The following is a 72,089-nucleotide window of genomic DNA, read 5'->3' as shown; positions in this document are numbered from 1 at the left end:
TCAGGCCCACAGATGAGGAGCTTTAGTGGACACAGAGAGAGCTTAGTGAGGGGGTCTGGAGAGCTGGGGGGTGTGGGGGAAGGAAAATGGAAGTTTTATTTTAGTAGTTAACTAGCTATATATATATATATATATATATATATATATTTTTTTTTTACATTAACTAGTCAAATTATTATTTATATATATTTTTTAAACTTTCTACTATGTTATTGTGTTGTTCCCTCATTGAAACCATGCTTGAAGAGGTTTTAGATGTCATCCATGCATGTTTGTTTAACAATCTCTCCCCCGGGCCTTAATACGTACTTATTGTGATATATTGTGCATGGCTAAAAGGTGAGGGGGCTAAGGAGAGGGGGGTGTGAAGGGTGTGAAGGGGCTGGGGGGACAGCAGCGGGGGGACAGCACAGACAGGCCTTTTGTGTGGACACATTCATTAGAATCCTTGTGGACGGCCATTACAGCTCATTAGGATGAGCCAGGGCCATGGAGCAGGAGACAAAGAGCCCCCCACCCCCTCCGCTGCCCGCTCACCCCCTTCAGTGCCCATCCACCTCCTCCCCTGGCCGCTCCCATCACAGCTCTACATGAGCTACATGTGATTTACACACACCTGCTCTAGGCAGCTGTATAAAGGAAGATATACACTGCAGCAAAGTATCAAGACTTATATCAGAGAAAGAAAAACAAATAACTGAACATTTACCTTGGATTTCATTTTATTCACACATTTGAGGAATCCTTGCCTGAGCTCCAGAACAAACACTTCTTCAATACTTCACTGTGAGTCTCGTCACTTCAAATGGGTGTGATTGACAGGTGGATTATCCAATCAGGGACATGCATCCTACGTCCATCAAAAATAATATGGCTGCAAATATGGAAAACAGAAGGAAAAAAACAAACAAACAAAAAAAAAAAAAAAAAAAAAAAAAACAAACTGGTGGATTTCATCGAGAAACGCAAATTTGTTTTTAAGTGATAGGTGACCAATGAGCTCTTTTGTTCCACATGTGCCACTGAAATAAACAAATCTGATTGGGTGACCATGTTTGAGCCTGGCTGGAAGCTGTCAATACCCCATAAAAGTAAAACACATCCTCTTTAAAATGTTCCACAGTATGACGTCAAAATGATCTATTGTATCTGTCTGTCTCTATGGAGTCAAGCAGGTGCCTAGTTACAGGTCAGATCTGTGGCAATCTTTCTCACAGTAACAATGCATGTTTGTCAAAGCAATTTTTATAAAAAAAAAAATAATAAAATAAAATAAAATAAATAAACAAATAAAGAAGAAGAATATGCAAGACACATAATCTGTGTAATGAAATAGAGTGGAATATTTCAAAAGATAAAAGTCAAATTTAAAGTTCCACAGTTTTAAGGTGTAGAGCTTGGAACAGAAGTGTCAGTGTATGCAATGAATAAATAAATCTATAAAAGATGAAAGTGAAGAATCCATGTCCTTAAATGTAACACCAGACAGATACAATTACAAACTGGCTCTCTTCTCTGGGTTTATTAAATCAAATAATTGTGGCTAACACACATTTGACTTGTCTGTACTAAAATCCTTAAAAGGACTCTGCTTGAGCATGAGGTGTTCACACACTTGGAGGGCCCAGTTTCCATGGCAGCAATACATTCTTCTGACTTTGTTGTGTAAATGGGCTTTCATTCTGGAAGGCTGGTTACACTGATCATATCTCTAAAGAAATGGATTATTAAAGGGTAGATTGGCCGGGTTTATGAACATGTCTCACTACAAATAGGTTAGCTTTAATGCTAGCATAGCTCTGCAGGAGAACAAAGGCTGACGCAGAAGCATGTGGACATCATTATATTCCCATGCAGTTGTGTGGGTGTCACGTTGTGTATGCAGCGATGTAAATGAAGCGTTATGCTAATGCTATCTGGGCCTTTTTGGCCCTCCTCTCCACAGGCTCTGTTAGCATAAGTGATGCTCCAGCAGCAGGCTGAGACTAACTCCCACAGCACATCCTCATTCATTTTGTGGAAGGGCCGGCCTGGGCCCCACACACATGATGAGAGTGTTTATGGGTGCTTATTAGGGCCCCGCGGTGGCTCTGCACTAATATACTGCTCTTGTGATTAGAGCCATGTGCAGCTCAGCTGGAACATCTGCTCTGTGTGTGTCTGTGTGTGATGTGTGTGTGTGTGTGTCTGTGATGTGTGTATGTGTGTGTGCGTGCGTGTGTGTGTGTGTGTGGGTGGATGTGTGCGTGTGTGTGTGCGTGTGTGTGTGTGCGTATGTGTGTGCATGTGTGTGTGTGTGTGTGCATGTGTGTGTGTGCGTGCGGGTGCGTGTGTGTGTGTGCCTATGTGTGTGCATGTGTGTGTGTGTATATGTGTGTGTGTGCATGTGTGTGTGTGCGTGCGGGTGCGTGTGCAGGGTGTGTGTGTGTGTGTGTGTGTGTGTGTGACTGAGCTCTCAGTGATGGTCCTGGTTCAGGAGCAGTCAAACCTACAGAGCTCTAAATGCATGTACAGGTCTATTCAAACACTGAGATGTGTGTGAGCAGAACTACTATTTCTATGTGTGTGTGTGTGTGTGGGTGTGTGTGCGTGTATGTGTGTGTGTGTGTGCATGTGTGTGTAAGGTGTGAAGGAGCTCCGCTCTCAGCAGACTGGAGGAGCAGCTCTGTGGAGGAGCCTCTTGGGCCTGTGGAATCTGATTGTGTGGAACATCTGCTGAATTTGTGACTGTCTTGCTGACGCCTGCTGGCTCTGCTCCACTCTGCCTCTCACAGGGACCTCAGGACCACACACACACGCGCACACACACACACACACACACACACACACACACACACACACACACACACACACACGCACATGCACACATCAGCACACACACACGCACATGCACACATCAGCACACACACACACACGCACATGCACACATCAGCACACACACATATACACAGATACCCCCCCCCCACACACACATGCACACATCACACACACACGAACACACACGCATGCACACACACACATCCACACCCACACCTCACACACATCTGCACACTGGGACCACACACACACACCACACACACATCAGCACACTGGGACCACAGCACAGAGTTGGATTTACTCAGCTGCTCTTGTATCTTGGATCATACAAAGAGCTCTCAGGTTGAGGATTTGAAGCTGTAAGTTTCACATGTCCTGGAGTCACATTGTTGTATGGATGCCACTGAATCTGGGACAACAGTCTGACACTTGTATGTCTCATCCAAACATTCATCAATCCATTGTCTTCCACTTTATCTGGGGCCGTGTCGTGGGGGCAGCAGTCTGAGCAGGGAGGCCCGAACTTCCCTCTCCACACGCACCTCCAGCTCTTCCGGGGGATCCCGAGGCATTCCCAGGCCAGGACTTGTATGTCTCAGTCACTCTCCATCGATCTCATTGAACAGCTTCTCTCCAGCAGACTCTGGACTAGAGCCAGTGCTGTTCCACTGTGGCTCCTGCTATTCCTACTGTTCTCTATTCCAAGTACTGACCAGGCCCAGCCCTGCTTAGCTCTGGAGATCTGAGAGGATTGGGTATTGAAAAACTGGTATTGCCACAAAGGCAATTTTGAAACAATAAGGTTCAACGTTAGTGGATCACAGACATTTCTTTCAAAACCAGTAAATCTCTCATGGAGATATAAAGGCCCCAGCTCCCCATCTGAAATTATGACAACATCCAACAATTCTAGAATGTGTAGTCTGTAGTTCCTGCAGGCCAAGACAAGAGACAGCATTTAGCGCTGTACATTCAATAACAAACAAACAGTAAACATTACAGCATTACAGCTGTAAAAAACAAACAAACAAACAAAAAAAACAGTGCTCACAGACCTGGTTCCTCTTGAATCAACATTCAAGTTCATTATATCCCTTACTATATTACACACTAATCAGGTCAAATTTGTCCCATTTTGACATTCAACAGTAGTAAAGATACACTAAGCATCATTCTTTGATCCTGAAATTTGATGGCTTTTCCAAAATTTTGCCAAAATACATACACATTTAAATATTTAAAAATTTTATATTTTTGTACAGGAGCTACAAATTTTGTGACACTGAGGCTGTTTCGGGTCAATTTTGACCTGTATCTATTGAGATGGATTTTAGCTCTATCGGTGTGGGTCAAATGAAAGAAAATGGAAGTTTTATGGAATCTTGAATCTGTGAAACTGCACAGACCATGTGTGTGTGTATTTTTTTATGGGACAGTGGTGACAGAGAGTGAAGAGTTCACTGTTTTGAGATTCCCCCATGCCCCAGGTTCCCAGAGACAGATGCCTGTTGGTTTTTGAAAAGAGACATGGGGGAATCTCAAAACAGTGAAAGGAGTGATCATCCTGTTTATGGAGCACATAAGGAACACAAGTCAATCAAAGGGAAGAGAGAAAACAAAGAAGGGGTGGAAAACCTTGACACAGTAAAAGACACATACAGCTGCAAGAGCAGAACCTCCCACTGGCCTCTCGTGATATTTACTTGAACGCAAATGCAAGTCCCACACACACAACGTTCCCTACCGTTGCTTTGAATGCACTGACTAGTCTGACATAGTTGAAATGGCAGAATGATTGTAGTGGCTAAACATGGATATATTATAAATTCCAACAGTTCCAGAATATTGAATATATGTCATTTTCAAATGCAATAAAATATATATATAAATCATAATGACTTTTATGTTTTTATGTGTTTTGTAAAACAGGACATGGTACTTGTGTGATAGTAGATGTTTTTCTCCAAAAACAAGTTATATATTATATTTATATATAACATATATTTATTAATGTGAGATTAATGTGAGTCTGTTTAGACATTCTAAATAGATCTGTAGTTCAAACGTTGGTATAGACACTTACTACAGGGGAATTCCTCAATTCTTCAAATTTGACCCAGACCATACTCTGAAGGCTTAAGAAATGAACAGTTTGTAAGGATTAAATGAGTATTAACATTCTTCACAGACTTTATGAGAACAAACACCACCACTGAATGTTTATTTATGAAACTTATGGAAACATTTCACACAATTAAGGGAGGGCAACATGCCAAAATAAATAATAACTATTAATAACACTGTGACTGGTTAAATCCACCTGTCACTCAATCAGAGCAGGATGGAGACTGACCAATAAGAGAAGTGGGTGGTGTAGCTATATTAAACAAAAAATCCAATTACAGAAATTACAGAAAAAAATTATGTTATGTCGGCCAAGAGATCACGATTAGTCTTTTTCACTATATCTCCTACATATAATTGACTTCAGTGAATGTTTTGTAAAAGGAAACTCCCGAGAAGGTGTGAACTTATAAAACAGGACCCAGACACAGTAATAAAACACATCGGTACAATTTACAATATTAGTCTCAGTGCAGCTCAGCAGTCTTCAGGTCTATTGTCTGGGCAGTGTGAGGAGAGTAACAGTCCTCAGGGCAAAAGCATCCCCCTCTGTGTCCTCTGTGTCCTGCACCATCACAGCAGCCCCCAGGGGGAGCCAGGTGAAGTCTGGAGACACAACAGGAAAGCCTCTCATAGCCTCTCTCTCCCCGTTCTGTTGTTTTGGTCGGTCGAGACAGGACATTCCCTCTGGAAGATTTTCTGCCTATTTGCTGTGGAAAGTCTGGAGTATGGATACAGGAAAAACAAATCTCACAATCCAACAGTGCTTAACGTCCGTCCTTTGAACTGCACACGCCACACTTCTTAGTTGGACAAAATACTAATATATTAAGTCAAAAAGCAGGTGGGGAGGGGGTTTGGGTAACATTTGCCATGGTTGGATGACATGATTTACTCAGGTAGCAGACCGTGCCTATGGCCCTAAGAACATGCCTGGATCATTGATGAACTTTGACATTAAAAAGTAACCGAGCTGAAGATCTCCAAGGTAAACAGTGATCCCACGTATTCTGTATGTATGCAGTATGCAGACTCCCAGCGCACCACTGTCCCACTGCACGAGAGTCAAGTGACTGTTGCTCTTCTTCCATCAGATCGATCTGTGCAAATACATGGAGTTTTATATATATATATATATAATTGAGAGATTAATTAATTATGATCTGTAATTAATTAATCTAATTAATCTCTTTTTAATCTCACCTAAAAATAGCTGAGAAAAGCCTTCAATTTGAGGTATTTTCATTTAAATTCATTATTACATTATTGTGGCAGATCAAAAGACTGATATAGAACAAAAAAAAGTGACTTTATAAAGTCATTTATTGTTTAACAAATCTCTCCAAATTGGCTGTTGAGCCCAAGTCTCCATGAATAAGAAACTGTTTGCTGTAAAGTAGCAAAGACGAGGAAATCTGAACATAATAACTTTTGTCTAAAGACAATAAAAAGTCCAGTCTTTCCTTAACCATATTAAAAAATATTATTGATAGAGAAATGATTTTTATATGACATCACTGGTTTTAGTCCTTGTTTTAGTCCTGGTTTAGACCTGCTTTAGTCCTAGTTTAGTCCTGGAATGGGTTAGTCCTGGTTTTAGTCCTGGTGTTATTTCTGGTTTAGTGCAGGTTTAGTCCTGGTTTAGACCTGGTTTTAGTTCTGGTTTAGTCCTGGTTTAGTCCTGGACTGGATTAGTCCTGGTTTTAGTCTTGGGTGTTAGTTCTGGTTTAGAGGCTCACAGGAGGAAGCGCGGAGAAAACACGATCCACACGCGGCTCACGGGAGCACGTCGGTGTCCGCGCAGTAACTATGGAAGGAAACGTGGTCCGCGCGTTCTCAGGTTAATGACGATGATGAACGTGTGTGTTTGTGTGTGTGTGTTTGTGTGTGTGTGTGTGTGTGTTTGTGTTTGTGTGTGTTTGTGTGTGTATAGGACAGTAGTGCAGACATCATGAGTCTATGCAGGTTGTTTTCACCAGTGACATTTAAGTTGTAGGTGATTTTATATTTGTTATTTTCTTTTATATTTCACGTCGGGAGAAGAATTTCCAAGACAAGAATGTGTTTTTACCTGTGCACTGCTGCCTCTGTTCTACTGGCTCTTCCACCTCGTCCATTGTGTGACTGACGCCGCCACCGTTAACATGATGTTTACGTCGTTCTTACTGCGCGCGTTTTGTGTGGGTTTCCGGCAATGAGTGGAATTACCGAAATAAAAAAATGTATAAATGTGTTTTGTGTGTGTGTGTGTTGTCCCAACAACACATAAAAACAGGTTTTATAATAAAGCAACTCGCATACAGAAACAGTAAAGTTAGAGATTAAAAATGAGATTAACGCGATTAAAAAACATAACGCGCTAAATATGACTGTAATTAATTAATCGCAATTAACGCGATAATTTGACACCCCTAATATTTATTATGATTAAGTCATTAACACCGACAATTATTTTAACGCCGTTAACGCAGTTTTTATTATTTATTTATTTATTTTATTGTAAACGTCTGTTTCTCACTGGCTTTTATTTTGAAAAAGTCCACCGCGAGCGTTTCTTTAAGTTTGACGTCTTTTCTTTACACTTTTTTCACTTTTTTCTGACCACGTGAGATGCAACGTGCCCGAGCCTCCGCGAGCCGCGGGCCCGGTCGCGGGTTCAGCCGCGGGCACCGGCTCTGAGCTGAGCTTATTTCTTTAGTTCAGTGCTGGAGTCACTGATTTACCCAGATACCATTGGAAGAAAAAATGTGATTGGTCCATTTCCATTCCATTATATTAACCCTTTGTTTCCTAAGAAATATCAGTCCAAGTTTATAACACTGATCTAGAAATTATTACTAGTGTAGTGTTCATTACTCACGGCATAAAAAATATTCAATAAATATATTAGTAGTACAAACATCCATTCAGTATTTTTTCTTGAGCCTTCCCTGAATACTTTGAAGGCTCTGAGGTTCCCCTGTGAAAGAAATGCTGTTTGCACAACAAATGTGTGGCTGTTTCATTTACATTTCCAATAAAAGAGCGCTATACTCTACTTTTTAATTCATTAATTGGTTTTACGTATAACATGCGATTAATCACGATTAAAAATGTCTATTTTTGCCCAGCCCTAATATATATATATATATATATATATATATATATATATATATATATATATATATATATATATATATATTAGGGGTGTCACATTATCGCGTTAATTGCAATTAATTAATTACAGTCATATTTAGCGCGTTATGTTTTTTAATCGCGTTAATCTAATTTTTAATCTCTAAGTTTACTGGTTCTGTATGAGAGTTGCTTTTTTATAAAATCTGTTTTTATGTGTTGTTGGGACAACAACACACACACAAAAAACCACATTTATACATTTTTTTTTTATTTCGGTAATTCCACTCATTGCCAGAAACCCACACAGAACATGTGCAGTAAGAACGATGTAAACGTCATGTTCACGTTGGCGGTGTCAGTCGCACAATGGACGAGGTGGAAGAGCCAGTAGAACAGAGGCAGCAGTGCACAGGTAAAAACACATTCGTGTCTTGAAAATTTTTCTCCCGACGTGAAATATAAAAGAAAATAACAAATATAAAATCGCCTACAACTTAAATGTCACTGGTGAAAACAACCTGCATAGACTCATGATGTCTGCACTACTGTCCTATACACACACACACACACACACAACACACACACACACACACACACACACACACACACACACACACACACACACACAACACACACACACACACACACACACACACACACACACACACACACACACACACACACACACACACACACACACACAACACACACAACACACACACACACACACACACACACACACACACAAACACACACACACACACACACAAACCACACAAACATACACAAACACACACAAACACACACACAAACAAACACACACAAACAAACACACACAAACACACACACACACAAACACATACAAACACACATAAACACACACAAACATACACAAACACACACAAACACACACAAACAAACACAAACACACACCTTCATCATCGTCATTAACCTGAGAACGCGCGGACCACGTTTCTTTCCGTAGTTACTGCGTGGACACCGACGTGCTCCCGTGCACCGCTTACGTTTTCTCGCGTACGCTGCGTAAACCGCGCTTCCTCCTGTGCGCCTCTAAACCAGAACTAACACCAAGACTAAAACCGGGACTAACCCAGTCCAGGACTAAACCAGGACTAAAACAAGGACTAAAACCAGTGATTTCATATATAAAGCATTTCTCTCTCAATAATATTTTTAATATGGTTGAGGAAAGACTGGACTTTTTATTGTCTTTAAGTAGACAAAAGTTATTATGTTCAGATTTCCTCGTCTTTGCTACTTTACAGCAAACAGTTTCTTATTCATGGAGACTTGGACTCAACAGCCAATTTGGAGAGATTTGTTAAACAATAAATGACTTTATAAAGTCACTTTTTTTGTTCTATATCAGTCTTTTGATCTGCCACAATAATGTAATAATGAATTTAAATGAAAATACCTAAAATTGAAGGCTTTTCTCAGCAATTTTTAGGTGAGATTAAAAAGAGATTAATTAATTACAGATCATAATTAATTAGATTAATTAATTACAGATCGTAATTAATAAATCTCAATTTTTTTTAAATCACATGACAGCACTAATATATATAATATATATATATATATATATATATATATATATATATATATATATATATATATATATATATATAAATATCTCCATCCATCCATTTTCTTCCGCTTATCCGGGGCCGGGTCGCAGGGGGGGCAGCAGTCTAAGCAGGGACTCCTGCTTAGACTGGGACTCTCCAGGCCAGCCGAGAGACATAGTCCCTCCAGCGTGTCCTGGGTCTTCCCCGGGGCATCCTCCTGGTGGGACGTGCCTGGAACACCTCCTGAAGGAGGCGTCCAGGAGGCATCCAGAACAGATGCCCGAGCCACCTCAGCTGGCTCCTCTCAACGTGGAGGAGCAGCGGCTCTACTCCGAGCTCCTCCCGTGTGACTGAGCTCCTCACCCTATCTCTAAGGGAGCGCCCAGCCACCCTGCGAAGGAAACTCATTTCGAGCACTTGTATCCGCGATCTCGTCCTTTCGGTCACTACCCAGAGCTCATGACCATAGGTGAGAGTAGGAACGAAGACTGACCAGTAAATCGAGAGCTTCGCCTTTCGGCTCAGCTCCCGCTTCACCACAACGGTCCGATACAGAGACCGCATTACTGCAGACGCTGCACCGATCCGCCTGTCAATCTCACGTTCCGTCCTCCCCTCACTCGTGAACAAGACCCCGAGATACTTGAACTCCTCCACTTGAGGCAAAGACTCCCCACCCACCCGGAGAGGGCAAGCCACCTTTTTCCGGTCAAGAACCATGGCCTCTGACTTAGAAGAGCTGATCCTCATCCCAGCCGCTTCACACTCGGCTGCAAACCGCCACAGTGCACACTGCAGGTCCTGGTTCGATGAAGCCAACAAGACAACATCATCTGTGAACAACAGAGATGAAATCCTGTGGTCCCCAAACCGGACCCCCTCCGGCCCCTGACTGCACCTAGAAATTCTGTCCGTAAATACAATGAACAGAACCGGTGACAAAGGGCAGCCCTGGCGGAGTCCAACATGCACCGGGAACAGGTCTGACTTACTGCCGGCAATGCGAACACAGCTCCTGCTCCGGTCATACAGGGACCGGACAGCCCTTAGCAAAGGGCCCCGGACCCCATACTCCCAGAGCACCCCCCACAGGACACCACGAGGGACACGGTCGAATGCCTTCTCCAGATCCACAAAACACATGTGGACTGGTTGGGCAAACTCCCATGAACCCTCGAGCACCCGATGGAGAGTGTAGAGCTGGTCCAGTGTTCCACGACCAGGAAGAAAACCACATTGCTCCTCCTGGATATATATCTATATCTATATCTATATCTATATCTATCTATCTATCTATATATATATATAAATGACAATGACTAAAGACAAAAATTATCATACCCCTAGAAAAGATTGTAAGTAACTGAACAATAGGGGCAATAGGGTCCTTTGGACAGATGAGACAAAACTGGAGCTCTTTGGCAAGACACATCAGCTCTATGTTCACAGACGCAAAAAGGAAGCAGACCAAGAAAAGAACGCTGTCTCTACTGTGAAGGACAGAGGAGGCATAGGGTGTTTTGAATCTGTGCAAGGTACAATGGAATCTCAAAACTATCAAGGTGTTAAATGTGTTGACTAGTGTCAAAAAGCTTGGTCTCAGTCATAAGTCATGGGACTTCCAACAGGATAATGACCCAAAACACACAGCTAAAAACACACAAGAATGACTAAGAACAAAATATTGGACTGTTCTGCAGCGGTCTGTGAGTGCAATATATACAGCTCGGACCCTGCTGTAAGCTGTGCACAAAGTCTGGAGACACGGGGAGAAAGTGATGCTCATGGAGAGGAGCAGAAGTGAAGAGAGTCTGAGGAAGTGTTTGATCAGAAAATCATCAGAAAATCCACATATATAAAATAATGACTGGACCTGAGAGAAAACTCTGCCCTCGGACGCAGCACAGGAGCCAGGCTTTGGTTTAATGAAGCACTGGGACTAAACACAACTTCAACACACTGACTTTTGTCTTTACGCACTGCACGCCAGACTGATCCATGTCCGCGCGTGACACGAAGCCTACTGACTGAACCTGACCCCAACTCAAAATATTGCCTACATTTTTGTGTTAGGGTGAGCTCTTGTAAATGAGAGCTGCTCTCTGACAGTATGAAGAACACAATAATATGTCTGTGCCTGTCTTGACCCAGCCCCACGCATTCACAGAGGTAAGCAGAGTTTGGATATTCCATGTGGTCTTTTATTGGCAGAATAACAGCGCCTGACATGTATCTGATGTGTTACATGCCAAATCTGTGTTGCACCTGCCGAAGCGCTCGTGTACTGACCACTGATCCACGTATATTATTAAATTATCAAATGAGTAGTTTTTGTCACTTTTACTTTTGTATTTATTTGCTAAACCTTGTTTAAGTCTTTGACGTGACTATGTGGTGCTGCATGGAGCGTCCCCCTCCCTCTGTCCCCTGTGTCTATATCAAAACCACTGATTATCGGCTCATGTTTCGGAATATCTCATTCACGAGTCACTTACATGCTCCTGTTATGGTGAGGTGGAGGTGTGGAGAGGGCGTGACATGATGTGGGTTTAGGTGCATAGATTCTAGCTGCAGGTGGGATCTATAAAGCACAGATTTCTTGGTTCAGTGCGTGCAACTCACACACTAGCAATTCCTATGCAGTTCTTTATAAATGAGGCCCCTGGTCCAGTCCTGGTCCAGTCCTGGGGCCTCATTTATAAAAAAACTGTGTAGGAGTTGTCGTAAGTTAGTGCGTACGCCTAGTAGCTACAAGAGGCGTGCACCACTCAAACTCCATATTTAGAAAACCCACCGCACGCAACAAACCACGCAGTCTGTGCTTTATAAATCCCACCTGCAACTAGAATCAGCACACGTAAATCCACATCACGACAGAGCCGATAATCAGTGGACTTGACCGAGACACGCGGGACAGAGGGAGGAGGAAGCTCCACACAGCACCACGTGATCATGACAAAGACTTAAACAAGGTTTAATAAATAAATACAAAAGTAAAAGTGACAACTGTTCATTTAATCATATGTCGTCATATTTAGGCAGCACATTTTTGCAGTAAACCCAATGTGTTTTCTCTCTGTTTCAAGAGTTTTATCACTATATTTAAGTCTACCTATGATGTGTGTGGGGAGTGATCCTCTATATATATATCTGCATATACACGTCGATACGTACACGCGCTGATCTGAATGGTGAAATTATGAGTGTGTGTGAGAGATTCAGATGCCCTCCCCTGGAGAGGGAAAGGAGCGAGGAAGGAATACGAGAATACATGGACACAAATTTAGCAGGAAACACATCATACATGTGAGGCGCTGTGATTCTGCCAATAAAAGTCCACATGAAACATCCAAACTGCTCACCTGTGAGTGTGGGTCTGGGTCTGACCTCTGTGAATGTGGGTCTGGGTCGGGACGGGCACGGGCACGGGCATTATTCTGTTCTTCATACAGTCAGAGAGCAGCTCTCATGTGCAAGAGTTCCCCATTACACAAAAATGTATGGAAGATTTAGGGTTTTGGTCATGCGCAGACTCGGGTCACTCTGGCGCTGGGTGCGTAAAAACTGGAGTAAAAGTGTTAAAGTTGTGTTCATTAAATCAAAGTCTGGCTCCTGCTGCGTCCAAGGGAAGATTTTTTCTCTCAGGTCGGGTCATTATTGCGTCCTCTGTGTTGGTCACAGACTGTGTTCTGTAGAAGTCTATGGTCATGGTGTGGACTGTGGCAGACCCTGCGCTGCACCGGGAATGTGGCCGCACTCGTGCACGACTTTCAAATGTAATATTGTGGAGAATAATGAGTGGAATAAACAGCACTTCTCCCTGTTTTGGTGAACCAAACACTTAAAATGCACAAATCTGAAGGTAATTCTTTTATGTACATGGATTTTCTGATCAAACTCTTCTTCAAACTGTCTTCACTTCTGCTTTTCTCCATGAGTGTCGCTTTTTCCCCGTGTCTCCAGATGTTGCGTAGAGCTTACAGGAGGTCCCGAGTTGGCGTAGAGTTAAGCAAAGCGCCATGCTTTAGTCTAGGTTCATAAATACCGCGGTTGGCATAGAGAGCAGATTTTTGCATAAGGGAGATCAGTCAGTAGACCAGGTCTAATTCTGGTCCAGTCCTGGGCTTGTCCTGGTCCAGTCCTGATCTAGTCCTGGTCCTGTCCTGGTTTAGTCCTGGTCTGGTCCTGGGGTAGTCCTAGCGGCTCGGTGATTGCGACATATATATCTATACTCCACTACATTTTGTGGCTCCTCACCCTGGTTCTCGGGTCTGTCTTTTTCTTCTGAGTAATAACGTCGCTACATGTCTAGTAGATATTCGTCTCTGAGCATCAACGTGAGATTCACGCCGCGCTGACACCTTAAAGGTTGTATGGAGGATTTTTTTGTTTCAAGTTGTCAATGATAGCATTATAGAGGTGCAGTAGCCTTGTAATTATGATGACCAAAAAAAAGAGAATAAAAATTCATCAACTCTGGATGTGGTGGGGCTAAACATTTGCCAATAGATAACGACACTGCCTCGTTATCTGTGAGCTGATAGGCTGTCAATCAAACTCCCTACGTTTCTAGCGTAACTGACTTGCCTGCGCGCTGCCGTTACGTGGTTTACGTACGCCTGTCACGCAGTCCACAGACGCAAGACGCACAGACGCTGTTTACTCCACCAACGCAACAGTTCTTAGCGGCTTTTTTTGACCTATATCTTCCTCGCAGTTCGCACAAAGTTTGTTGTAATGGCAGACAAGAATCCAGGAGCAGTTAGCCGCAAAAGAAAGTCAATTTTTGAGGTCGCTGAAAGAAGAAGACAAGGAGAAAAGCAGCGAAGCCAAACCAAGGTGATTCTTGGAGATTCATTCCAGCGATGGCGCAACTGAAGCAGATGCAGGGTCTAAAGACTGACGCACTGGTCCACAAATTACTCCTGGACAGGAAACTTCTGCTTATTATGAAAACGTACTTTATTTCCAAGAGCTAGACAAACGTTTTTCAGGACACGAAAGCGATATCCTATGTCTGAAAACGTAATTTTCAATGCAAAGAAAGAGTCCGCTTGCTGCTGCGTGTTGTAGCTAGTTCATTCACACGGAATCTCCGCGCACTCTTCTCTGCACCCCTTTCCTGCTCCTCTCCCCGCTGCCCGTTCCGCTCTTCCCCCTGCTCCTCACTTCTCCGGGCACGGAATCTCCGCGCACCGCTCCCCTCTCCTCTCTCCTCTCTCCCTGCTCCCTGCTCCGCTCTTCTCCCTACTCCTCACTTCTTCTCCGCGCACGAAATGTCCGCGCACCCGCTCCCCCCACTCCTCACTTCTCCGTCTTGCCTAACCAACACTGTAGTTAGTTGTTTACAAGTCATGTGCAGCGCACCGGTTGTAAACAAACCTGTTTCTGGTGTAACGAGGAGGAGGGAGGAGACGTTTCTACGTAGGGAGCTGTAGGGGAGGGGGGGTGGTTCCACGCAGGAGCAACATTTGAAAAAGGACAAACAGTCGCTGGATTTCTCGTTCCTTGGAAAATCCTCTATACAACCTTTAAGTTCACGCTGCAAAAATGCAGGACGTTCTAGACGCGCATCCACATAGACTTTGCATATAAAGTGGACGCATTGGGGCCCCAGTCTGAACGAGCCTTGAGAATCCCTTTTTTTATTAAGTTGTGGGCACTTTAATTTTGAGGGACCTAACTAGTCATTTGAAGCCAAAAATTAGATTCTAACATCACACCAGTCATGAACAGGTCTCCACACTCGTGTGTACGTAATATAACAACCCTCTGATACCCAGAGTGACTGTAATGAGGCTAATATGCACACGTATAGACAATTACATAAATAATATCACTGAAATGAAATGAGAGTTAGCGTGGCTATGGCGCTCAGACAGGATGGGGTGTAAAATGACTAACAGCTGCTCGTGGATTATCTGTTGTGTTTTAAATTGGGGTTTGTCTGGGCGGTCCTCAGTGTGGGGCCCATAAGCACGTCCCCAGCCAGCCTAACCATTGTCATTAAGTTTGCTCTCACCGCGATAATTGTCATGTGTGGAGGCTAATGTTTACTACCTGCTGCACAGCCAGATTACCAGCACTGATGACTACGGTGAGGCAGGAGATACAATTCTATACCAGAAATATGTGACGAGTTTGAAAAAAACTGTCTACAGAAATGATGTATTCTTACTGTGAACAACCTCTAACTTTTGTTCTGGACATAGTTTACTGCCACACTACTGTGCAGTTGTAGGTGAAGCAATAACATCTCCATGGTAGGTGGGTGGAAAAGCTGCATATTCAGTTGATACCAAGAGCCTGGTCAGTCATATTCCCTCTCTGAATGAAAAGTCTTAACTTGGGTTTCATGCAACCTTCTTGTGATGCTTTTTTCAATAGGAAGACCCACACTTTATGGTGACTGGGGACTGGTGTAGCAAGAGAGCACATGAATGCTCTTAGATTTACTTAGCATTCGTATGCATGCTAAATTCACAGCACATGATAAAGAGACACACAAATCAGGTGCAGTTCAGGTTTGTGTCTTTCAAAATTCACTGTGCTTTAGTTGTCACATTCACTTTTGTACCTGGATTGATAAATCTGGCCCTTAAAGGAGACATATTGTGCCAAATCAACATTTATAGTACTCTCTTTCTTGTTTACCCTGTTGAAGTTGTATTTAGAGTGATTCATTCATTATTCTCCTGTATTCAATGTATCATTGCTGCGATCCCTCTTCATTTGAACCGGCACACGCCCACTGCAGGTGGGAATCTGCTCCTGTGGGGCTCCACGATTTTCCAACACAGGAGTCAGCAGACACTTTTATTCAGTTGTTTTAGGTGAATATGTTTGATTTAAAATGTCCAAAACATAACATAATGACCCATTGGTGTTGTAGATTATAGCTATAAAATAAACAAAAGCATAATATTGGTCACATTTTTATTTTGTGCTTTTCAACCTTCAAAGCACACAGAACATTCATACGTACACTCACACTGAGGATGAGCTGGGTTAGAGAGAGACTTTATTGAGTTTTGCCGCAGCAACATTTCCACTGTGTGGAAGTGGCCTTTGTGTCTCAGTGGATAAACTCTTCCAACTGAGCGATTGTCTTATTTAACAGCAATGTGCTGTATGGCCTATTGACTGTGTATAGAGACGTATTTAAGATTTCAAATGAGCTCATGTTTGTGCATTATGTACATAGCCATTTTATGAAGCAAAGAATCCTCTAGCAAACATTTTTTAGTTTATCAGTTGGATTATCAATTTTAATCAGTGGTGGGGCGTCAGGGCCTACAAGGCCTTCTCTGCTGGCCTATCATATTTCTGCTGTCACTTGTTGCTAAGCAGAGTCAAAAGTCAAAGAAGTGCCCCTGAGGCCTTCACAAATGTGTCCCTGAGGCCTTCACAAACATAAATGTCCATAAAAATGTTCCTTCAACCTATCCGGTTTTGAGTTGGTATCGCCAGGGCCTTCTAGCAGGCAAAAGACATCACCGGATTTAGACCCGCTGATTGGACAGTCAGAGGGCAAACCAGCCAAAACAGCAAACTGCATCTGTAGCGGAATCAGGACTTCACCAGAACTAATGGACCAAGTGTCTGCAATGGAGCAAGTGTCCACAAAGCGCGATCGGCGACAGCTGCTCTAAGTCCCATGCGGCGAGCCTGGTGCGGCGCGGAGCCACCCCATGCAAAGCCCCGGCCCTGGCGCGGTCCTTTTGTCTGCAGTCACCCGACAGTCTACGCGGGCAGACCTTTGGGCCTGTCCTGACAAACAGTTCTGGTTTAGTTCTGGTTTAGTCCTGGTTTAGCACCACAGTTATTAAGGAGTGGATTGTTTCAGACGGAGTACAACTGAAGACCTACGTGTGAAATGCACATGCCACTGATTTTAATGTGTTCCTGGTATGGTCCTGGCTGGTTTCAATAAGTCAGTTATATCAAGGCCAACATTTCTGCCAGTGGAGTAAATTTTCAAGTAATAAAATAAGTTACACAGTAGAGGTCTGCGTGGGACTGAACTCTCCTGCCCACTCCCGCAAACAACTGTAATTTTGAGTCCCGCTCCTGCCCGCATCTGCAACATTTTGTCCTGCTCTCGCCTGCAAGTCCCGCAAGATGGGGACGTTCACTTTCTATCAAACACAGAGAAGCATAAAGGAATTGTTTAAAATGTGCGCAAGATTAGACCACATACACAAATTTAGGCTGCTTAAAATGTTTTTATTAAGGCCAAAAAAAAAAAAAATTATGCATAATAGGCATACATTTATATTTTTATACTTTAATTTACACTCATATTTAGTTTCTGGGACTGCAGTTTATCATGCGGTGATCAGTTTTGCGTCTTCTGGCATCGTTTTGCGTTGGGTCCCGCAGGAGGCCTGCAAAACAGGGCTCTATTACAAAACAGCCTTATTCCAATGGCAACTACATTACAAGCATCCGAATTATCCACCATGATGAGTTTTTAAAGGGCTTTTCACAACTCAGAGACCAGGCGGGAGCTAACAACTAACATGCTAATGCTTCACTCCATGTGTACAATTTTTATGTACTGGGATAAAACACATTTTGCTCAAATACATTGAAAAAAATCTGGTACAGGCCATTTAACACATTACATTACATTATTTTCTTGCGTTACATTGGTAATACATGGTCATTTATACATGGCTTAAAGATGATTTTTGATATGTAATGAAATCCCAGTATTGTTCATGTCTACCCCTGAGTACAAACACAGAGGTGGACCAGAGTGTGTCCTCTGCCTGACCCTCTCTGGACAGTCCTGTTTTACATTACACAGCCTGTGCTGGCTGCTGCGCTCCCATATCATCCATAACATTTTCATAATGCTCCCTGCACTCCTCAGGGTGAGAGACATAACATTTTCTCAGACAGAGCACAGCCGGCCCCGTGAGGCCTTCAGGGACCTGGCATTACTTGCCCTGAGTCATGCATGTATTCATTCGGCCCCTCCATATGTGTGAAACAGTGTACGCAGGGGCCACATGAGGACCGCCGACCTCAGTACACGAGGAGAGAGCTGGTGTTGACCAACTTGTTTCACATCTCCACTCTCAGATGACCTGCACATGGTGAAGATGACAGTGTCTTATGTACTATCACCTCGAGGATGTTGTAATAAATCAAAACAGTGTCAAATAAGTTGCATTTTACTCAGTTACATTTACTTAAGCAACTTTAAAGGGAGGATATTTTGCAAAATTGACTTTTTGGAACTTTCTGCCATGTTATAACATTATTCCCTCATGAAAAAAAAAAAAAAAAAACTTGCCTGAAGATGGTTTTAGATGTTGTCCATGCATGTTTGAGTGAGCTTGCAATCTCTCCCAAGCCTTATTCAAACCCTCCTTATAATTAGCAGTATGAACACAGGCTTTAGGCTCAGCCTATATCTTACCTTTACCTTTTCTCCTGAATGGCCATTTTTCACACATTCACAAATGCATACTACAGACCAGCGCACTAAAGCTAATATAATTTTCTATAAAACGTCACATGGTGATCTAAATACGTTAATATGTCAATAATTAATACCCAATAGAAGTGAATAGCCCCTCTTTAAACATCAACTCTACTTATGATTACTTTGAATCAACAGAATATACCATTGTTTTTTGGCTTAAGTTTTCTGGATGTATGTTCTATGTGGTTTAGCAAATGAGGGCAGTTCCAGTGGACCATTTGTAAAAGAGAGAGGTCCCAGATTTAATAATATCTTGATTAATTCACATTTGATAGATGTATTCTGCCTTTCATTAATGGCTAACTAACTAACTGCTTATGCTGAGTAAAAGTAATTATCATTAGTCAACATCATTTAAAGGTGCACTGTGTAGTGTTTTTGGTTGGGGGTTCATCACGGGCTTGTTTTTGGAGATGCCATTCCTCTGTGTGGAATGTTCCACAGTATGACATTAAACAGCTCTAGCTTACATTTATCCAATTACACATGGTTTTATAGCTGAAAAATACCTAGAAAAACATGTATTCTGATTGTGAGCGGGGTCTGACCCTCCACCAGAAAAGCTACACAATGCACCTTTAAAGGCGCTGTGCCTGATTTTTACACTTTTAAAAACATGAAAAACAAGTTAATTTTAAACTGTTTGCTGAGGTCCAGTTATTGCACACTTACACATTTTGTTATAAACACTTTTCATCACTTTCAGAGGCCAGAGCAGAGTTTGCTGTTACAGCAACTACTATGCTAATGTGCAATTCCTGAATATCAAACAATCAAATGCTGTAGAATTAAATAATACAGAGCATACCAGACAGTGGAGGTTGTTTAAGCTCAAAAGCTGCTTCTATATCTATATCTATATCTATAGCTCTATCTATATCTCTATAAAACAAGAATCATAAAATCATATGAGATAAAGCCATGTTTGCTGCAGCAGAGTGGGTTCATGCTTCAGACTGGGTGCCTGCAGGGCTGCCCTTTGTCCCCTCCTCTGTTCATTTGTGAGCAGCTCAGGGAGGCCTTTGTGGGGCCCCAGGATGTCATCTGTGCTCTGTGTACACTCTGCTCCTGTTGGGGACCCCTCACAGGGAGCTTTTGCACACAGCCACTGCCACTATTGAAGAAGCTGAATACAGAGAAGGACGGGCATTCTCAGGCCTTTGTCATATCCTGGGGTATTTCTATAGGAGACTGGAGACATTTGCTGGGGAGGGACATGTTCTTCTGTCTGCTAAGCTCCCCAGGTAAAAGGTGACTTGTAACAAACAGGTTGGTTTGTTACTCCAAACCACACTTAGCACCTTCACCCTTCACTAGAACACTTTAAAACACTGCACTTTCATAGCACACAGCACTTTAACATATTTGCACATGATAAAATAAATTGCACACAATTGGTTTTAAAAAATATTTATTGTCTTTCCTTTTATCATTTTTTATTCCTGAGGCACAATAGCACTTTAATTGGAAGCTGCTTGTCCCTGGAGGAAAAGGAGACAATTATTAATTATATTTTAATTTGAAGTTGTGCAATGTATATGTTTTTGAAATGTTTTAAGTGTTGATGTGTATAGTGTATTTTATTGTGTTTTAATGAATGGTGTCAATCTGCTTTTACTTACCTCCCCTTTTTATCTTCTGTCCAGGTGTGAAAAGAGTCCCCCGGAAATGAGCTCCCTCTTTTATGGTTCCGGGCTGGACCATGTACATTATTTTGTACAGGGGTTTTAGGTTAGGTGTTTTATTGGTTTATGGGTTTTAACTAGGGCTGGGCAAATTTTTTAAAAATTAATCGCGATTAATCGCATGAGTTCGAGCGATTAATCGCGATTAATCGCATGTTATACGTAAAACCAATTAATGAATTAAAAAGTAGAGTATAGCGCTCTTTTATTGGAAATGTAAATGAAACAGCCACACATTTGTTGTGCAAACAGCATTTCTTTCACAGGGGAACCTCAGAGCCTTCAAAGTATTCAGGGAAGGCTCAAGAAAAAATATTGAATGGATGTTTGTACTACTAATATATTTATTGAATATTTTTTATGCTGTGAGTAATGACCACTACACTAGTAATAATTTCTAGATCAGTGTTATAAACTTGGACTGATATTTCTTAGGAAACAAAGGGTTAATATAATGGAATGGAAATGGACCAATCACATTTTTTCTTCCAATGGTATCTGGGTAAATCAGTTACTCCAGCACTGAACTAAAGAAATAAGCTCAGCTCAGAGCCGGTGCCCGCGGCTGAACACGTTGCATCTCACGTGGTCAGAAAAAAGTGAAAAAAGTGTAAAGAAAAGACGTCAAACTTAAAGAAACGCTCGCGGTGGACTTTTTCAAAATAAAAGCCAGTGAGAAACAGACGTTTACAATAAAATAAATAAATAAATAAATACTAAATACTGCATTAACAGTGTTAAAATAATTGTTGGCGTTAATGACTTAATTATTTAATGCAAAGTTAACGCGTTAACGTGCCCGGCCCTAGATATAAGATTTAATTGGTGTATGGTTTTAGAGTTTTATGTATATAGTTGGTGGTTTTAATAGTTATCTGGGTTTTGGGTTGTTTTATGGAGGTTTAGGTTATGATTTTATGCTAATGATAAGTTTTACCATCCCTGTTTTAGCCTAGTAGGTTTATCCAATCAGTAGGACCAGCATAAAAGGCGCCTCCAAAGATCAGTCTGGGTTCTGCTGCTGGAGAGGAAACTGCTGCCTGCCTCCATTTTGCACCCTGCACTTTTTTTGCACTTGCACTTTTGTAATGATTGGAAAACAAAAGTAAACCGTGGACTACAACTACCTGTCTGTGTCTGGATTTGTTTTAACCTTGCTCACTGAACCCCAAGCCGCTCACGGTCAACCTACGTCACATGACTCCACAGATTTAATATTATTAACTTTTTAAATGACTATACGACTTCATTGGTCTTTGAAGTGTGTACGCGCGTACAGTAGAGTCAGTACACACAAGAAATATGTTTTCAGAATGCTATTTTTCTGGATAATCAGTATAAAATTTCACACACATATTATCATTTTGATGACTAATAGATGAGTAAGTATGTCAGTCAAATGTGTAATACAAAGCCATAAACCCATCTGAAACTTGGTGAGAACATTGAAGCCATGTATGTAAAAGATGTATTTATTTTTAAATATTCAATAAATTCAATAAATATTCAATAAATTCAATAAATTTGTTGTTTTATTTACACTTTAATCAGGTATAATAAACAGTCTGTGTTTGTAAAAGCCTTGCTCCTGCATTCAGAGGAATATCAGTCTGGTCCCCACGCCCTCCAGTCTCAAACCAGAACCAAACATGTCCTTTCAGATTCCTTTATTTCAGTGACACATGTGAGGCAAAGGAGCTGGTGCAGTGTTATCACCTGCTTGTCTCCATGGAGTTGTCTCCAAAGTTTGGAGTTAAAGAGCCCATATTACACTATTTTCTGATCTGTGTTATATACAGATGTGGACAAAATAGTTGGTATCCCTCTGGAAATGAAATCAACAATAATCACTGAAATAACTTGAAACTGATAAAAGCAATAATAAATAAAAAAATACTGAAAACTGTCCAACAAAAATCAAACATTGTTTTTCACCTGTGGTTAAACAGAATTATAAATAATAATAATAATAATAATGAAACTGGCCTGGACTAAAATGATGGTTCCCTTAACTTGATATTTTAATATAATATTAACAGAAAGTTTTGAGGCAAACTCTGCAATCAAACAGTTTCTGTAACTGTCAATGAGACTTCTGCACTGGTCAACTGGTATTTTGACCAACTTTTCGTTATCAATCTGCTCTTGTTGTCTCAGGTTTGAAGGGTTCCTTCTCCAGATGCATGTTTCAGCTCCTTTCACAGCTGTTCAATAGAACTGAGATCTGGACTCACAGAAGAACACTCCAGAACAGTCCAGTGTTTTGTTCTTAGCCATTCCTTGATAGTTTTGTGATTCCATTGTATTTTGCACAGATTCAAGACGCTCTGTGCCAGATGCAGTAAAACAGCCCCAGAACAAAACCAAGCCTCCTCCATGTTTCACAGGAGGACAGTGTTTTTTCTTGGTCTGCTTCATTGTTGCGTCTGTGAACATAGAGCTGATGTGTCTTGCCAGTTTTGTCTCATCGGTCCAAAGGGCATTCTAACAGAAGCTTTGTGGTTTGTCTTTATACATTGTGATAAGTTCCAGTCTCACTTTTTAATGATTTTCTCTCAGCAGTGGTGTCCTCACATGAAGTCCACTTTGTCTCAAACACTGATGGATGGTGTGATCTGACACTGATGTACTTTGCCCTTCAAGTTCACAATTAATTTGTTTGAAGGTTGTTCTGGGCTCTTTGGTTCCATTCGTATGATCCATCTCTTCAATTTGTCATAAATATGACTTTAGCAGCCACGTCCAGGGAGGTTGGCTTCAGTCCTGTGGACCTTAAACCTCTGAAGAACATGTGTAACTGTAATCACAGGAACATCAAGCTGCTTGGAGATGGTCTTATTGTCTTTATCTTTAACCTGCTTGTCTATCATTTTCTTTCTAGTCTCCTGACACAGTTCTCTTCTTCTCTTTCTCTGGTTCATGTTCAGTGTTGTGTCCATCATGTCTCCAAACAGCACAATGACACATGTCCCCCTTTAAACAGACAGACTGACTGAGGACAAGTTTGAAGAACCTGTGATGCAGATTAGAGACACACCACAGTTTAACATGTCCCTATTGTTCAATTATTTACAATCTTTTCTAGGGGAACCATCATTTTTGTCCAGGCCAGTTTCATTATTATATATATATATATATATATATATATATATATATATATATATATATATATATATATATATACTTTTTTTTTTTTTATAATTCTGTTGAACAACAATTTAAAAACAGTGTCTGATTTCATTGGTTATTTGTCAGGATTTGTTTTCTTTATTATTGCCTTTCTCAGTTTCAAGTTGATTCTTCTTTCATTACTCAAGGTAGTTGTTAACATGAAAATTACCACTACATGACATCACAGTGTGACATCAAACATCTCTACTTCACATTTATTAAATTGCTTTTATAGCTCAAAAATACCTAGAGAACCAGGTATTCTGACTGTGTGGGGTTGCCTTTCCACAGATCTGACCTGTAACTTGGTCTGGTTTGGTCTCCATGAAAATAGAAAGGTTTATTATCATACTGTGTAACATTCTAAAATAATAACAGCTCCATGGAGAAAAGCATTGGACACACCCTCCACCAGAAAAGTTACACAATGCACTTTTAAAGCATGAAAGAATCCATGTTGTGTCGTTTAGAACCTTTAATCTTTAAAAGAGGCTTGCATACATTAAGGCTACGTTTAGACTGCAGGTTTTAATGTTCAATTCCGATTTTTTTGTGAAATCCGATGTTTTTGCGAGGTCGTTCACATTTCCAATTAAATGTGACTTGTATGTGATCCCCTGTGTGAATGTTAAACGGCCCGAAAATGTCCCACATGTGACACTGGAGACACGACGACATCAACCGCAGCGAGTGTGCATGGACGCAGCATTGAGCACCTGGAGATTTTAAAGTTCCTCTCATACCGGAGCCAGAACATGAAAAACTTACTTGTTTTAAGGAGGAGATTGAGAAGGAGAAGGACGAGGTTTTTGGCCGTGGTGTTTTGTGGGACAGCGGCAGCGACGTCCGTTGAAAGGAATGTGTGGATGTGGAGACGGAGCCAAGAGTGGTGAGTGGTGATGTGCTTCACTTCAGTGACACAGAGTTCATTAAAAGTTTTCTCCTACTTCAGCACAGAATAGTGACGTTTGTGTCTTGTTGATAACGTGTAGGTCGAATGAATGAGCTTTGGCCATTCACACTGAAGTCGCATGTCAAAAGATCAGATATGTATCAGTTTCAGGAGCACATATCCAAGTGTCCTGGGTCACATTTGAAAAAATTGGATCTGTGTCGTTCAGACTGTCATTAAAAGATCAGATACAGGTCACATAGAGGCCAAAAAATCGGATTTGGGTCACTTCAGGCTGCAGTCTGAACACAGCCTCTGTCTCTGCATGGGACCACTTCACAAACAAACCAGTCCTGCTTCCATCCTGCAGTCACTTTTGGCTCTAACACCAGTGCTTACAAGCGGTTTTCTCCCAGCGGCCTCGGCTCTCCCCTCGCACCCACGACCTGCCGCCCACCACCTGCCGTAGACAATATGCACGCTTAGTAGTTTCCCTGCTGCAAAGAGGATCAGGAAAGTAAAACAACACAAATCTCCCCCAGGCATCGTCCTGAGCCGTGCCCCGCGACGCCTCCACTCACCTACCTCAATTAGCGTGCAGCGTGAGCCAGCGCAGGGCTGGCCGTTTTCGTGCAGCGCTATGGGACTCCCGGCGAGGGGGGGGGGGCTGGCTCACACTCCTCAGATTAGCTCGGTCTAATGGTTTGTTTCACAGGTGAGAAAGTGCAGTTGGAAGGCTAAACGCAGACCTGGCACTGCGGAAAGCGTTGGATGGAGAATGTGTTGTTTCGTTTTGCTGTTGTACCTGTATTTATTTATTGGCATGTTAAGTGGAGCTCTCTGGGGGAAAGCTGACACTGCTGCTCCGCTAAATGTTCCAAATGCATTTGTAGGAGACAGACGCACAAACACATATTTATAGTCTTACAAAAGCAAATACACACACAGATTCATTAAAGAGCAAGTTTTTGTGGGGTGTTAACTGCAAACACAGCACATATTTAGATCAACATGTTACCTTTTATTGTTTTAAAAATGCTATATTCACCGAAATCAACTTGTGAAAATGTTTTATAACTATCACGTTTATTTTTGATGCTCTGAGTTTCCCCTCCCTTTGCTCTCCATGCTAAGTCACTCCCCCTTCAGAGTGCTATCACAACATAATCAGCATGCATCCCACCCCTCCACACCCTTGTTTTGGTTCATACGTACAGCGGGCACATGCCAAGATGGATCCCTGTCAGTTTGTGAACTCACAAATATCATGAGAATCCACTTTGCTGTTACATGTTTGCTGAGATAAATAGTGACTAAAAGCTGATTAAAATAGGCGTGAATGGAGCATTTTCTGCCTGCAGTTGTCTTATTATGCAGTGTTGTTATGTAAACCTAAGGAGCGGAGCTGTGCATGTGTGTGTGCATGTGTGTGTGCATGTGTGTGTGCATGTGTGTGTGCATGTGTTTGTGCATGTGTGTGTGCATGTGTGTGTGCATGTGTGTGCATGTGTTGTGCATGTGTTTGTGTGCATGTGTGTGTGTGCATGTGTGTGTGCATGTGTGTGTGCATGTGTGTGTTGTGCATGTGTTTGTGCATGTGTGTGTGCATGTGTGTGCATGTGTGTTGTGTGCATGTGTGTGCATGTGTGTGTGTGTGTGCATGTGTGTGTGCATGTGTGTGTGTGTGCATGTGTGTGTGTGCATGTGTGTGTGCATGTGTGTTGTGTGCATGTGTGTGCATGTGTGTGTGCATGTGTGTGTGTGCATGTGTGTGTGCATGTGTTTGTGCATGTGTGTGTGCATGTGTGTGTGCATGTGTTTGTGTGCATGTGTGTGTGCATGTGTGTGTGCATGTGTGTGTGCATGTGTGTGTGCATGTGTGTGTGTGTGTGTGTGTGTGTGTGTGCATGTGTGTGCCCTGGCCTGAGTCTGACTGACGGAGGTCTTATCAGAGCTGCCCAGGCGCAGGCTGGAGCAGGGAGTCTGCGTTTGAACTCAGCGCACTCACATCCTCTTTGATGACGTCAGCGCCTCATCTCAATATGTCTTTTTTTAGCGCCATATTTCCCTCATGTGGAATACCAAACAGGTCTATAAGAACATGTGTGATGAGAGCAGGAGCAGCCCAGCTCCAAATGGTTGGGACATATTTGATGTGTTTGAGGAGTAGAGATATTCAAGTTGTGTTTGTTTTTTGTGGCAAATTTTGTAGCCAACTATATTTTTTATAACTTTTAGACTGTTCTGACATTTGACCACAACAGACGTGAGCTGGTTGGAGCAGATCCCTAGAGTCCTGGAGATAGGCAGAAATGACAGAACTCTGAGTTGAATTGAAGTGGTCTTACTTTTTTTTGGTCAGTTTCACCAAACTCGAGTTTTATTGCTAGTAACAAAATGGAATATACTTTTATTTTGGTCTCTCGTCAGGGACTTTTATTTTGTCAGCACCACTACTTCCTGTCGAATCATGCAGTTCCCCTCAGTAGGGATGGCAATACCACAGTTTTTGGTCTCGATATGACACCAACTACTTTGAGGGGTAATTTTTCTATATGCCTATACTCTATACAGGTCTAATCTTGAGGGTGAAATAAAAAAGTATGTATAAAAAAGAAATTCAAACAGAAGAGCTAAGACCAATGGATGTGTCCATTATGCCCCTGGTCTATGGTGGAGATGTTTTGAGCCAAGCACAGTTCGTTCATCAGTCTCAAATTGTTACCAGCCTTAAAAGTTACATATGTTAATTAGCACTGATATTTCCATTACAGTGTCAGAACCCACATTAGCACTGAGTGAGTAAAGATATATCACGACTTTAATATCTCCCTCTCTTAATAAATCCCTCAGTCACGATGAGGAAAACAAAGAGGAGGTAAGCAGCAAAGTTGTTCTTGTGATTTAAGTATAAAATATTTGACAGTAAATTCATATTAACATTGATGTACATATGTTGTTCCTGATTTATAAAGCCTTTGTCAGTGTTTCTGTTGGTAGAAGATGTATGAAATAGCATTCTTATGTAAATATAGCACTACAGTTAAGTGAACTTGGGCCTAAATGTGTCTGTGGTGCTCTGTGTGTGTGTCTGTGTGCAGATGTGTCTGGAGCTGTGTGTGGCTGTATTTTTGACATTATTTTTTATTTTTTTTGTTTGTTTGTTTGTTTGTTTTATCCCATTGCAATTCACATGTATCTTTTGTACATTATTTCTTGTTCATATAAAAATACAAAAATGCTAAAGGCTTTGGTTTTGGGGTTTACCTATTAAAAATACTAAATATACAATCACAGTGTAAAACAAATAAATAGGAATTGCTCTGAGGAAAGCAGAGGGGAGACATATGTGGCTTTATTCTGACAGTTTTGTGTTTCTATCAGTAGATGTTGTGGATGTCAGAGCCCTGCATGTGGCTCACTTCATCACTCTTCATACAAAAAAAAGTATTTAAAATGAAAAAAATTAGCTTGGAAGGACTGACACATTTTATACAAATAGTTTCCTTTCATTTTGAAGTAATATTAAAGTGTTCGGAAGAAAAAAGCGACAAATGATGTAAAATCCTGCACCTTCTACTTGTTTGCACAATTTTCCCTCCGTTACTTTTTCCTCCGTTACCATGACCTTTCTTAATAAAAAATCTCATGACTCAAAATGTAAGAGGTTTTTCAACCTAATCTTGTACCATATGGTAGAAAACTATATGAAGCAAATATTCAAACCAGTTTGTTAAGGATATGTAGGTGAGAACCAAGAGTTATCACTGTTTGGATTTATTGCCCAAAAAGTGCTGCATATTTCATTCCCTCCGTTACTGACATGAGTTTTTAATTTTTTTGTCAACAACTTGAAAGAATATCACAGGTTTAATTTTACCCTGTTGGAGTGTAACTCTTTCCTACATTCTGATACTTTACTTATTTCAATAGTCCCTCTAGTTTCTGAATAAGAGCTATTTGAATGTCAAAAATCTGCCCCTGTTTCCCTCCGTTACCACTTGACCAGACCCATCAGTCCACTGCTGCCGAGCTTTCGATCAAGAAGTACAACTCACTTCTGCTGCTCAGACATAAATCCTACAAATGCAAGGTTGGTTTTACTTCTACAATTATTCCATTGACACAGACATTCACATTGACAGTCTGTCATTATAATTGTTTTGTCTTGGTGTTTTGTGGAGTGGGTAAGACTGTTTTTAGTGACAGAGTAACTATGGTCATTGACATGCACTAGTCTAACACCAGCGACCTCTGCAAATACAAGGACTGGATGGAATATTTAAAGAAAGTGTCTCCACACGACTCCAACTCTTTGGCTCACTAGGAAATGAGGTCCCATGTCCAAAATTCCGGCGTGTCCCTTTAAAATAGTGTCTGTATTATGAGCAGGATCATTCTGCTGTGTGGAGGAAAAGCTGAGCGCTGCAGATGAAATATTGATAATTCCAGCACATTGGTCTGAGCACTGAGAGATTCAGAAGTGATCATCTTCTGGTCCGATAGCACAGCCAGTTCCACTTTGTGTGCGACTCTTTATTTGTCAGTCCACTCCAGCGTACGCGGCGGTACCACGGTATTATCCGGACGAACAAAGCCTGAGCCGAGAGAGAGAGAGCTGTAATTTATGCTGTGATGCGGTGCAGATTAGAGTGTCAGTGTCTGGAGATGGGCCTGTGAGAGAAATCCCAATGAAGCACTTAAACAAGCCAAGTTTGACTGTGGCGCCGAGAGCAGCCTTGACCTCGTGTGCTGCTCTGAATGTGGCTTTCTAATGCTTTTATGAACGTTCAACCTACTCCACATTGTGCTAAAATGAAACAACAATCACATTTATCAGTTCCTTAGATGTGGAATATACAGTTGTTAAGTGATGATGTCACTTCCGGGTCCAACCAGGAGCTTCATGCAACATTATTTAAGAGAGGATAAGCTAAATGATCTATACAGAGATATAAATACTTTATTGATCCAACAACAACAACAACATTTACACTGCGCTTCACAGTCACCTTTGTATCGCAGTCAAAGGTCTCTTGCACTTTCAACTGGTGATGAAATGGTCCATTCCCTCAAAGTGTTTCCTCTGGAAGATCTTCTGCCATATTTGCTGCTGCATATGGTGTAAAAAGGCCTGAAACATATCAAAGGTCCATAGCTAGCTCCTTAGCTAAGCTCTTGCACAGTCTCCATGGATACAGGCAAAACAAACAGCTTATTTCACAAAAAACAACAGTCTTGTGTCTTTTAAGATCTATATTCTGCACTTCTTAGCTGGTTAAAATCTGATGTGATACGAAGGGATACAATGATAAAACTGCTGTATTTGAGTCAAGTTGCACCGAACCACTTGGCTACTATACACTCGAACCTTAACCAAAAGAACTGTTCCTAAACCTATAACCCTAATCCTGACCTTAACCTGTGGAAGACATTTTGTCAAAAAGCAGCATTTGAGAGACAGAGCGACTTTATTGATCTCTGGGGAAATTCAAGTTTTGCTGCAATAAACTCTTGCAGTTTGACATTGCTGCAACATTTACACGGCACCAGTGGCGTGAACAGACATTTTGGGGGCAGGTGCTCGGTGAAAGATAAGGGCACTTTGTGTGCATATGGAACTGCCGGCTGCCTTATTATTGATTAACATAGAAATAACTTATGCTTGGTACAAAATCATAGATATTATAGCTTGATTTCTGATTTACGACCACCAAATCACTGTGTAATTAAAAATAAAATGTGGACAGATTTTAAGACATTTCAATAAAATTAGAGGAACAGCTCAACATTAAAATCAAAGCTTTCAAAGGCCCTAAACAGTGAACATGACTCTGGTCTTTACTCTGACCTTTTTATCTTTATTTGGCTTTGTTTTCATCCAAGAGAGCACAGAGCTGCTTCCCTGGGCTGCTGCTGTAGCCCCTTGTCCCTTTCCTTTTTTGTCTCTCCTTTCTATGCATTATGAGATTATAAATAACAACAGACCAAAAGAATATGCTGGTGACATAACAACAAGGCAGAAGGATATTTCTCAACTGGCAAAATGGGAACTGCCTGTTTGTTTTTTAATAAATGTGTTAATTATGTAGCCTAATGTAAGCCTACACAGTAGTAAAGAGTGTGATAAAAAGGCGAGGAGGGGTGTGCTGATGTGAGGCAGATGGACAGCAGACAGGTAGGATTTTTTCAAAAGTTTAACCTGCTCTGTAATACACGCCGGTACACGAGAGCACACGTTGTTGCAGTAAAGTCGCACGCTGGGGGCGTGTGTGTTTGTGACGTGCAGCGCAGTGTTCATGGGCTCCACAAAAGGACACAGGCTGCGGTGAGAAGCCCAGCGTTCTCCTGCACACCGGGACAAGTTTATTGTCGACAGCAGTGGCCAAAATATGATCACACTCGTCAAGTCTCAGACTTTGAGTTTGAGACAAGACCAAGTCCAAGCGCCTACAAGACCGAGTCCAAATGAGCTTGAGTCCGAGACGAGATCAAGACCCGAGGCTGGTCTTGAGACCAAGACTGGTCTCTAGTACTTCGTCACTAGGGCAAACAATACACTCAACTTGATTCATGCGTTACCTGCTGGTGGGTCAGGGGAGGAGGTGTGTGTGGTGCTACACTCAAAGAGCTTGGAGCCTGCTGCAATACACCTCAGTTTGTGTGCACTCTGCACGTTTATGTTGACAAAGAAAGAGACTGAGGTGTGTGCGGACGGGGAGCACATCAGGGCATTATTAACACATGCTTTTAAATGCCCAACATTTCTAGATGATCATGTCAACATGGACATGGGCATGGAAAAAATAATAATAATAAACTTTCAAAACTGCAGTTTTTGTACAGAGGGCAAAGGGGCACCACCTGGTGTCTATCTGTGCACACCACTGCACAGCACGTCAAAGTGTCCTTTGTGTGTCAGTCAAAGATCTCAGGTCAGTGTAACAGGAGGACTGGTCAGGGAGGGTCAGCAGATCCTTGGAAGAGCCAAAAGTGTCCCTCCCTCCTCTGTGTCGTGCAGCGTCACAGCAGTGTCCAGTGTTTTGGTTGGTGGTGAAACGTTCTGTTCCCTCAAAGTGTTTCTCCTGGAAGGTCTTCTGCCACATTTGCTGCCACATCTGGTATCATATGGAGTCTAGCCACCAGTGCAAAGTGGTGTTTGTGTGTCATAACTTGGTTGAAAAAATAAATAAATATTTGACAGTCACCGATAACTCTTCTTCTTTGCACAGTTTCTGTCACAGTTATAGCTCCAGATCTGTGCGTATAACTGTTTGGTTAAACCACTGCAGTCTCTTTTGAACATGAGTTGGTCACTAGGAAAAGAGGACATTATAAACATTGTTTTAGTCAGCAGACGGATCCAATGTGACATCACATTTTAGATGTTTCTGTTCTACATGGTTCCGAACATAACACGTTGTTCCTTTAGAATGATAAGGTTCTGTTTGTGTTGTGGGTAGTTCAATACTCAGGTTCAAAGTTCAGTGGAATGTGAAATGACCAAACTTTCAAACTCTTGATAAAAGTGCACAGAAGGTCTTCAGGAACAAGAATAAGAATAACTCAATTTCAATTTCAGACAGAATCTTAGAATTCAGTTGAGTTTGTTTCAGTCACACTCTGTTTAACAGTTTCAGAACAATACAATACAAACACAGTCAAAATGACTGAGCTGTGACTGAGGCTAAGGCACAAGCAAAGCTTATAAAACACCCGCCTACAGAATTCTAAGGGAACAGTGTTTGAAAGGGCCGATATTAAGCAAAATGTGTATATGTGGTTTTGAATTTGGGGGCTATTGCCAGTAATTCTTAATGTGTAGATCCAGAGAATATTATATTTTTATGGGGTATTAACTAGGGGTGTCAAATTATTGCGTTAATTGCGATGAATTAATTACAGTCATATTTAGTGCGTTATGTTTTTTAATTGCCTTAATCTCATTTTTAATCTCTAACTTTGCTGTTTCTGTTCGTGAGTTGCCTTAAAATCAGTTTTTATGTGTTGTTGGGACACAGTCGCTCCTGCACTGTGCAGTCCTGCTCCTCTCGCTCCCTCGAAGAATTGTAATTTTCATTCCCGTTCCCGCCCACATCTGTGATAAACCTGCACACGTGTGATCTGTGAAAACATTGCGACACACACAGAACAGACTCACCTTCAGCATCAACATCCCTCTGTCACAGAGAGAACACTCATATTCCACTGAGTTGTGTCCTTTAGTCTGACAGAAGCTGAACCACATCAGCGCACAAGAGCGTTTTTTCTTTTTCTTTTCTCCACTTATTTTATGCAAATGAGCCATGTGGTTTTAAGTTTAGTTTCTGTGAGTACAAAGCTGCATTAAACACATTATAATGTCAGTCCAATGAGATTCATTTGGTCTTCCGATATTCTATGTTATTAGGTTCTTTTTTTCAGACCTAGCGTGTTATTTCATACCTGACAGTTCCGACTGCTCACTAGCGTCTTCCTCAGAGTGGTCACACGATGTTGCTGTGATGTGTCTGGTCAGCTGATTTAAACAGGTTTTGGCACTGTCTTCCTACCGGTGGAGGCAGGACGACATCGACATTATAACGTCAAACGGGCTGATGTGGCTCTAGAGTGGTGATATTTATATGTTGTAAAGTTGAGTTTATTTATGCAGATTAGTAATAGTAATAATGATGATACTTATTATATAAAAATGTTAATGATTAATTAATCGAATGCCCATCCCTAATGAGGACGTTCACTTTCTTAAGCTCTATCAAACTTGGAGAAGTGGAAAGGAATTGTCTACACTGTGTGCAAGGTTAGACCATATCTGCAAATTTAGGCTGCTTAAAATGTTTTAATTAATGCCAAAATAAAATATCCAGCACAAATGATGTATGAAAGGCAAACATGAATCATTTGTATATTTTACTTTACACTCATGTTTAGTTTGTGGGACTGTAGTTTATCATCTCAACGCCCACTGTTGCATCGTACAGTCTTTTTCCACCTGTGCAGCAATGAACTTTCAGAATGTGTCCTGCGCCGCACTGTTTTGTGTCGGGTCCGCAGGTGCAGGGCTCTAACCTGTTTTATTTTATCTGTATTTTCTAATTATTTAGAGTTTGACAAAAGAACACAGTGGAATGCAAACAACTGCATCTGTTAAAGTTTGTTAAACAATAAATGACTGTATAAAGTCACTTTTTCTGTTATATATATATTTTTATCTGTCATAATAATGTAATCATGAATTCAAATGAAAATACCACAAGTTGAGGACTTTTCTCAGCAATTTTTAGGTGAGATTAGGAAAGAGATTAATTAGGTCAATTAATTACAGATAATAATGAATCTCTCCTTTTTTTTATCTCTTGACAGCACTAGTATTAACTGCACACGTACTCACCCCTCTCTCACTCCGATGTTGATTTATTTATTTATTTTTCTGAATTAGAAATATCAGTCAGGTGTAGGACCTTTTACTTAGGAAAGAAAAAAAAAAGGACAAAAGCAAAAAAACATGTCAAAAAGAGGCAAAAGACTGTGGGCCCTTTGGGGTTCTGACATCACACACGCACACGCACATGTACACACAGACGCACATACACACACACACGCACAGCAACCAGGCCCGTAGACGATCATGTGTCTGTCCCTTCACTGCACATCAGCGTCCTCCTTTGTCAGAATTAAGGACGGTGGTTCATTATGGAACACACAGGTTTATGTGTCACCAAATCAAACCAAATGAAAGAAGTGAACACCTCTGTCCATCAACACACACTTCAACCAGGAGCTGTCAGCATCTGGTACACACAAAGTCACCATGAAAGGATTTGAACCTTTATGTTTCTAGCATCGCTCCTGCAGATATGATTTTTATTTATTTATTTATTTTTTTTTGTAGTCTGTTCTTTGAAAAATTTAGATTTGGTGTATTGTTTAAGGCTCACCTTGTGAAATTTTGCCCTTTCTTTTTTCTTTGCAAGCAGTAATATTTGTTTTGGGATGGATGTTCACTTGTGTATGAATGTGTGTGTGGATGGGTGAGTGGCTTGGGTGCCTTGAAGGTGGAAAAGCACTATAAACATGTGACCATTGACTATTTTACCATTTACCCATCTGAACTCTGGGACATTCATTGGTGAACAGACTCACATTTTTGTAAAGTATTGAAGAGGTGCGTATTCTGGACCAGACATTACATACAGGACTGTCTTGGTGTGAGGTGAGAGTTCTAGGAAACAGTAAACAGCACATCTTTTGCCATGGCCTGTTTTGGTCTGATCCAGAAGGGTCAGGGGTCAGCTGTAGGTCACTCTGATGTCCTCATTTCATCCATTCCACTTTGTGCAGCTGTGAGCTGCTCAGCTCCAACACAGCTCTTCGACGCGGCTCTTTGTTGAGAGTCATTACATTAGATGAGAGCCCATTCTTCAGTCCACAGTTGTATTTGAGTGATTCATACATGTTTGAGTAATCCTGTATTCTCCTGTATTTGAGGTGAGTGCTCTGGAAAAAAAAAAAAAAAAAAAAACAGTGAATGAAAATCTGCTACTTGTTACAGTGAAGTGGGGTCTCTCTCTCAGTTAAGCAGTTTTCAACAGGAAGTCAATGAACCTGTTTCTATTATTATGCCATTTAAAATAAATATTGTGATTTAGATTAAACAAAATGCAATATAATGATCTATGAAGCTATGAATAATGTATTACTTCAAGAAGAAATACTGTGCTTCTGCTATATAATTATATCATCTCTGATCCTTATGTTATATTTTGGATATTTTAATCACAATAGTCAATCCAATGTGACAACTTTGAATCAGTAAATCATAAAGGAAAACAATTACAACATGGTTGCAAGCTCTGAAAAGTACATTTTGTACAAGGGCTCTTTTGGAACAAGAAAAGATAATGTTATGTTCAGAGCACTGGACCAAAAAGTTCAGATTTTTCATCTCAGACGTCTGTCGCAAAAACGGACAGTGAAAAGGCAGGACCAGTCCAGAAACATAAACCCAACGCCCCTGATGCTGACGTGTGAATATGGCACAATATGTCTTCTTTAAAGGGCCCATGTTACACTATTTTCTGGTTTATGTTCTAATATTGTTCTAACATAAAAAAAAAAAAAAAAAAAAACATACTTGGAATTGTGTTTTATTCCAGTCACACTTGGGCACAGTGTGCATGTATATGTGTGTTTCTTGGTTTGATGTTACCAATACAGTATTCATCGTCACAATATTCCTTCTCTCTGTGTCCACATTTGTACTCTGCTGCTGTGATTTATAGTATGCCAGTTGCCCATTCATTAAACCATCACAAAATGCTTATTGGTTTTTACTGGACCCACATCTACCTCCTTGCAGCTACCACAGAGTACAGGCCTTCTATAGCTGCTACACTTTTAACACACACACCCTGCATATTTAGCATGAGTTCTTCTCTTACATTGAAAACACTCTGTTCCACCTTGTGATGTCATGTGGTAATACAGGAAGTGCTCCACTGTGTTTTCAAACTTCAAATCACTTGGATAATTTCTACCCTAGAATTTTAAATCTCTACTGAAGAAAAGGTAAAAAGAGCTGTTACTTTGAAAACTACCACTACATGACATCACAAAGTGTTCAGAGCATTTTGAGACTTGGAGATGTAGACAGATGAATAATAAAGAGTTACTCAAACATGTGTGAATGAAACAAAACACACATTTTTGAGGAGGGAACAACATTATAAAAGGGCTTAAAGGTGCACTATGTAACTTTTTGGTTGGGGATCAATCACCTGCTTGTTTCAATAGATATGTCATTGCCTGGAATGTTCCACAGTGTGGCATTAAACAGCTTCACCTTACATTTATTCAAATACTGGTGGTTTTATAGCTCAAAAATGAAAAAAAAGAAAGAAAGAAAAACAGGCATTCTGACTGTGAGCAGGGTCGCCTCTCTCCAGATCTGACCTGTAACTTGGCCTGGTTTGGTCTCCATGAAGACACAAAGGTTTAATGCCATTCCAGACAAAGTAATAACATCTCTGTGGAGAAAAGCACACGGACCCTCCACCACCAAATTACACAATGCACCTTTCAATTTTTCAATGTAGGAATATAATATAGGAAGGAAAAGAAAATGTCTTACTGGCATCATATGTGTCTCTTAAAAATCCTTTAAAAACTCTGAAACCAACAGGCACCTGGTCAAACGGGCACACTAGAAGATCAGATCACCAGCGGGTAAAATGTTTTGTAGAGTGAGTAGAGTGTGTGCGTTTTGCCCTGTGACGGCGCGGCGTTGGGGCAGAGACAGGCTGCGTGCTGGTGACACAGAGCCGGTGGTTATCTCGTCAGTGCAGCAGCTGCTCTGACATGTTTGGGAAATGCAGACGCTTTTAATAGATACTTTGGCTGAGCGCGGTGTCAGGCCCTGCTCTTCTCCATAGGGTTTCTGTGCTAATGGAAGTGCTAGCACCGCTCATGCTAATTACTAAAGTGTGTGATTAAACGGCTGCCTGTTTTTCACTTTTCTCACACAACCATAGTCATTTGTCCTTTTGCGTTCCCACCATTTCCCACAAGAGATTAAAGACACGAGTCATGAATGAGTCAAAAAAGAACTAAAAATGCGAGCTAAAAATGTAATATAGAACAATTGTTTCTTATGGGATGTTGGTTAACAGTCCAGCACAGAGGTGCTCAGTACATTTATTTTAAAAGAGTATTTTCCTGCTAACACATCACATATTTAGATCACCATCTCTCCCTTTTTTGTTTGAAAATGCTTTATTCATTCAAAACAACTTTACAAATGTAATAACTTTCACTTACTTTTTTGAAGCTCACTTTGCTCTCTGTGCTAATTCACTCACCCTTCAGAGCGCTTTACAACACAATCAGCTTGCTTCCCACTAATGAAACCAATGCACATCTCATATATTTATGGAGACTTGTCATGTGGGAGCTTGTGGGCAGAGCCTTGTAAAGAATCAGCTAACCATAAGGTCTGTACACACACACACATATATATATATATATATATATATATATATATATATATATATATATATATATATATATATATATATATATATATATATATATATGCCCGATAGGACACCTCCTTCAGCCAGACGGCATCCCTTACTTCCGTTGCTCACCGCACTGGGTTCGGGGATTGCAGCCATGACAGGCACCACAGACCTTACGACCACAGCTACCCCGGGATCTGTGAGAATGTGAGAAGCCCTCCTGGAGTTGTGATTTGAAGGGACTGACAGAGGGTTCTGCCGGATGTTCCTAACAGACCCTCACTATACACCTGGGCCTGCCAGGTCTTTCCGACTTCCTCTTCCACCAGCAAACCCAACTCACGACCAGGCAGTTGACAGTTGACACACGGCCGGAAGTTATGCACATCAACCTCTGGCGTAGGGTGTCCTGGTGCCACGTGCACTGATGGACACCCTTGTGTTTGAACATGGTGTTCGTTATGAATAAACTGTGACTAACACAGAAGTCCAGTAACACAACACCGCTCAGATTCAGATCAGATAGGCCATTCCTCCCAGTCAGCCCTCTTGCAGTGTCACTGTCATTGCCCACATGTGGGTTGAAGTCTCCCAGTAGAACAACGGAGTTCCCGGTCGGTGCACTGTTTAGTACTGTCTAGTACCCCTCCTACGGACTCCAAGAAGGCCGGCTACTCTGCACTGCTGTTCGGCCCGTAGACCGACACCACAGTGAGAGATCTGTCCTGACCCGATGGCACAAGGACGTGACCCTCTCATTCACCAGGGTGAACAGTATTATACTTTCAACCAGGAGTTTGCCCAATCAGTCCACATGTGCTTTGTTGATCTGGAGAAGACATTCAGCCATGTCCCTCATGGTGTCCTGTCGGGGGTGCCCTGGTAGTATGGGGTTTGGGGCCCTTTGTTAAGGTCCAGTCCCTGTATGACCGGAACAGGAGCTGTCTTCATTGCTGGCAGTAAGTCAGACCTGTTCCCGGTGCATGCTGGACTCCACTAGAGATGCCCTTCGTCACAGGTTCTGTTCATTGTATTTATAGACAGAATTTCTAGGTGCAGTCAGGGGCCAGAATTGTATCGCTGTATCGGGCCATTGTGGTGAAGAGGGAGCTGAGCCGAAAGGCAAAGCTCTCGATTTACCACTCAATCTCCATTCCTGCCCTCACCTCTGGTCATGAGCTCTGGGTATTGACCAAAAAGGACGAGATTGCCAATACAATTGGCCAAAAATTTGTTTCTTCCACAGGGTGGCTGGGTGCTTCCTTAGAGATAGGGTGAGCAGCTTGGTCACATGGGAGGAGCTCGGAGTAGAGTCGCTGCTCCTCCACGTCAAGAGGAGCCAGTTGAGGTGGCTCAGACATCTGTTCTGATGCCTCCTGGGCGCCTCCCTCAGGAGGTGTTCTGGGCATGTCCCACCAGAAGGGGGCCCAGAGGAAGACCCAGGACACGCTGGAGGGACTATGTCTCTGGGCTGACCTGGGAACACCTTGGGTTTCCCCTGAAGGAGCTGGAGGAAGTTTCCGGGGTGAGGGAAGTCTGGGAGTCCCTGCTTAGACTGCTGCCCCCGTGACCAGGCCCCGGATAAGTGAAAGAAAATGGATGAATGGATGGATACATTTATTTTAATCTATATTAAAAGTTATATACTGCAGCTTTAAAAAGGATGTTGGTGGCATTTGTTCACACATGCTTTATAAGTAGTATTGTAATGTACACTCTTAAAACAGTAAATGTCTAAATGTCCATGTAATAGGCCTGATCTGATGCATATGTTTATTAGCCGGTGATGTTTTCAGCGTGTGCACAGAGGCCAGGGCACGCCTCTGCACCGTGCTGGGGGAGGAGCCTGTAGTCTGCATAATAGTACTTATTAATCACACTTATATGGAATGAAAATGCATAAATCTTACATGACACTTCATCTGTGAGAGAAATGTGCTGCTGCTGCTGCAGTGTAGATGTGCCTGGCCAAAGTCCTTACTGCATTGGTCCACAAGATATAATAAATAAATGTAACAAAACACACTGTGGGAATCCACAGTGTCACCACAACCAAGACAGTCCAATGATTAGAACGTGAAGTCACTGTGGCTTATTTGTCACTGGAGGGTGCAGAGGAGGACAGATGGAGTAATGGAGCAGAGGAGAGGGACAGAGGACACAGAGGAGAGCGTTAGAGGATGTAGAGGAGAGGGTCAGAGGAGAGAGTTTGATGGTGCAGTGAATGCATATTTTCATGCTGTTCTAACTCATACATTTTATTCAAATGCGTTAATATTTGAAAATGACAATAACATATGTATGTAAATTCAGCTTGGCGTGAACAAAATGCCTGCCAAATACGTGACGGAGTGAGCGTGTGTAGATATGAGCTGCAGGCTGACACGTCATTATAATGCAATAAGAGCACACATTTGTGGGGGTTATTGATTGGGCCGAGCCCCAGAGGAGGAGCTGGGACCACACTCTCTAAATAATTGGACCGTTGCCTTTGTTTTGCATAAATTATTCACAATGATAATCTGGAACAGGACTCTTCATACCGCATCAGCAAAGGTCAGCCCGCCTCCACAGCATCAGTCAGAGACACACCCACAGCTGTTTGTGCAGAAGAGACTGAACTGCTCTGGAGAGGCATGTGTGGAACATACACACACATTTTCTTTCATTCATACATATTTTAGTAATGTTTTATTATTACTCTGTCTTCATCTCCAGAGCTAAAAATGTTCTGATCCACCCTGTGATGTTACGAAGCAGTAATTTTCAAGTTAACGGCCACAGGCCTCCAGATCCTCCTCTGGCCATATCTGCGTAGATCCCTGTGTGTGTGTGTGTGTGCAAGCCTCCATATGCAGACCCCCGCTGTGATGCTGTGATTGGAGGAATCGATTTAAGATGGCATCTGGAGCCCCTCCCGCTGATTGGTGGAACCCGAAACACCTGGCCAATCCCGGGCCTACACCTGGAGCTCCGGCCCTATAAAAGGACCCGCCCCCTGCCACTCAGGGCAGCTGTTCTGTTTGTGGACTTGCTTGCCACCTTTGTGTCTCTCGTGGTGTGTTTTGTTGAGACTCTAGAGTCCTGGTGACTTAGACTGGTTTTTGTTTTTCTGTTTCATTTAGTGTACCCTGTTTTGGTTAGCCCATTTTGCCTTATACTGTTAGCCACTCTGTGTAGAGCCTCTTTTTGTTAAACTCTTGTAAAAATCATTGTTTTGTTAGTTTTACCTTACAATTCTGTTAAATAAATCACAACTTTAGTTTTACCATTTTACAACCTTGGTTATTTTGTTACTTCCCCCTGTCCCTAGCAGAGCTGGGTCGTAACAATTGGGGGCTCGTCCGGGATACTTCCAACCCTTCCTGGAATACTGAAGTTGTACAGGTTGTTTAATTGGATTGTTTTAGGTAAGTCTTTTGATTTAGATTAGTTCTACAATGGCGTCGGTGATGGTGGACAGGTTGGTGGAACGTAATTTCTGTGTCTCGCCTGTGTTTGGTTCTGAATTGCCTAATGTGTGTGTGGATTCTGAGCTTGTCACTCCTGTGGGTGCTGTGGAGGTTGCTGTGCGGCCTAACACTCCGGACAGTTTTCCTCTGCACCAGCCCCTCTCGTCTTCCTGTTCTCCCAGGGACGGAGCTCGGCTCAAAGTGCGCCTGGCTCGTCTCAAAATGGAGACTGAGGCCAAGGAGAGAGCACGCAAGGCTCAGCTTGAACTTCGAATCCGAAAGCTCGAGATTGAGGCTGAGACAGCTATTAAGCTCAAACAGCTTGAGTTTGAGTCTCAGGCCCATCTGTTAACCAGCTCTGGTTCTACTACTGCCACTGACCTGCCTTCCACCTTCCAGTCCACTGCACCTTTTGACGTAAGTACAAACATTTCACTTGTTCCCACATTTGGGGAATGTGATGTAGACTCTTATCTTACAGTCTTTGAACGCATCGCAACAGCCTTAAAATGGCCCCGCGATGTTTGGCCAATTTTGTTATTATGTAAACTCCCTGGTAAAGCTCAAGAAGCTGTTGCTAGTTTACCAGTTGAGAAAAGTTTGTGTTACGACACTGTGAAAGCTGCCATTTTGAGTGTCTACCAGTTGGTACCTGAGGCCTACCGGCAAAAATTCAGACAGCACCCCAAAGTCCCGAGTCATACCTACTCCCACTTTGCTAGAGAGAAGGGGAGTCTCTTTGATAAATGGTGCACTTCCTCTAAGGTTTCTGATTTCAGTGCACTCCGTGAGCTTATTTTGTTGGAGGACTTTAAGCAGTGTTTGCCTAATCCTCTTGTTTTGTATTTGAATGAGAAAAGGGTCCAAACCCTTTCTGAAGCTGCTGTGTTAGCAGATGAGTTTATGTTGATTCACAAAAGCAACTTCCCTGTGTTTCCGCCTAAATGTTCCTCACATTTTCCTGTGTCATCTGCATCATTAAATGTAAAACGACCAAGTTATCAGACAAAATGTTTCTATTGCCATAAATCTGGACATCTCATTGCCGACTGCCCAGCCCTGAAGCGAAAAGCAGAACGCACTGCACCCAAACAAAGTGTCAGTTTAAGTCAATCTGGTTTAACCACTTTAGCCACTGACGCTAGCCAAAAGCTTGACTCAGATTCTGAGTCTTTGGTTTTGGGTGGTTTAGTGGGACAACCTTCTGGCAGAGGATCTGATCTGCACCCTTCTGATTCTGTTCTGTTGTCCAATATTTCAGATAAACCGGTGGTTTCCAAGCCTGCTGGGGCAAGGTTCCCAGCCCGTCTTGAGAGCCCTGATTATGGTAGAACCTTTTCATACTGCAGAGATGGACTGTGCCTGGGAGTTGACCACCAAATTTCAGAATGTAGTTGCAACCTTGATTCCGGTTACCTGATTGTGTCCCTCCCTCATAACAAAAGCTGTAGACAGCTCAGAGGAACTCCCTCCTGGTTTAGCCACTGTTCAAAACGTGGCTCTAAAATTCATGAGGTTTGTAGATTGGTAGCGCCTGGTTAAAATGTGTGTTAATCACACTCCAGACTCTTTAGTTTAGATAAAATTAGGTAAATGAAATTAGTTTTGTACATTTTTGTAAGAAAGCTGTTGATGCTATTCGCTAAAAATTTGTATATGGTTGGTAAGTGCAATGATTTTGCTAGAAGTAAGTATGGCTTTGTTTTGTTTTTTTATTACAAATTGGGTTTGTAACTTAAGGGGGGGAGTGTTACGGCCACAGGCCTCCAGATCCTCCTCTGGCCATATCTGCGTAGATCCCTGTGTGTGTGTGTGCAAGCCTCCATATGCAGACCCCCGCTGTGATGCTGTGATTGGAGGAATCGATTTAAGATGGCATCTGGAGCCCCTCCCGCTGATTGGTGGAACCCGAAACACCTGGCCAATCCCGGGCCTACACCTGGAGCTCCGGCCCTATAAAAGGACCCGCCCCCTGCCACTCAGGGCAGCTGTTCTGTTTGTGGACTTGCTTGCCACCTTTGTGTCTCTCGTGGTGTGTTTTGTTGAGACTCTAGAGTCCTGGTGACTTAGACTGGTTTTTGTTTTTCTGTTTCATTTAGTGTACCCTGTTTTGGTTAGCCCATTTTGCCTTATACTGTTAGCCACTCTGTGTAGAGCCTCTTTTTGTTAAACTCTTGTAAAAATCATTGTTTTGTTAGTTTTACCTTACAATTCTGTTAAATAAATCACAACTTTAGTTTTACCATTTTACAACCTTGGTTATTTTGTTACTTCCCCCTGTCCCTAGCAGAGCTGGGTCGTAACAAGCTACTTTTTACTTTTTTAGTTCAGTGGAGATAGGCGATTCCAGGACTGAAATCATTCATATTATTCTAATGAAGGTGTATGGAGTTTAAAAACACAGTGGTGCACTTCTTGTGTACCACATGACACCATAATATGGAAATGGAGTGTTTTCAATTTGAAAGAACATATCTTAAATACTGATGTGTTAAAGTGTGTGATTGAAACAAAACATAACTTCAGGTACTGTATATTTGTATTTGTATAAAAAATTGCATAATATGGATCATTTATTTCACCACAAACCAGTATAATAATAAATACCGGACATTTTCCCCTCCCATCACATTCACACTAGGCAAGGTGGGTGAAGTGTCATGCCTAAAGACACAACAACAGAACGTGATGAATCAATCTTCTGACCTTTGGGTTGGGGGACCACTACACTACCCACTGTGTCACTGCTGCCCCATGGTCCAAACAGTGGTCTGGAGTGTGGTACCATAAATGTAGCAGCCATTTAATTCACTATTACTCATCAATCACAACATAAATCAATCATTTTATGTGTCCTTGAGGGGAAATTTAGATCCTGTATCAGAGCAGTTTAAGGAGAGTAACAAACCTCAGGAGAAAAGTGTTTCCTTTGTAAAATGTCTGTAGCATTTCAGAGGTAGTTGGCCAGCACATTCCTTAACTTCCTTTTAACTGCACAAGCTACAATTCTTAGCTGATCAAAATTCTCAACTATTTAGTTAAAAAGGTAACATAAAAATGTCAAAGTTTAAAGATTGTTCAGTGTGCCAGTCAGTCAGTCACAAGAGCAGCCAACCAAAAACATGGCAACCACAGAAAAATGTTTGGGTGTGTCTGTTTCTTACTGCATTCTGCCTAATGTGTGCAGGAGTGACCAGGACCTGAGCACGTTCTACTACAGCCCAGTGTACATGCTGCTGACACAGAATCCACTCCCTACCTCAAACTCCCCTGAGAACATCTGCAGGAGAGTGACATCAAGAGCTCACAGTCATGACCCTTCTCCTAGAGTCCTCCTTGAGGAGGAGCTCCAGGCGTGTCCACCAGGAGATGGACCTGGGACAGACCTTGAATATACTTCAGGGACATGTCTCTATACTGGCTCTCACACATCTAAGGATCTCTGCTGTCTGGGGAGAGGAGTGTCTCAGCAGACAGCTGCCTGTGAGACAGAGGTAGAAGATGGAGTGTTTATCATACAGTGGAACAAACACGCAGAGCTGGGAAAGTCCTGGAAACACATTTGCTCAGTGTTGCTCCTGATATTAATAACAGGACGCCCTGCGGTCTTCAGAAATCATCACATTTTCATATCACTGCACAAGTGTGTGGATCTGAAATTGAATTGTCCTAATGCTGCACAGTGCTCTCCTGATCCAATCACCAGCCCCTAACAAATGTTTGCTGTTATGCCGTTTCCGACCCTAATATCCTAATCATATGGAAATTGATAATTATTTTGTCGTACACGCTGCTTCTAGCGGACATAACTTATTGAATATCTCAGAAGGATGTAGATATCTTTCACAAACAATTTGGCTAATATTTGTGTTTTGTGAATGTGAGTGTGTGGGCAGGGGAGAGGGAGCAGAAGCATCAGACCATACATTCAGGGATACACATATGGTTTATAATTGTAGTGATGAAATAATAATGATACAGTGCTGACATAGTTGCACTTAGCCTGGCCTGCACACAGCACACCGCACATTTACACACACACATTTTGGGAATGACATTATCTCTGTTGAGCTCTGAGTCATTCTGATCAGATTCCTCCATGCCCTCTCCAGGAAGCACTGACCAAACCCAGTCTGCTCTGTTAGAATTGTACAGAGGGTCCATGTGCACTGTTAAAGTGGACTCATTATGCAAAACTGACTTTTGGAATGGAAGTTCCTAACCATGTTATTCTCTTTTTCCCTTCTCATTCACACATTGAAGAACCTGATTCATCTCAGCTCCCATTGGGCACAGCAGTTTTATGAAGCTGTTTAGATGAATATTGTGATTAAAAATGGACAGATTATAGCATAATGATCCACAGGTGTCATAGATTAGAAGTAGTCACATCTATATCATCTTCATTAGACATAAAGACAACAGTACATCATAGCTTCAAATGATCCAAATGTTGCTTTGATGATGGGAAAAGACTACATCTACTTTAAGGCACTGTGTGTGTGTGTGTGTGTGTGGTGTAAACCCTATGTGAAAAGAGTGTCGTGTGCAGAGAGGCCTCTTTTCTATAGTGTGCTATAACAGGGTCAGCCAGGACTGGTGTGGCCCCTGTGCAGTGGAGCACAGAGCAGGGGCCCCGGGGCCTTGCTCTCTCACATGTAATAGTGTTGTGTTGCTTTGTGCCGCAGGTTGGGCTCTTGTTATTAAAGGTAAACAGAGTATGTGTTGTGCTCACAAGCTCCCCTCAGCTCCATACAGCTGTGTATTCTTATCGCCTTTATTACTTCCCCCAAACGCAAAGATATCTGACAATGAACCGCACAAAGAGGCCCAGTGATGATAAGCTGCTTCTAGCTGTCCTGGAAGCAGGACTTTGAATGTGTGTATGCCAAAGGGAGTGGGGATTTTGCACACAAATTAATGCAATTATAATGAACTAAGTTAACCCCAAAACACAACCCAATAACCCAATAAAAGTCAGCACTGGACAGAGAGCTTAGGCCCATGTTAAAGTGGCAAGGTGATCAGGGCACATACAGTCAATAGGCAAAACTCCAGCACTCAAACACAGCTTCACACTGTCACTATTCTGTCACTACACTGTCAGTACACTGTGACTGGGCAACACTATACTATGACTAGACCAGAACTACACTGGAACTAAACTGTCACTACACAATGACTACACTGGAACTTAACTGTCAGTACACTATGACTACACTGGAACTACACAGGAACTATACAGAAACTACACAGTCCCTACACAGAGGAGGGACAGGAGAAAAAGGGGGCAGAGGGGATGAAGGGGAGGTGCAGCAGCTTTTCAAGAGCTAGGTGAGAAAAAAAACTACAAAAAGTCACATTTTTATTAGAATAAAGTCATAGTACCAGAACTATTAAGTTGTAGTTTTGTGACGACAAGGTTATAGTACGAGAACATGCAGCTGAGGACTCAACAGCTCATGACTGATGTGTGAAAACAGAGAGGTGATCTGTCCAAAAATTGGCACACATGTGGAAACCAGAATTAAAAAGTTTGACATCCATAGTTGGTTTGTTGTTAAAATATCTGAAAAAAAGTCTGTAATAGCTGAAAACCTGCAAATTATGCAGTGCATCTGAGCTCATCATCGCCCAGGTGGTGTGTCGCTCCTTCTGCCAAAACTATTGTTAATGTTCAACCTTGTCTGGTCTGATTCAGAATAAACACTTCTCCTTTATCTCCTTTACTTTATGAAGATGTGTCTGGTTAACCATCTCCATCAGTTCATGGGCATGATTGACAGATTGATTACCCAACATGCATGCTTCACCCATATGGAAACAAATATGGCAACTGATTAGAAAAAGGAGGGACATTATACATATATATGTGTGTGTGTTTCTCACCTTCCATGGTGGTCTGAGATGCCCGTTGTTTTTCCCGTATCTGTTGTAGCCTCTTCCAGTTTGGGGGTTTGGGGGCTGTAACCCACAAAAAAAAAAAAAAAAAAAAAAAAAAAAAAATATATATATATATATATATATATATATATATATATATATATATATATATATATATATATATATATATAGAGAGAGAGAGAGAGAGAGAGAGAGAGAGAGAGAGAGAGAGAGAGAGAGAGAGAGAGAGAGAGAGAGAGAGAGAGACAGACTTGACTTATCAGGCAATGTTCTACCAGTGCTGTCTAAACAGAAGAGATGTAACACTTTTATAGATTGACTTAGATCCGTTTAGCCATGTGAAACATGTGAAGGTTGAAAACGTTTCGCAGCTCATCCAAACTGCTTCTTCAGTTCTGTTCAGAATGCTGGAGGACACTGCCTTTTATCTGCCTGCAGGGTGGAGCTAATTACACTGAAACTACTCTGAAATTAACACCCTGCTGGTTTACAGTTTCTGTTTGTTAGCTAGGCCTATTCATTTGTAATGAATGTGGGGTCATGTTAGCATAATCATTCAGGCCCATAATGTTGTTGTTCTCTTTGTTTTAGGACGAAGTTGAAGATTTGATTTGAAAAGTTGATTTGAAATAGACTGGGATTTCATGTTGTTTGAAAATCCTCTGTAGTTCTTCAGAAACACCAGTCATGTAAGGAATAGCTGCAGCCTTTATCCTGGGTCCTGATGCTCTGTTGTCTCTGATGTCTCTATTCTCGACTTTCTTTGTTCTATTGAAGGCCCATTTTGGATCTTCACAAACAGAGAGAGCTTTATGCACATGTTCTTCTTTCTCCTTTCCCTCTGTGCTTGTAGGAACCACTTGGGTTCTGTGTTGTAATGTTCAAATAACTTGAATAATTGTGTTGCAGTGGGTGGTGTGAATCAAAAAGCAAGTACTGGTCCTTGTGTGTGGGCTTCCTGAAGACCTCAACCTGGAGTCGCAAGTCTTCTATTGGTACTGCACAATCTAAGAAAGCCAATGTGCTCACCTTGGTATCTTCATGAGCAAAATTAATGTTAGGATCTGCAGCATTAATATGTGCAGTAGAAGGTGCCAAATCTTGTATTTTGATTTTAGAAAAGTTATCATCCACATAATAATACTAATGTATGATTGAAGTTCCTGGATAAGAGGTCTCTGCACTTTGTTCAAATTGTTCCATATAAAAGTTAAGGAGAGACCTGTGAGCCCATCGCACAACTGTGGATTTGCTTTTAGAAGTTTCCTCTGAACTGGAAGTAGGTGGTATTTAAATAAAGCACTTGGCAGATTTGATCAGGTGACAGTTTAGTTTTCTTTTTTAGCTTAATATCCTGCAGTAGTCTCTTTCTTGCTGCCCCCGCTGCCACTGATGTAGGGATACAAGTGAAAAGAAAGGTCACATCAGAGGAAACCATTGTTTCGTCGGGGTCATTTTGAGAAAAGACTACATCTCCTTTAAGTCAAATTCTAAGATGAATTCTGTTGTGTTCTCAATATGGTGCTCCGTGTTACCCACCAACATGGGCAAATGGTCTTCAGGTGTTTGGCCACATTGTAAGTGATGGAGTCTGTGCTACAAACAATGGGTCTGAGAGGTACTCCCTGTTTGTGTGTCTTTGGGAGGCCATAGATGTATGTGGTGGAGTTACCAGTATACAGTCTGTAATCCAACTGTTGACTGATGACTTCTTCCTTCTCCAGCTTCTACAAGCAGTCAGTGATCTTCTTTTTGTACCCACTGGTGGGGTAAATCATAGGTCGTGGTGTCATTGAGAAGGCTGTTCACTTAAGCTTCATAATCTGCTGAGTTCAGAATCACTATGCATCTCCCTTTGTCAGCTGGCAGGATGTTAATGCTGGTCCTTCTTTAGAGCAATAACGGCCTCCCTTTCCTCTGGTGCTATTTTGGAGGGTGGAGGTTTGGAATTTCTCAGTGCAGCTGTTACTTCCAGTTCCAGCCTCTGTGAGTTTGTTGTTCATAACGGTGGTTTCTGCTGCTGTGATGCAGTCCACTGTGGGGATGCAATTAGAAGGTACAGAGAAATTCATTCCTTTGTAAAGTACTTCATTGTCTGTCTGAGTGAAATCCTGGTCGTAAATATGACCCCACCCTCAGTACAGATGAAAGGCCTAGCTCACAAACAGAAACTGTAAACCAGTAGGGTGTTAGATTCAGAGTAGTTTCAGTGTAGTTAGCTCCTCCTTGCAGACAGATGTAAGGGAGTGTCTTCCAGCATTCTGAACAGAACTGAAGAAGGCCAGAAGAGAAGCCAATGGGACAGGACTGGTTCAAATGGGTCAACCAAGGTCATAAAATGCCCCAAAAAGCAGGGGTGTAATGTGTCCTGGATGTGCAGAGATGTGTATATGCATCAGCAGTGGGACTGAAAACTCTGTTCCTACATTTTAATGTGATCTTTTGATCTAAAGCCTGAATCCAGCCACAAAATCAACAGAATTCATTTTGTGCTAATCATTAAGAATGTTTCATTAAATACATTTTTTGGAGCTTTTCACCATGTTATAACATTCCCTCATCCAAAACGTCCTTGAAATTGTTTTATATGTCATCTATACATGTTTGAGTATTTATTTTAGTGATCTCACCCAGACTCTATTCAAACCCTCTTTATAGTTACTGCCAACTTCTTCATCTTTCAGTGTGTGCAGCAAGTTACTGACCATCTTTTACCAGTCTGTGCTGGCCAACGCCCCATTCTTCACTATGGTCTGGGGGAGCAACACAAGTGAAAGGGACATTGAACACATTGACAAACCAATCTATAAAACTGGTCACGTGATTGAGCTGGAGACCTTTGTCATAGTCAGTGGACAAACTGCTCTCCATCATGGGCCCTCCTGCCCACTCACTGCATCAGACTGTAGAGGGACACAGGAGCTCATTCTCTAACAAGCTCCTACAGCCCCACTCAAACAGTGAGAGATATAGTTCTACATTCATATCATTTCATTTATACCATTTCTCCTTCTCTTCTCTTGTATATAGTTGAGATATATTTCTATTATCCTGCGCATCTCCCTCGGGAGGAGTTCGGGCATGTTCCACTGGGAGGAGGCCCCGGGGAAGACCCAGGACACACTGGAGGGACTATGTCTCTGGGCTGGCCTGGGAACACCTCGGGGTCCCCCTGGAGGAGCTGGAGGACGTGTCTAGGGTGAAGGAAGTCTGGGAGTCCCTGCTTAGACTGCTGCCCCCGATAAGTGGAAGAAAATGGATGGATGGATATTTCTATTACTGTTTTGCATTATTTTATTTGACTTGTACACATACATTTATATAATTAAGTTTAATTTGACACCAGTCTCTTGCTATTTTTGCTCCTCATCTAAAACATATTATTACCAGTTCTCTTTTGTTATTATACTATATTGTGATGTGTGGGCTACTGAGTCCATATAATTTCCCTTGTGGATCAATAAAGTTTGTCTAAGTCCAATGCTTCACTGTTTTACCTGTTTTATGATTATACTCACACTGAAACTATACTCAATATAGCCATAAAATTATAACTACCAACCTCTTAGCTAAACATTAAAGCCATACCACACATCACATATTCTATAAGACAGCACCACACTCACCACCGTTTTCACCTGCTGCCTTCCTGCATGATGGTACAGGACTCTGCAACAGAGAACGCTTCAAAGACAGGCTCATCCCCACAGCCTCAACACACTGAACAAAGCATGAACATGCATGTTGTACTTGTATTATGTCTTCTCTATTGTGCCGTGTGATTGATGTGAGTCCTGTGAAATGTCATTCCTTTTGTACAGCTGTGAAAACAAATTTCTCTTTAGGAACAATAAAGTAACTAACTAATTAATTAACATTATAAAATCTACTGGCATAATTAGGGGACAATATATGACCAGATGCCCAACTCTGTGGAGATGTAGTTGCTGTCTACAGAAGGTGCCACAGTCTGACATTAAATGTATCAATAGACAGACAAGCAGGCAGAGCTCAGTGTATTATCATATTAATGTTCTTTCTTTCTTTTCTTTTTTTTTTTTTTTTTCTTTTTTTGGTATTTATTTATTTATTTTTAAATTTTTGACTCTCCCCTCCCTTTGCTCCCCATTCAGAGAGCTACTGCAATACAATCAGCATGCAGCCTCACCTCCACGCACAGCTTGGGCTCTGGAACCCAATTCCTGAAAGGCGGCTGGACTCTCCATTTGTCTAGCATTGCCCGTGTGGAGCGGTGGTGGGATGGTGTGGGCCTGCTCATTGCCCCACAGCTCAGTTGCCGTGTGTTGGAGTTCACCCTGGTGAACGAGAGGGTCGCCTCCCTGCGCCTTCAGGTCTCTCACTGTGGTTTCGACCTATGGGCCGAACAGCAGTGCCGAGTACCCGGTCTTCTTGGAGTCCCTGGGAAGGGTACTAGATAGTGCACTGACTGGTTACTCTGTTGTTCTACTGGGGAATTTCAATGCCCACGTGGGCAATGACAGTGACATGAATGGCCTCCTTCATCTGAACCCGAGTGGTGTACAGTTATTGGACTGTGCTAGTCACAGCTTGTCCCTAATGAACACAATGTTAAGGCACAAGGGTGTCCATCAGTGCACGTGGCACCAGGGCATGTTGTCTTGGACACTTGGGTGAAGAGAGGAGCAGAGCTGTCAACCAATCACCACCAGCTTGTGAGTTGGGTCCACTGTCGGAGGAGGAAGCCGGAAAGACCTGGCAGACCCAAGTGTATAGTGAAGATCTGTTAGGAACGTCTGGCAGAGCCCTATGTTAAGGCAAACCTTAAACTCACACCTCCGGGAGAGCTTCTCTGAGATTCCGGGGGAGGCTGGGGACATGGAGTCCGAGTAGGCTATGTTCTCGGCCTCTATTGTTGAAACGGCCACTCATAATTGTAGTCATAAGGTTTGTGGTGGCAGACACCAGAAGCAGGGAATGCCATCAGGCTAAAGAAGAAGTCTTATAGGGCCTTGCTGGCTCATGGCACTCCTGAGGCAGTTGATAGATACAGAGGGGCCAAGTGTGCTACAGCCTGTGCAGTTGCAGAGGCAAAAACTCTGGGCTGGGAGGAGTTTGCAGAGGCCATGAAGCAGGACTACTGGTCGGCCTCAAAGAAATTCTGGCAAACTGTTCGATGCCTTGGGGGGGTGCTGTCGGATGGTGGAAGGCATACTTTGAGGATCTCCTCAATGGCTGGGGACTCGGAGGTGGACTCATCCATCACCCTGGGCGAAGTCACTGGAATGGGATCAACTCCTCCAAATCTGAGGCCATGGTTCTTGACCAGAAAAAGGTGACTTGCCCTCTAGGTGGGCAGAGAGGTCATGTCTCAAGTGGTGGAGTTCAAGTATCTCTGGATCTTGTTCACACTCAACCATTTCAAAGTCAATTGAGTGAATCGCTAAAATTGCCAAACTGCTGCTGGTACTTGGGAGATTATACTTGTGGTACATTTAGGACAAATGATAAACAAAGGTGGGATTTTTGATCCGTGATGTTTGCCATTATTGGCTCTTTGTGTTGGATTTGATTCTGTGGACCCCAATTGCTACAGTGGTGAAAAGAACAGCTGTGTACACCTCAGTAATATATATACAAAAATGGTATGCATTGGTGTGGGAAACACTGGCAAAGGTTTAACCACCTTTGCCAGTGTTTCCCACACCAATGCACTATGTAACCGCTGTATTCCAGTGGCGGTTGGTCAATAGAGGGCGCAAGTGCACTGCACTCCCTAACTTGACCTAGTTAAAAAAATAAAAATAAATAAATAAAGTCATTATTTTGTGTTAAGCTGTATGTTTCATATTTTGTTTAAAATTGAATATGTAATGTATCAGCATAGACATATTTTAATCATGTTAAATGTGCTCATGTCACTTTATTTGATTGTGTTTGCCCTTTGAGTTCGCTGGGCCAGAGCAAACTCAATGGAGTTCTATGGGAAAGCCTCAATGGTGGCATGCAAAGACGCAGCTGCTTCGGCTCTCTGTATCTGTGCTACTTTTTTGGGATTTTTTTGTGTGTTTTTGTGTCTTGTATGTAAACTGGACTTTAATATTCACTACAACCATATGGAATTACTGGACATTGGTTTCCAACAAAAGATGACCATTTGCAGCGACTTTCACTGCCTTCACAACATACCGGACGAGATAGCGAGACCAGCAGGATCTCCATGGATTGTTATTGGGTCTATTGGGTATTGGCAAGCGACATAGAAGCAAAAACAGGGCTGCAGGGCTGGCTTGTTGTTTAAGCTAAAGAAACAACATCTAAAACCTCCACTGCCAAGACTCTATCTCTCAAATGTCAGATCCATGTTACACAAAACGGATGATTTGGAATTACAGTTGGCTGGTAACCGCTATGTTTGGGAATGCTACACGCTTATCATAACAGAAACATGGTTACACAGCAGTGCCGTTAACTGGACGTACGCTACACAGATTGGACAGAGACAGAGACTCCGGGAAAAATAGAGGAGGGCTCTGCATCTACGTGCATGGAGGTTGGTGTAACAACAGCACTGTATTGGACAGACACTGTTCTCCTGATCTAGAGTTCATGTCGGTGAGATGCAGACCCTTCTTTGTGCCTAGAGAAGTAGCGGCTGTTGTTATTACTGCAGTCTATATTCCATCAGACGCTAATGTTAAAACGGCTCTCTCTGTTCTACTAAACAGCATTAACAATCATCCGTGTGCATAGCCAAACAGTGTTCACATCATTGCAGGGGACTTAAATAAGGCAAATCTCAAAACTGTTTTGCCAAAATTCCACCAACATGTTAAATGCCCAACAAGAGGGGAGAACACTCTGGACCATGTACATTCTAACATCAAGCGTGGATACAGAGTCATACCCCTCCTCCACCTGGGCCAGTCGGACCATCTCTCTCTGTTCCTCACCCCTGCATACAGCCCCCTCAGCCGACAAAAAAATCCAGAAAGACTGTCCATTACCAACTGGCCAGCCCAGCTGGCCCAGCCATGCCCTCTCCCGACTGCATGTATGCTTTGAACAAACACAGTGGGAAGCCTTCCATCATGAAGACCTGGCTATATTCACATATACAGTATTGTCTTATATCAAGTTCTGCATTAGTATGGTCACTGAAGTAAACATCATCCGGATGTTCCCTAACCAAAAACCATGGATGACTAGCCAGGTCTGCACGCTTCTCCAGACTCGTGACGCAGCCTTCAGATTGGGTGACAGAGAATTATACAGCACCTCTCGTGCCAACCTGAGGAGAGGCATCAAGGCTGCTAAAGCAGACCAAAAGATTAAGGTAGAAGAGCAACTCTACAATCCCCAGCAAGTGTGGCAGAGCATATAGTCCATCACTGACTACAGAGGCAGGCCTGGATGGAGTACCAGGGAAAGTGCTCAAGGCATGTGCTGACCAGCTAGCACAGGTCTTCACTGACATTTTCAACCTGTCACTGAAACAAGCAGTCATTATATTGTGCTTAAAATCTGCTATCATCCCAAAAAAGGCCACAACCAACCTTAATGACTTCCGCCACATAGCACTTACCCCAGTCATCACCAACTGGTTCTGAGGCACATCAAAGCCTGCAACTTGGCACTGAACATCACCAAGACTAAGGAGCTCATCCTGGACTTTCAGCAGAACAGAGTCACCCCTCCCCCCCTGTACATCAATGGCCAAAGTGTGGAGTGAGTGGAGTCCTTCAGATTCCTTGGGGTTAACATCTCTGCGGATCTCTGCTGGTCAGTCAACATCTCAGCACTGGTCAAAAAGGCCCAGCAGTGGCTACACTTCCTGAGGGTGCTCAGGAAGGAGCAACTAAACACAAACTGCTGGTGACCTTCTATCTTTCCACCATTGACAGCCTGCTGACCTCTGCTGTGACAGTGTGGCACTCTAGCTGCACAGAGGCTGACAGGAAGCGTCTGCAGAGGGTCACCAACACTCCACAAGACATTATTGGCTGCTCTCTGCCTTCCTTAAGAACATTATACAACTCCTGCCGTCTCAGCAGGGTGAGGAAAATAATTTAAGACAATACACACCCTGGATTCCACCTGTTCAACCTGTTGCCTTCTGGCAGGTGCTTCAGGTCAATTCCAGCAAGGACCAACAGAGGGACAACTTCTTCCCCAAAGCTGTCACCATACTAAATGAGAATTGTTAATTTATTTGATTTATTATTAATTCTTGCACTTGACAGAGCAGCTCTGAATTTCATTATACTATTGTATAATGACAATGAAGGCTTTCTATTCTATTCTATTAAGTTAGAGAAATTGATGTCAGTATGGTGCTTCTGCCCATTATTTTACATTGCAGCCCTGAAGTACATCTTGGTCGTGTAGCTCAGGGTGAACTCAAATCAAGTGATTGGTCTTCATAAACATTTATCACACAATTGACCTTTTGTGGTTCACCCTGCTGCCCAACTATTATGACTCTAATTTTGATTCACAGACTGGATAGTTACTTTCGCCTAAACCTCCACACAGAAGAGCTGCTAAGGCCTGGACCACTCACTGCCACCTCAGATGTGCCCTGGCGGCAGCAGCAGCGTCTGAGCCTCACAGGTAAATAGTGTGTAAAAGAGCCTGTGGGTGTGACGGAGCTGCTCTGGTGTTCTGTCGTGTGCTGTAGGAGCGGCGCTATGTGTTCGTGTTGTGACTTCTTATTGTAGTTTTGCTGACGTTGTTGGGGCTAGTTGTGAGCAGTGGATCAGGTTGTGTTGTTGGGGATGTTTTTGAGCGGTGTGTCAGGTTGTGTTGTTGGGGATGTTTTTGAGCGGTGTGTCAGGTTGTGTTGTTGGGGATGTTTTTGAGCGGTGTGTCAGGTTGTGTTGTTGGGGCTGGTTGTGAGTGGTGGATCAGGTTGTGCTGCTGTACACTGTGTTCTGATTGTGATAACATAACCAAACATAGTGCAAGCGTAGGACAGGTGATGAAATATAAGACAAATCATTTATATTCATTCAAGATATAGTTCAGCCGATATTGACCAAAATGTCTATGTTTGGCATTCATTATAATAACATATATATTTATATACTATATAAAACATATATTTATAATTTTGGCCTTGGCGTCCTCACCAAAAGAATTCTACCACCAGCCGTTGTCATCCTACTTGGAGCAGTAGGACGACAGTCCCATCTGCAGTCCCATTTCTTCAGAACTGTGTCCCAGGTGGAAGGTGAAAAAGAAACAACCAAAACATGCAGCTGAGCCACTAACAAAAGACAAGAGGGAAAACCACCTCAACCTGGCACAAACACATTACCTCTTTTTGTAGGTCAATGTTTTTGTGTGTATTGCCCCTGATAAATAAACAAATGGACTGGGATAACACTAAGATTAGACAAGTCTATCTCACAGAGATTAACAAGTACCATCAGGATCAGGGATGCCATTGAGACCTGGAAACACGCCAGGCTGGCACCATCTAGTGCCTCCGCTCAATTTCATTTCTCTCTAGCGACTAGGTCAGGAATCAAAATACAATAGACAGTTTGCAGAAACCCTGGAAATGCAAGTTCGGGCACCAGCCAATCAGCGAAGAGCCATACATTCAGTGTTTTCAACGATTCCCGAGATCGAGGATTTAAAGCCGGAATAAAGAGAATGTTTGGTGAATTTCATCAAGAGGTAAGATGTTATTGCCCTTCTTACTACAGGTTTTGGGAAAAGCTTAATATACCAGTTAGCCCTGTTAGCGCCGCATTACATACTTAACGACCAAACAGCAGCGATTGGTTAAATGATATAAAGTACCCACCTACTGTTGAGCGAACGAAATTTGAGGCTACAAGGTCAGACACTTTGTTCGAAGTGAAGCGAAGTAAAACCGGCTGATGAATCAGGCTAGGAAACACGGCCACCAGACTATGAATCAAGATGACGAGGTGTACCAACTCTCTCATACCTGGGATACAGTTCTGAAGAGGTGGGACTGCACCGAGTAGGAAGACAGTGCCAAAATGTGTTTAAGCCAGCTGAACACACACATCACAGCAACATCATGAGATAATGAAGAAGAAGGAACAGAGTACACCTCAATGTCTGTCAAGGTCTGAAATAAACAGAGGTCTTTACATAAGAATCTGCATTTATTCAATTGCAGGGGTGTATTGCACACAAAAAAAACCTTGGGCTTGTCTCTGTGAAGATAGATAAGTTTAACTGCAAAAGATAGGACATTGCAGGAAAAAAACAAAGAAAAAACAAAACAAAAGAAGCAGGCAGAGGTGGCAGGCCTTTCTCAAGGTCTGATGTAGTAATGAATTTCTTATCTTCAAGCTGTTCTGCTGCACTTGGTGTAGAAAGTCATAGTTGCATTTAAGAGATCCTATGAAACAAACAAAACTTCACGCAACCCAACAGTCCTTAAAGAGGAGGTATTTTACTTCTGTGGTGTATTACCTGGTCACACGACATAATCGTTGTAAATAAAGGGGGGAGGGGGGACTCAGAGCATATTAAGGCATTTTTGACAAATATAGTATTTTCAAAATAATATATGTTAGTAGTTTAAACTCCATAGAAGTAAATTACCCCCTCTTTAAGCATGACTATTTAATTGATTCACATTTCTTGGTATATTGTAGTATGCCCTGGTCAGTACAGCAAATGTGCATAAAATGATAGTTGTGTGAGTCTAATGTTAGCAGACTGTTATTGTCCCCGTCCTGATAATGTGTGCTAACCCCACTTTCAGCAGTCCCGTCCTCTGCAGCTCTGTGGGCCTGCTCATTTGTATGTCTTCCCTGTCTGCTGTAATGGCCTGGATCTCTGTGTATGACAGCACTTTAATTGCTGGAGTTAACAAGGTGAGCTCCACTCATCCACCTTTGAGCGCCACAAATCATGGCAGCGATATTCAAATCCAATCCCAGGCAACCTTTCACCCGATGGGGGAGTGCGGCGGCATAAAGCTGCCTCATAAGCACCATGAAGAGGTAAAGCCCTAAATGATGTTCTTGTGGTGGGCGAGTGACTTGACGAGGGGAGCTGACCCCTCTCTGTGAGCCACTACAGAGTATTTATGCAGCTCAAATCAGAACAGCACTATTGTTCTGAAAGAGCTCAGGCTGGCTCTCACTTGGTCTTGTGTTGGTACTAATATTGTACTATTGTATTGCTGGGGGTGTTCTGCATTTACGTCTAAGCTAGAGTGTTCAGCAGTTACCATGGTAACAAAATGCAAGATAGGAACAAACGTTTTAACTCAACAAAACATACAAAATGGATTTAAACAATACATTTTCAGGAGCCTGTGAACATGGTAATTCTTAGATGCTTGATTTTAAGTGTGAGTGACTGAAAACTGTTGGCTAATGCTAGCTAACTTGTGACTGTCATGCTATTTGTGAGGGACTTGTTTAATAGCACAAAGCACAAGTTGTAATTCCTGCTACATCTGCTAAATTAAAACTTATATTGAAGTCTGGATGAGATAGCAATCTCAACATGGCTTATAAGAGCCAAAATGGCCTAAACCTCTTTGACCATACAACAAACACGTCTTTGAGAGTAAAAGATCAAGGCTTGCTGGCTGCATGTCCTTGAGCACAGAATGCATCTCTTTCTGCCTCATCTCTGAAAACACTCAACACTTAAAGCTTGGATGTTTCTCTACTGCTTTCTGTGGTTGGATTCCAGACCCTCCTGCATCGAAATCGAAAATAAGGGCTCACCAGCATAAACTGTAGCCACCCTGTTCTAAATGGGAAGGGAGCATGGGTGCAAAAATGTTGCTCCTCTCTCTGTAAATGTGGCTGACAGACTCATCATTTTGGTCCTCAAATGTTTGTGTTAAACCATTCTACATGATTATTTTGTTATTTTGTCCACAAATTAAGACATGAACATTAAAAATAGACCAATCAGTTGGCCTCTTTTTCAGATGTTGGTGTTATAGATTACAATATATCAATATATATCCTGTGTCCTGAAGAATTGCAAGAATTGTATTGCAATATAGATGCTTTTGTGATTTTTAACTTCACATTTTACATGTGCTCTGTGCTGGATGTTCGGAACAGGTGTTTAATGCATATAAACTTAACCTAACGAAAACTCAAAATGAGCAACCACTAGCCTTTTTAACAATCACATTCCTGAAGCAGTTTTCCATTTTGGTCATGTAGAGAAACATTTTGCATTGTGTGCGCCTCATAAATGTCCTCCCTTTGCACTCCTTGTTTGTCTCGTGTTATTTATCCCAGTCTCTGGAAACCCCCTTGAAAGTAGTCCATTTTCCAAAGAGAATCAAGGATCCAGCTAAATGTGGCACCTCTGAGCCTTTGCTCACTGAAGGTTCTTTCCCTGGGGGATGCAAATTCAAATATTTTAAGACTTTTGGAATTTGGGTTTACCTCAGACAAGATATCTGATTGGAAAATTTGATAATATAATTCAGCTTTGATCACATTTGTTTATGTTTTACAGAAACGAAACTTAAAACGACATGGCTAATTAACATAAACTGTTAGCGGCAATAAAAAACAGCTACTTGTGCCGCTGATGCAATCAGCTTCTTTTGGACTAAAGACATGACTCAGTGGATTATGTGTGTTGTTTTCGTGACAGAGGAGGTGCTACTGATGGTGAGTCTGTTCTGTGTGTATATCGTATAGGAGATAGTTCATGTTTTAGCTTTTCAACGATCATATGTGTGCAGGTCATACGAGTGCAGATTGTATGTGTGCAGATTTAGCGCAGCTCTTTATTTTACAGTTATTTCACTCATGTATGGTCACTTTATTTATGTCACTACTGTTGCGGTGAAAAGACTGGAAAGTATTTGTCTTGTCACTCCTGGTCCAAAGGGGACGATTCCTCTTTCCTGGTAGTTTCTGAATCTGACTCATCTGAGCTCTGAGCATTTTCTTCTATCTGAGGCTTGAATATCCTCATGCTCATCATCCTCTCCCTCATCTGACAAATCCAAATCAGAATCTCCCTCAATTATTTTGTACAGAATTCTCTCTGCTTCAGTCCTGTCAGCTACAAAAACGAAGACATACAATACAATTTGGTCAACTCAATATCCATTTTAAAGAACACAAATTAATGGAGAATATAGCAGACTGAAGCACAATATCTCTCTTTTAAATAATAATACATATACACTTCCACACAGACCGCTCCAAACAAGATGGATTCAAAGTCTTAGTTACTTGTCTCTGTTAAACATACTCTAAAACAGCCAGCCTCCTGTGGTGACCAGACTGTGATCCTCAGAGAGTTTAATCGTAAGTGCAGGTGTATTTTTGAAACGTAAAAACAGATAGTGCAGATTGAGCTTAATATCTCTCCTTTACACAATTCTCACCTTTTCTTTTTTTTTCTTTTCTCCTTTTCAATGTCACCCTTTCCCCCTGACACGTGCGTCTACACCAAAGCATCACGATTGTTTCCGAGCACATGAAAGCCGCCATTTCTGATAATTAACGTCATTGTCAGCTTGTTTGATTTGAAATATTTGAATGGATCATTTGAATATTATCTTAGCTGGGCTGCGGTCTTCTCTCGGACGGCCCCGATAAGGAGCTCTGTCTAATTGGGCTGTAACACTGACAGTTGGAGCAATTAAGATGACAGCAGAGGATGTACCTTCAGAGCCTGTCACAGAGCTCTCTCCCTCTGCCCCCTTTAATCGCGCTCTCCTTCGCACCATGACATTTCACCGGGGGGAAACGGCAGTGGCGCCCGTTCTAAATTACTGGCAGTCTAAGTTGGTGGCAATTAGGATCTCTTTTGTCCATTTAAAGCGCACGGCCCAGTCTAACCTTTAGTCACATTTTACTTAAGAGTTTTAATGTGCCGTCTCTCCACTCTCGCCTCATTTCTTCGCTCAACCTTTTACTGCCATTTTTAAAGAGCTAAAGAAATGTTTAAGCAGTAGAGTCACTCTGGAAGAGCACACATTTAGTAAATTGGTAAAAGTAATATCAAACAATAGAAAATGTTCCACCAAAATGATTGATAGAATATGTTGAATTATGAATCAAGGGAATGATTGCATGCGTTGCTATTTAGGGCACAGAAAACATATATTTATGTCACATTCAGACTGCTTCATAGGTTTATTTACTCCCAGAGTTTCGTAACCATTCGGGGTGGGGACCCCTAGTGGTGTGTCAGAGATTGCAGGCGTAGAGCTGACTGGTCAGAGGGTGACATAATCCAAACATATGTTTTGCAAATTGAATAGAAAAACTCATGGTTGGAAAAAGACTCCCCCAAAATTAGTATGGCTCAGTATCACGTAATTATGTGAAACATAAGATCTGCTGTATGTGAACATAGAGATCTGCTGTGTATTTGCTCTGTTTTCACTTTATGACTGTCACTAACTCTAGCCTTTGGGCAGCCTGTTGTCACAGAGAGAATATGCGGCTAAATCATCGTAGATCTGCACTTTTAACACAACACTTGTTAGATTTGTACTATCAGTGAGTGGATCCGTGGCTAAACCGGTTCAGACTCGCTGCTGGGACGCACCATTGACTTATCAGTCATTAGTGTGACCTGAGTGAAAAGAAGCAGCACCCGCCTGTTTTCTGTGGATTTAACTGTAGGTAAGAGTTTAAAAGTTAATTGTATTAGTCATCTTTAATGTACACAACGTTAACGTTAGATTGTGATGTCTGTACGTCTGTGGTTGTGTTTTATCAGTTTTGACGAGGGCAGTAGCAGTAAAGTTAGCGACAGGATCAGCTAACGTGATGAAGCCAGGTCGGGTGTCGGGACGACTTCTTCTCTTGAGGTAGATCACAGTCTAAATACTGTTTTTATATTCATATATATTTTTAGGATCACAGAGTTGTAACTCCGCTCTGTGATCATTAGTTGTGTCTAACGGGCTCGGTTGTCGCTGGATGTCGCTCTTGACACTCTCCCCCCGGCTGTGGAGCGACTGTGACACCGATGTCTGAGCTGGTTGTGTTTTTAACCACAGATAATTATTATGTGTGCAGTGTGTTGACTCTTAAGTCATGTCGCAGCCTTAACACAATAAGGTAACGTAATAAAAGACACAACTTTTAACAACAGCTAATGTTAGCTAACCGACCAAAACAAAGCCCCTGCAGAGTGATCAGAAGAAAGTACTTTTCATGGTTTCTGTGACAGTGAGGATTTATTTTAGAGACAGATCTGACTTTGTCTCTAACTTCCTCTTATGGGACTTGAGATGGTGCTTCAGGATTTCAGTGAAAGTTCTGACATCTTGTTATGTCCACTAGTGTGACACATCTTAACTGTACTGATACTGACCTGGAGCACCGTCATACATTGATTATTGTATTTTAAATTTTATGGTAAAAGTATATGTAGTAGAGTACTGTATATTATACAACAGTCTAATGCTCATACTCAGACTCATACTAAAACAAATTATTCTGTTCAGTTATTCTGTGGTAAAGTATTTCCTATGAGATAAATCATGTTTTTCATCTCTGTTTCAGAATATACTATGGATAATAAGAAGATGGACATAAGTACACTTGTATTTAACACTGTGACCTGAAATGATCCAAAATGATATTTGTGTTTCTCTTATTTGATGTATTACAGAATTTCCTCTGGTGGGCCAAGTTTCAAAAAGGTGGGCCCTCTGTAAGTGTACACGTTTACATTATAATTGCACCGTTGTTGTACATATTGTTTCTTTCAGAACATAATGTGGTGGAGTTTAAAGACTGACCCTGTGTAAGTGCACAGATCTCTCTAATCAAGTGTTCACCTTTCATGTTCAAATCACACAGCCACTGTCATTATTACTTACACTCTTCTGCAAAAACCCTAACTCTCACTCTAAAGGCCCGTTCACACCAGAGCATCCGACGTTTTTGCGGTGTGTCTCTGGGCGTCAGCGCGGCGTGAGTCTGGCGTTAATGTGGCGCGTCTTAAGCTTTTTGTAGTCAACGTTCTAGACGCGCGTCCAAGGCATCAGCGTAAAAAAGCTGAAAATGCTGAACTTTTCACATCAGACGTGCCATATCAACCAATCAGAGACGAGTATCCAGAGACATAGCGACGTTATTATCAGGAAGAAAAAGAAAGACCTGGGAACTGGAGTGGGAGCCACAAACATTAGCGGAGCATAAACATATACACAACAATCACCGAGCAGATCACAAGGACTACACCAGAACTGGACCAGGACTAAACCATGACTAGACCGGGACTAAATCAGTGTCATTAGCGGAGTATACAAATATATACACCGCAGTTGTCGACCCTATCTCCTCCGCTGATGGTTTTATGTAGGCTAATAAAAAAACTAAAGTCTCTCTTAAGTCTGCCATCGTTTCAGGAAAAGACCGGGACCGGGCACTTATTTCCAGGGCCACGGACGCATGTCAATTATTTTCCTCCCGTTCATCCACAGCGTCAAAGACGCGCATCAGGGGCGTCTAAAGGCAAAGATGTCCAAATAGAGGCATCTAGGGTCTTTTTGATGCTCTGGTGTGAACGCACGTTAAGAATAAGAGGTGTAATGAGGTATTTAATACACACTGGTGTCATTTCAGTTGCTGTGAGAAAAGGGAAGCCCAGAGTTGGACACTAACAGACCGGATCTTCACCAGGAGGACATGAAGCTGAAGAGGAGCCATCCTCACTGCACCTCACGTCTGCAGCTTCCCCAGACTGAAGCTAAAGCCTGAGACTCTGAAGCTCCCACACTGTGCACACTCACAATCATCCGTCTAATTGAACTGTGCTGCTAAACTCAATTAAAGTTTTAACAATAAACTTTCAGGTGAACTGATGTTTCTATACAGTTTTCTGTGAGGATGGGTAGGAAAGACAAGACCAAGTCCAAACGCGATCGAGTCCGAGATGAGTACTAAGACACTGCGATCTACCCACACTACCTTGGCGATCGACTGGTAGATTACGATCAATATATTGGGCACCAGTGCTCTAGCCCATGTCCAGAGTTTGGTGTGAAGAGTTAAATGTGTGTGTGACCTATGCACTACACGTGATGAGACAGACCTGTCTGCTCTGATGGCACAGAACAAAGTTCATCTCACTGTTCCGTTATGGGGCTGGATACAACCAGCCTTCACTGACCTATGGAACTGTTCTTCACTGTGGAACTGTTTTTCACTGTGGGACTGTTCTCCACAGTTTGCAATGCAACAACAATCTCATCTCTCATTTCAAAATGAAATAAATGTATTATATTGGTTACATTTTGGTATTATGTTAAAATCACCATAGTCCAGTCAGAGCCATACACCATGTCACGTTTGATTCTTTGGTCCATTTCTACAAACAAGATTAAGGACAAATGAGGACATGCCTCATGTTTGGCTCCTCTTGTGTCCTGTAGTGCACACTCAGAGAGATAGTGACTCACAGCTGTGGATCAGGAGCTTTTGTTCAAACAGGCTGTAGTCACCGAGGAAATGAGAAACGTCTTGAGCCTGGCCTCTGACCTTTGACCTCTGACCGCTCACCTGTTGGGACAAGAGGCTTTAGCTCAGAAAGTCATTAATCTAATGTGGAATTTTCCATATGTTCAAATATTGACTTATGTCGCTGTGTTCTTGGGCAAGGCACTTAACCCACCTTGTCACTTGTGTACATTTCTGAATGAAAGTGTGAGTGTCTTTGATGTGAAGAGCTTTTACTGAAAATGTAATATTCTGTACAAATAGGAAAGAACTAATTCAGTTCTGTCAACTGGACAAAACTGTTTGACTGAAGACGTTTTCCAGTTCATCCCAGCTGCTTCTTCAGTATGGAGCCTATCTGGATGAGGGATTACACTCTGTACAAATGTGTCACTGAAATTCGCCTAGAATGTTATGCAGTATGGCATTAACCTTATTTACAGTATCTATGGAGAGAAGCAGGTGGCTGCACCAAGTTACAGGTCAGGTCCATGGAGGCTGACCACTCGCCGTAATATGTTTGTCAAGGTATTTTTGAGCAATAAAAACATCTGGAACTAAATAACTGCAAACTAGATTAGGTTTGGCCATATTGTATATGATATATCCTACAACCGAAAAGTTACACAGCATACCTACATTCAATTCAGAATTTTACTTTCTTTTTTTTTTTTTTTCCAACAAATTTCAGATACATTCTATAAGCAGCTGGTTACTGTCTACATCTAATTACAGAGCATTTTATTGTGTATTGTAGAAAATCTGGAAGTGTGTGGTTAGCTTGCTATTTTTTTAATTTATTTTTTTATCGTAACCTTTGTGTTTATAAAGAATTACGATGCTCCTAAGGTAAGTGAGGAGTAACTCTGGAACACAGCAAATGGTTTAAAATGAACTAGTTGTGTTTTTCTTGTTTTTAGACATTTAAAATCAGGTCCAGCAGAGCAGTACTTTAAACAAGCTCAAATTGAGACCAGCTTTATCCTACTTTTATTATAATATATATTTTTTAGATTTCTCAGAATTACAGAATATGTTTGTACTAGGAACGTGGGGGATGTGTCTTTGTCAGGAGCTTGTGAATGAAGCCCATTATTAACACTTTGCATATTGCTTTGAAAATACAACAATCTGTTTTTGATCCAATCTGGAGGAGAATTTCCCTATGTTTGGATACAAAGCACATTAGGACCCCAGACCCCAAATAACAGCGCTATTCTATTTGTGTTTGTGAAAGGCAGAGGAGGAGTGCGAGGATGTGAGCGAGAGCCCGGTGAGACGAGTAATGATCCCGCTCAAAGCCCTTCGGAGCAGCGCGCTTTATTGAATTCCCTCCTTTTCTATTGCTAGCTCATCTGCTGCGGCAATAATAGAGATCATGTTTTAGTTGATTAGCTACCTGCCGCGCAACACAGTGACGGAGCGCTAAGGAAAACGCACAGTCGGGCTCCAGAAGGCTCCCATTATTACTGAGGAATTGGGCGTACGCGAGAGAAAAGTGCTGACCAGATGAGCTCCTCCCAGGAAAACACAACACAATATTTATTTATGTCTTAGTGCAGAGGATACACAGCAGCAGTGGGAGCAATATGAGAAATAAAAGAATAATGTATTTTTCTCCATGTATTTGAGTAAAATGTGTCTTGCCCCAGTGTGGATATATTGTGAAAGCAGCTCTAGAGGTCAAAATAAGTCCACTGTGCACTGTCTGGACTTAATTATAAAGCATTTTACTGTCCGAGAATCAGAATCAGTTGTTGTTAGGAAAATGTGTATTCCCCTAGTACAGAAATATTGTGAAAACAGCTCTGCAGATCAAAATAAGTCTGCTGTCTACTGTCTGCATCTTGGTAATTATAAAGTGGTTTATTGTCAGAGAATCAGGAAGTGCACTGTTTGTGAGCTTTTCAAAACCCAGCTTTGGCCACAGAAAGTAGTGAAAGGCACTTAAGAAACTCATTGCAGTGAATACGTTTGATGCTGTGAATGCATTAGATAAGTGAGGAATAACTTTGGAACACTGCAAATTGTTTAAAATGAATTGGTTCTAGTTTTTCTTGTTTTCATTATTCATTTTACTTTAACTTCTTAGGTTCTTTTTAAAGACAATGCAGTAAAGTGTATTTACCTTGTTGACATGTTTCGGCTGCTGCAAGTCATCTTCAGAACTGTCACCGGTGTTGGTTCTTGACGTGTCGTACATCAGCTGTTGTTACTTCCTGTAGGCGTGGTCAGCCTGATGGACCTGGCAGGTGGCTCAGACTGACCACGCCTCCCGTCGCTCGGTGTTCTCTGGAGGAGGGTGTCCCAGGTGTGTGAAAGGAGGAACGCGCCATCATCACGGTTAATGCTGTCCGTGCCTCGTTTCCTGATTTCAGTGGCCTCCTTGATCCAGCGTTTGAACTTGTTGTTTTCCGATCCGATGACCCGAGCCCCGTCCCAATCCATAATGTGGTTGTTCCTTTTACAGTGTCTGATATGGCGGATTTTAGGTTTTCCTGTTCTGCTTTATCTTTTTGTGTTCTGGTGAGTCTCCCTGACGTTTCCTTTTCGCATTCCTTTTGGTGTTCCTTTTTTCGGATGCCCGATGTGAAATGCCCGGCCTGTTTCCCCTATGTATGATTTATTGCATGATTTGCATTGAATTTCGTAGATGGCATTGCATTTTTGTTCTTGTGGGATTTTGTCCTTGGGGTGTACGAGTTGTTGGTGGAGTTTTGTGTATGGTTTTACTACAGTGCTTATGTTGTGTTTTTTCATGGCTCTCTGGATGGGCTCGGTTATGCCTCTGATGTATGGTAGTGTGACTATGTTTTTGTCCTGCTGCCCTGTGTTGGATTGTTGTGTGTTGTTGTGTGGGAGGCGTGGTCAGTCTGAGCGACCTGCCAGGTCCATCAGGCTGACCACGCCTACAGGAAGTAACAACAGCTGATATACGACACGTCACCACCAACACCGGTGACAGTTCTGAAGATGACTTGCAGCTAGCAGCCGAAACATGTCAACAAGGTAAATACACTTTACTGCATTGTCTTTAAAAAGAACCTAAGAAGTTAAAGTATATAAGAAGACAAAATGAACATCACTGGCTTAATAAGAAGAAGATTTGGACAAAGAGTTGTCAAAGCACTTCGCCATTTGGAGAGGCTGGAAAAAGCGCGCGCCCGCTACAACAACCACCTACGCTTCAACCTCCGATGCAGAGACGAGAACATCACGCCAGCAAGTATTAACATCAAGACCCCGATCCCAACCCATAATGCAAAACAAATTGTTAATAAGGCCAAAAAAGCACTATTAAATGAAAGGATTCGCATCACTATCAATAAACAGAAAAACACTGAACGAGAACTAATGGACGAAAGCGAGAAATACAGACGGCTTTTCCCCATGGAAGAAGAGGCACAGCGACAGGTTAGCAAACATTTAGAAAAAACATACGAATTAGAATTTAAAACAACTAAGGACCGCCACGTTAGGAAGTTAAAATTACTAATAGAGAAAAAACACCGTAAAATTGAAACCTCACTAAAAAATAAAGATAAATGGGTATGCAATTTAACTCAGCGAAAAATCACAGAAACAGAAACAAACGTACTTGCGCGAGGACTTAATTTTGCCACCACCCCTAACAAAATACCCATAGAAGAATACATATTAGCCACGGAACTAGCATGCCAAAAAATACCAAACCAGGGACAGACAGCAGATTTACGCAACACAGTGACAGGGATTCTAAAAACAGCCAAATTACCGAAAAGCAATATAACCAAGAAGGAAAGGAAAGCCATTAAATCACATGAAAAAAGACAACACAATCATTATTTTACCCGCAGATAAAGGCAGGACAACAGTCATATTGGACACGAAAACATACAAACATAAAATTGAAGCACTACTCACAGACACCGACACCTACGAAATCATCAAAAAGAATCCGACAGAAGAAAAGAAACAAGCCCTCAAAACGTTATTCAAACCCCTATTAGAACAGAAAAAAATCACCCGAGAAGCATACAACGATTTAATCCCTACAGCCAGCATCACCCCGCGCATTTACGGAACCCCGAAAATTCACAAAACAGACACGCCGCTCCACCCGATAGTCGATAGCATAGGTTCGGTAACATACAATTTATCCAAAGCCCTGGTCGAAATAATAAAACCACTCATCGGTCAAACTAAATTCCACTACAAGAATGCGAAACAATTGGCACAGGAACAAAAAAACATTACAATAGCACCGGATGAAATACTCATATCACACGACGTCATATCACTGTTCACCAAAACACCCGTGGATGTCACACTACGCATAGTACAAGAAAAACTTAAAAAGGACAGAACTCTCAAAAAACGCACAAATCTAACAGTTGATGACATTTCACAATTATTACGTTTCGTGGCCAAATCTACATATTTTCAGTACAACAGCATAATTTACAGACAGAAAGAGGGGTTTGCAATGGGAGATCCACTATCAGCAATAATGAGCAGTTTTTTTATGGAGGACCTGGAACAGAAAGCATTCAACACCGCACCACCACAATGCCGTTTAACCTTTTGGAAACGTTATGTAGATGACATCCTGGAAAAAATACAGCAAGGACACACGCAAGAACTCACGGACCATCTCAACACACAAGACGACACAGGTAACATTCAATTCACACACGAGGAGGAGAAAGACGGAGCCATATCTTTTCTGGACATTAAAATCCACCACATTGCAGACGGCAGCATCAAAATTACTGTATACCGGAAACCTACACACACTGACCAATATTTACTCAGGACATCCGAACATCCCACTGCACACAAACTTTCAGTAGTAAGAACATTATTCGAACGGGCCACACTCATCACAGACCACACCGACAGGGAGGAAGAGGAGAGACACATCATACAAGCACTCAAACAATGCCAATATCCCAGCTGGGCCATAAACAAAGGCAGACAACAAGTTATCAATAAAACCAACAAACCCCGGAAAAAAAACACAACAATCCAACACAGGGCAGCAGGACAAAAACATAGTCACACTACCGAACATCAGAGGCATAACCGAACCCATCCAGAGCCATGAAAAAACACAACATAAGCACTGTAGTAAAACCATACACAAAACTCCACCAACAACTCGTACACCCCAAGGACAAAATCCCACAAGAACAAAAATGCAATGCCATCTACGAAATTCAATGCAAATCATGCAATAAATCATACATAGGGGAAACAGGCCGGGCATTTCACTTCCGAAAAAAGGAACACCAAAAGGAATGCGAAAAGGAAACGTCAGGGAAACTCACCAGAACACAAAAAGATAAAGCAGAACAGGAAAACCTAAAATCCGCTATATCAGACCACTGTAAAAGGAACAACCACATTATGGATTGGGACGGGGCTCGGGTCATCGGATCGGAAAACAACAAGTTCAAACGCTGGATCAAGGAGGCCATTTAAATCAGGAAACGAGGCACGGACAGCATTAACCGTGATGATGGCGCGTTCCTCCTTTCACACACCTGGGACACCCTCCTCCAGAGAACACCGAGCGACGGGAGGCGTGGTCAGTCTGAGTCACCTGCCAGGTCCATCAGGCTGACCACGCCTACAGGAAGTAACAACAGCTGATATACGACACGTCACCACCAACACCGGTGACAGTTCTGAAGATGACTTGCAGCAGCCGAAACATGTCAACAAGGTAAATACACTTTACTGCATTGTCTTTAAAAAGAACCTAAGAAGTTAAAGTATATAAGAAGACAAAATGAACATCATTGGCATTTTAAGTTAAGGGTCTCAGGAGATTAAAATACATGGCATATAGGGATGTAACAATATCCAAATCTTGGTACGGTATTTTCACGATATGCATCTCACGGTACGATATTTATTGCGATATTTTGGAGAGGCTAATACAATTGTAGATAGGATGTTTTTTTGCTTTTAAAAGACCTTGGCAAGATTTTGATGCAAATCATTACTCTCATAATCCCAAGAATTCAAGAAAAAAAAGAAAAATCTTCATGTTGTCTGCACCAAACTGAATCATGGTATACAGTGGTCCCTCGTTTATTATGTTATTTACGTTGTAAAAATAACCCGCAATAGGTGAAAAAGTAGTCAACTTTATATTTTACAATGATTATATCTGTTTTAAGGCTGTAAAACCCCTCACTACACACGTTTTACACTTTTCTCACAAAGGACAGTTAACCCTTTTTGCATCCTTCTTAAAACTTATTGCTGCTGTTGTCCATTTTTTTAGTCCTGGTTTAGACCTGGTTTAGTTCTGGTGTAGTTCTCGTGTGTAATCACTACCCGTCCACATACCCAAAGGTAAAAATTCCAGAACATTAAAACCTGCCCATTTCAGTCACTATTTGTCCATACCCGACCCGGTGCAGGACTCACAGCCACGTAACTTCTACCTTCTTTCAGTGTGTCCAGAAGTCCAACTTTTTGTGCGATGGTTACATCTTCCTCTGCCTTGTGGGTGCGACCACAGGAGTCTTTGTCGGTGCAGAATGTTTCATCGACATTGGGGTTTTTTTGTCGGAAGAAAACTTGTAAACATACACTTCAGAATCACACTGATACAGATCCAACATTTCTGTAACTTTGGCAAACTGAACTCATTCTGTACTGTACAGGAGACACGGCACAAAGGAGACTGATTCACAATGGTCTGCAGTCTCTTATCAATCCAATTTTAGCCAATCAGGATGCAGGGGGAGGAAAACACGCTGTAAAAAAACCATGCAAAACTGCACCAAAAAAATCCAGGAAACAGGGAGACCATGAAAGGTGAACTGTGATATCATGAAGGACAACTGTATGTAGTTTTCTATGTTTATTAGCTTTTGCTACTATAAAACATTTAAGCAAAGGAACTTGTAATCAGATATACTGTGACAGCCCATGGTATTATTGTGAGACTTTTTTTACGATATAATATCACGATATTTCAGTTATTGTTACATCCCTCATAGCAATTACACTATACCACTCACATGAATACAACAATACAGAAATGTAAAGGGCCCATATTACACTATTTTTCTGATCGATGTAATAGATCATCAAACATACCTGGAGTTGGGCTTGTTTCATTCACACGTGTAACACATCTTGCATATTCAAATTGCATTCTTCTCTCACACAGAAAACACTGTTCCACCTTGTGATGTCATGTAGTAATACATACTCTAGAATTATTTGGATGATCTCACCTGGTATTGGCAAGCTCTACTGAACTAAAGGTAAGATTAACTTAAAAAACTACCACTACATGACATCACAAGGTGAAACAGAGCATTATGAGATTTGGGATGGAAGAAATTAATAATAAAGGGTAACTCAAGCGTGTGTGTAGGAAACAAAATACA

The sequence above is a fragment of the Boleophthalmus pectinirostris genome, unplaced genomic scaffold (genome assembly GCF_026225935.1).
Source record: "Boleophthalmus pectinirostris isolate CB_2022bp ecotype Guang Dong unplaced genomic scaffold, ASM2622593v1 HiC_scaffold_15, whole genome shotgun sequence".
In the NCBI taxonomy this organism is placed as follows: Eukaryota; Metazoa; Chordata; class Actinopteri; order Gobiiformes; family Gobiidae; genus Boleophthalmus; species Boleophthalmus pectinirostris.
This window is presented reverse-complemented; position numbering follows the sequence as displayed.